This window comes from Arachis hypogaea, chromosome 4 (genome assembly GCF_003086295.3).
Source record: "Arachis hypogaea cultivar Tifrunner chromosome 4, arahy.Tifrunner.gnm2.J5K5, whole genome shotgun sequence".
NCBI lineage: Eukaryota > Viridiplantae > Streptophyta > Magnoliopsida > Fabales > Fabaceae > Arachis > Arachis hypogaea.
This window is the reverse complement of record NC_092039.1, coordinates 2,320,301-2,392,389: the sequence shown is the minus strand read 5'-3', so window position 1 is coordinate 2,392,389 and position 72,089 is coordinate 2,320,301. Positions and strand designations below refer to the sequence as shown.

The 72,089-nt window shown below is 31.9% G+C and overlaps 4 protein-coding genes across 12 annotated transcripts; 1 reads left to right on the top strand and 3 right to left on the bottom strand.

The window, feature by feature from the left end:
- Positions 1-7,888: 7,888 nt before the first annotated feature.
- Positions 7,889-10,886, bottom strand: LOC112795692 (chaperone protein dnaJ 20, chloroplastic). Its single transcript, XM_025837791.3, has 2 exons — positions 10,260-10,886; positions 7,889-8,185 (listed from the first exon to the last, which is right to left on the bottom strand). The coding sequence occupies exons 1-2, from the start codon at positions 10,818-10,820 to the stop codon at positions 8,012-8,014; spliced, it is 735 nt and encodes a 244-aa protein (XP_025693576.1). The 5' UTR covers positions 10,821-10,886; the 3' UTR covers positions 7,889-8,011.
- Positions 10,887-18,889: 8,003 nt separating this feature from the next.
- LOC112795691 (uncharacterized) lies at positions 18,890-21,669 on the bottom strand. Of its 3 annotated transcripts, XM_029297705.2 has the most exons (3): positions 21,437-21,654; positions 20,266-21,061; positions 18,890-20,183 (listed from the first exon to the last, which is right to left on the bottom strand). In XM_029297705.2, the coding sequence occupies exon 3, from the start codon at positions 20,179-20,181 to the stop codon at positions 19,597-19,599; it is 585 nt and encodes a 194-aa protein (XP_029153538.1). In that variant the 5' UTR covers positions 20,182-20,183; positions 20,266-21,061; positions 21,437-21,654; the 3' UTR covers positions 18,890-19,596. The 3 variants fall into 3 exon arrangements, with proteins under 3 accessions (XP_029153538.1, XP_029153537.1, XP_025693575.1); XM_029297704.2 differs by having other exon boundaries at positions 20,266-21,669; XM_025837790.3 differs by lacking the exon at positions 20,266-21,061.
- A 21,882-nt stretch (positions 21,670-43,551) lies between these two features.
- LOC112795690 (uncharacterized) lies at positions 43,552-51,738 on the bottom strand. 7 transcript variants are annotated; one of them, XR_011880855.1, is made up of 14 exons: positions 51,573-51,738; positions 51,114-51,226; positions 49,853-50,761; positions 49,441-49,541; positions 49,223-49,337; positions 48,896-48,973; positions 48,642-48,734; positions 48,204-48,287; positions 47,002-47,100; positions 46,587-46,898; positions 45,956-45,986; positions 45,517-45,563; positions 45,159-45,217; positions 43,552-44,115 (listed from the first exon to the last, which is right to left on the bottom strand). XR_011880855.1 is itself a non-coding variant. In XM_025837786.3 (14 exons), the coding sequence occupies exons 2-14, from the start codon at positions 51,165-51,167 to the stop codon at positions 43,893-43,895; spliced, it is 1,956 nt and encodes a 651-aa protein (XP_025693571.1). In that variant the 5' UTR covers positions 51,168-51,226; positions 51,573-51,738; the 3' UTR covers positions 43,552-43,892. The 7 variants fall into 7 exon arrangements, 5 of the variants coding, with proteins under 5 accessions (XP_025693571.1, XP_025693570.1, XP_072090927.1 ...); XR_011880854.1 differs by having other exon boundaries at positions 51,372-51,578; XM_025837786.3 differs by having other exon boundaries at positions 46,587-46,649.
- An 11,778-nt stretch (positions 51,739-63,516) lies between these two features.
- LOC112795689 (glycine-rich RNA-binding protein 4, mitochondrial) lies at positions 63,517-65,714 on the top strand. The gene is made up of 5 exons (XM_025837784.3): positions 63,517-63,655; positions 64,462-64,622; positions 64,734-64,802; positions 65,218-65,324; positions 65,402-65,714. The coding sequence occupies exons 2-5, from the start codon at positions 64,499-64,501 to the stop codon at positions 65,555-65,557; spliced, it is 456 nt and encodes a 151-aa protein (XP_025693569.1). The 5' UTR covers positions 63,517-63,655; positions 64,462-64,498; the 3' UTR covers positions 65,558-65,714.
- Positions 65,715-72,089: the final 6,375 nt, after the last annotated feature.

Here is a 72,089-nt window from a genome sequence, read left to right as displayed (position 1 = left end):
TGATTTCCCTGATTTATCTGATTCCCCAGTGCCTCGGCTGTCGCCTGCATAGCTGCAGCCATATTTCCTAGGGCAGCCATAAAGTCTACTGGATCAGTCCCTATGGGAGCAGGAGTAACGGTGCCTGTCCTACCTCTACCTCGCCCTCGACCGCGTCCGCGAGTCGACATCTGGTCCCTATACACACCAAACAAGTGATATTAAGTTGATCAGTCTCAATATCGCAGGTCTAATGCTTTAAGTTCCAAATGCATGCTCACAAACGTTTATGCCATATATATCAGTCAGATATCCTAATAGCACATAAACACATATACAGAGAATGCACAGAAGCACAATCAGTCCGTCTTTCAGGCTCTATAGGAACGAACTGCTCTGATACCATAATATAACACCCTACCACACTAAGTATTACTCTTAAGTCGTAAAACAGAGGTGGTGTGGTATTACGACCTCTGAATAAAATAAGTACATACAATAGCAGAAGAATTATAATATGCTAGGAGCCTTGAAGAATAAAGGAAACAAAAATCGCGAAATAAAAGCGCAACGCTCAAGGAACGAGTTAACCTGCGTGCTAAGAAAACCATAACTATTAAACACAAGATAACAGAAGTAGGAGTAGAATACCAAGGATACAAAATAACAAACTCCTAACTCAGCCTGCGAAGTCAAGACTGGCCGGAGAATATTTACACATATATACATACATATCCAAACCCAAAAGTACATATACACAATCCTGCCTCTCCATAAACCTCTAAGAGGATCAAAAAGAATAAGTCATGCGGAGAGAAAGCTAAGTACATATATATACACTATAGCATAACAAAATATCCCAGTAACCACTCCGCTTCAAAAGTCCAGACGCCTAACGAGATGCCTCTCGACCTGCATCTGAAAAACAACAACATAGTATGGAATGAGAACCGGAGGTTCTCAGTATGGTAAAGGTGCCACACACATAATATATAAGGTCCTAGGAATGCCAGAGGCAATCCTAGAACACCGACACTCAGATTATAGAGCTTAAAGTATTAAACATAAGCCATAGAAGGTGGTTTTCTAAGAACATTTAAACCTAACTTAACTTAACCTTAAAATCTAAGTCTCATACTGCCATTCCTCCATACCTCCAATTCCATCATGCATTTTCACAGACAAATAAACAGATAAAAGCAAGCACAAGAAGGTTACAAATACTGTAGGTAACAAATACACATTTAACATGGCAAGTACATTTAGACACACCCAATTAAAGCACAAGCAAGTAATTCAAGTAATATGCATATGATGCATGTCTGTCCTATGGCTGATGAGGCTCATCTGTCGGTTATCCAGCCAACCCGACAAGTCTGAATTGTACTTAGACTGTCCCCCGACGTGCATCCCCAAGAGTCTATGCATAGTTTTTCTCAAATAATCAATAATACTCAATGGGAGTAACATTCCCGGGAATTTATATAGTGCCCGGTCACACACTTACGTCGTAGGGTCAACAGAGTATCGAGTTTTCAACCTGGTACACGTGGTGGCAAGCCACGGCACTTAATCCAGGGAATCTCGTATCTCAGAGTATTCAAATTCATAAGCCATATAAATAATTCAATTATAATTCATCAACTTCAACATCATTCTCAATCGCATTTCATTCATCATCATACATCAATCATATTCAATCCTTATCCTTCATTATCACACCTCCCATTCCGTCCATCAATAGTTCCAATTCAAAACATAACTCATTCTTTTCTAAATGAATCAAACTTAAAACATACTCATTTTCTTAATAACTCTAAATCAAACCATATAACCTTTGAATCTAAATCTTTTTAAATAATCATATAAACAAAATCTCTAATTTTTTATAAAATTTCGGCAGCATCTCCTCTAAAACTCGGACTTTGCCACCCTTTTCGGGTCCAAACCTGCTTCCTTTTCAATTCAACATACCCTTCCTCATTATCATAACAATCTCCACAAAAAATCTACCTCAGATCAACAATTAAACTCATACAATATTCAAATCCAACAACCAAAATTCAACTAAGAGTCATAGTTCACAAATCCTAGGCTTTTAACACAAAATACCTCAAATCAATAATTCACCGAATCATTAATTAATCAACAAGCACCAAACCAACCATGTTCATCAACAATAACATTCAACTATAATTCTCTCCAAATTAACATAACAACATCCACCATCCAAAATTAATAACTAATTATCCAATAAACTTCAACCAATTATATTCATCGACAAATTACTAAATATTAAACATACACCTGCATTCCAACTTATCCTATAGTCATCTAGCCTAAGTTTTCACAGAACATTATATATTAAATGCAAGAAACCTAAACCATACCTTAGCCGATTTCCACGTAACGACCAAAGCTATTTATTCAAAACCAAGACAGCCCCTCAAAACTCAACTAATCCGCTTCCTCCAAGTTCCAACATTCACAATTTCAAGCTCCAATTATTTATTCACAACCTAATACACATTCATAACACATATATATCCAATTTAATACTCAAAGCTCAAATTCAAAGAAAATAAAATAGAATTATCATATCCTCACCTTACCCAAACTTCACATAAGCAAGAGTGAACGTTTCTCTCAAGCTAATTGGATCCTAAAACATCATAAATCAAAGAAATTCAATATTCCCACTTAAAATTCGAAAATTGGGGAAGATGAAGCTGAGAGTGATTAAACAAGTTACCAATGAAATTTTTCTGGTAGAAATGTAGAGCTCGACGCGGTGGACGCGTGGCCGCAAACGGTGCGGCAATCGGAGCTCGGACGGAGAAGTTACGGGGGTTGGAAGGTTACCGTAAAGGTTCAGGAGTGTTTTTCTCCTCCCTGGGCATTTTCACGCTGCAGCTGCTGAAATGGAGAAGAAGGGCTTTCGGGCTCATTAAAAGTGTGGGTCCGGTTGGACCGACAGTCCGGTTCGGGCCCGGTTCAACCGGTTCGGCCCGTTCGGTCTAATTTTGGACCGTTTTCTTCAAAATTGGTGTCAAAATTCTCGTTTCGATGAGCTCTATCCTAATTTAATATAATATTCACATTTCTAATCCTCCTTATTAAAAACTAATTTATTAACTAATTTAACCGGGATTTACAAAAAAGATTTCAAGGAATCAAAAATCCCTACAAAAGTCCGCCCCATTCAGATGAATGAGCAGCTTTTGCAGCATTGTCAAAAAGAAATTAAAGATCTTTTGGATAAAGGATTAACTCGTTCTAGCAAGAGTCCCTGGTCCTATTCTGCTTTTTATGTTAATAAGCAAGCTGAGATAGAACGAGGAACCCCTAGACTTGTTCTTTAGATAATTATCTTTTAGATTTTAGATATATTATCTTTTAGACTTTAGATATTATTTTATTTGGGTTTTAGGGTTTAATAGGTATCATGCTCAAATAAATATAAATAGTGTCTTTTGGTCCCTGATAAACCACTATTTATGGTTTATCTTGTGCTCAATTGAGTGGTTTTTATCAAGCCTTTGCCAATTTATTCATCTGATTTGCATGGTTTTACATTCTCCTTCCTGATTTTGTGCTATGATTGAAAGCATGTTTCTTTAGTCTTAATTTAGTTAATTTTAAATCCTCTCTTATTATCATTCGATGCCTTGATATGTGTGTTAAGTGATTTCAAGAATTACAGGGCAAGAATGGCTTAGAGGATGGAAAGGGAGAATGCAAAAGTGGAAGGAATACAAGAAGTTGAAGGAACTGCAAAGCTGTCAACCTGACCCTCTCGTACTAAAACGGTCATAATCTGAGCTACAGAGGTCCAAATGATGCGGTTTCACTTGCGTTGGAAAGCTAACGTCCGGGGATTCGATTTGATATATAATTTTCCATAGTGGACGTACCGCTAGGTGACGCGAACGCGTGCTCCACGCGGACGCATCGCAGTGACGGAAAACCAGCGTGGCAGATTTCATAACCATCGAATTCTGGGCTGTTTCTGACCCAGTTTTCGGCCCAAAAGACACAGATTAGAGGCTATAAAGTGGGGGAGTCCATCAATTCATATAAGATCATAATTCAATTTTAGGTTTTAGATGTAGTTTTTAGAGAGAGAGGTTTTCTCCTCTCTCTTAGGATTTAGGATTAGGATTCCTCTTAAAAGATTTAGGATTTCAACTCTTCATCAGGTTCAATATTCCTTTTACTTTATATTTCTCTTTTATTTTCAGATACTTTAATGCTTGTATTACATATGTTGCCTATTTGGCTTATGAGCCATTCATGTTAGGATTTTCTTTATTTAATATAAATTGAGGTATTTCAGACTTATATGTTATGGATGCTTTAGCTTTATCCAGTTTATTTTTATTCAAGTAGATTTTCTTCCTTTTTGGCTTTGGTTGAGTAATTGGTAACTCTTGAGTTGTCAAACTTATTGTTGACTGAAAATTGAAATTCTTCAAGAATTAATTCGAGTTTCAATAACTCTAGCCTTTCCCAAGGAAAGACTAGGACCTGAGGAATCAAAATTAATTCATCCACTTAACTTACCTTCATAGTTAGAGGTTAACAAAGTGGGAGAAAAATCCAATTCTCATCACAATCGATAATGATAGGACTTCTAATTTCTAATACCTTGCCAAAAGTTTATTATTACTATTTTATTTTTCTTATCATTTAACATACTTGTTCCTCACTTTCAAAACCCCAAATCTACAAAACTCATAACCAATAATAAGAACATACCTCCCTGCAATTTCTTGAGAAGACGACCCGAGGTTTAAATACTCGGTTATCAATTTTAAAGGGGTTTGTTACTTGTGACAACCAAAACGTTTGTAAGAAAGAACTTTTGTTGGTTTAGAAACTATACTTGCAACGGAAATTTATTCTGAATTCTAGACCACGCAAAAAATCCTCTTTTCAAAATGCTGCCGTTGTCGGAGAATTGCAAACATGTGCCTTATTATTGGTCAGGACCAGACACACTCGACCCACACACCCAAAATGGACCCAACTTAGAACCCGCCCGAACTGGCCTTCCAATTCAAACTAAGGGTGCATATAACCTGATCCGACCCGGATCCATATACTTTGGGGTTAATTTGGTGTGATTTCACCGGGTTTAAGATTTGATAAGGGTCTCAAAAATAGATCCAGTCATTATTTAGGGTCGAATCTGGGTTAAGGCGAACTCGGCTTCATCCGACCCATGTGTATCCTAAGATGATTAAAAAAATATTATATGTTTTAAATTAATTTCAATATTATGTTATATTAACTATAACCTTATTGTTTTATTTTTAATTACATTTGTTGAATTAGAAAATAGATCAAAGAAGTATGAAATTAGAATTTATGGACAAGTTCAAGTTTAAGTATGATTATCAATATTTTTGTAACAAGTATTTTTTTATTTTTTATAAATGAACGCATCATAATTTTTGACATAAAATTTATCAAGACCCAAATTTCACCCAGTCGAGATCCGATTTTAGTGTAGTCCGAAAGTAGTGTAATTTCATCATCAAATCTATGACCGAATAAGAATCTCAAAAATAGACCCAATTATTATTTAAGGTCGGGTCAAAGTAAGACGAATCCGATTTTATCCTACTTCATGTACATTCCTAATTCAAACTACCCCTCTCTCGCTGTGATTCACTCCCTCTCTAGAAGTAAAATTCCAAAGCATAACTATGCATGCGGTATTATGTTTTTATTTTTAGAATTATGTTTTTGCTTTTTTTGGGTGTGTTTTTATTTAGTAAAAATTATTTTTAGGTTTAATATTTCTTATTTTTTGCTCAATTAGAGTTTTGGTTTCTGGATTCAAAATTTTGGATTTTGCCTTACATGAAAGTGTGTATCTTTAACCAGACCCAAACAAAAAAATGATAAAAAAAAATAAAATTTATATCTTAGGCAAAATTTGGTAATCAAATTGCAAGTAGAAAAATATATGGCAAACAAAAAAAATAAAAGATATGATTTGCTTTAAAATAGTAAAAAGATCTTGACTTTAAATATATGACACTATCATCAAAATATAATTTTTAGCCGAAATTATAAGTATTTATACAAATGAGTCAAAGTCAACAATAAGATAATAACATACTAAATTAAGAGAATATAGACAAATAAAAAGAACAAAAAAAAAACCCTAAAACTTTAGCTATTTGGATTTGCAACTCTAGTTTACTTCATTTACATGTTGAGTGGCTGAAATTGGTGGTCATTGTTATTCTCATCAGCCAAAAAATATTCATCCATTATTATTGGTGATAAGATTTACAAAGATTGTGACACATTCTGAGATTTATGAAAAAGAATATCATCTAAATTAATCTCATATTAAAATTGATTAATCCAATTCTCAACCTCAGCAAGATCATCCAATTAATTTTTTACCACAAATTTCTTCTCACTCTTATCTCTAATATACATTCATCCCTCCTTTCCCGTTATTTATTATCTCACCACATGTAAATTAACCTAAGGATGTGGACATGTAATATGAAATAAAAATTAATAACATTCAACTTTTATCCAAATTCATCTCTTACTTCCACGATTCTCTCTCTTTTTATTTTACCCACATGTTAATTTTTTTTTTCTTGGAAAACAAGGAAGAGAGAAAGGATAATAATGAAAGAAAGTAAAAATAAATATTCATAAAATCCTTGCTCTTATCTCCAGAAATTAAACTAACATGCATGCTCCTTTCTCCACCTCTCCTCGCTATTATCCTATCACTCTTTATATCATACAACACTTATTAGCAAGTAGCAACTTAAGGGGACAAAAAAGAGAATGAGAGTTACAAAGAGAGAAGAATAATAACGATGATGAATGGATATCTAGGAATAAAATTGGAAGAAATAAGTTGACTAATTATTGGGCATAAAAAATGAATGGAAGGAGTAAAATTAAAATTTATTAAAAATAAAATTAAAATAAACTAAACATCAAGAATATTTTTAAAATTTAAAAAAATATTAAGAATAAAAAAATAATTTTATCTTATTTATTAATTACGTAATACTTCAAGAAGCCTTAGATTTGGTTTGGTAAAGCTTTTTGAAGAGGTGTTTGTGCTTTTTAAAAGTTTAAACTCCTCATTTTGTGTTTGGTAAATCAAAAAGATTATGTGCTTGTACTTGCAATTTTTAAAAGATCGGATATTTTTGAAAGCATTTAGAATAAAGTTCTTTAAAGTTGGGTTGTGTTTTTTAAAATTTAAAAGTCTAATATAATATTATACGTTAACTAATTTTCAAATTTAATGCATACATTTATTATAATATTTTTAAATTTTAAAAGTTATTTTACCAAACACAATTAATGTTGCTTATGTTTATTAAAAGTTATTTTTATTTTGATTTACCAAACATAAATACTATAATTTTTAAAAAGTCATCTTTTAAAAATTAATTTTTATAAACTATTTTTAAAAAATAAAAATTTTACCAAACTTTATAAATTACCTTAAAAGAAAAGATATTTACTTATCCAGAGTTGCCTAATTAATAATAATAACCCATAGTATATGTACGTGCATGTAAAAGGAATTGAAGTTCAAATTATGAATTTATGATTCATTTTCTAATAATATATCTCTGTGCCTATATTATTGGTAAAAGATCAAAAATTAATCATTTTTTCCAATAATTAGTGAACCTTTATTTTATTTTTCTTTAACTACTCAATCCCTTAACAGTTGTTTATCCATTATTATTTCACTAACAGATTCTTAGTTATTCTCTCTATTTTATATTAAACATGTCTTTCTAGTTATATATTATATATCATTAAATTTAATTAAAAATATAAATAATAGAAAAAGGCAAATATTCCTAATTTTATTTTTCTATTAATATTTATTTTTCTATTAATATTTAGTTTTCTAACTTTCTCTCTTTATTTAATAATAGAGAATATAATAAGAAAAAAAACAACTTGAAATAAAAAAAACACTTAATTTACAAAAACAAAAAAAAAACAAAAAAAATACTTAACATTAAACAGGAGGAGTAAAAATAGTTTCTTCCTCGACAAAAACGTTATTATTAATATTTCGCATTTTTGCTGCCCAAGAATCATTGACTCCACTATTTTTTATTTTGCTTCTTCTCTTCAGCCCAGAGAGTTGTGACTCCCACTGAGTTTTCCATTCATTTCTTTGTTCCATAACCTGATTGCGAAACATTGATTATAATTAGCATTAAATATAATGGAACAAAAGTATCTGGATCTGATTGTTGTTTCAATGATTTTGTGAAAGGAACAAGAAATTAAAGTAGTTAAAATTTTAATTATATGCCTACTAATTAAGAAATTTAAAATTAAATATTGATTGTAAAATTATTATCAAAATAATCTTATTTAATATCTAAGTTATTGTTAATTTATTTTCTATTATTTCTATATTATTGTGATTGATATTGTGTGGGGTGTTAAAGATATAATCATGTTAGTCTTTATAATTTTGTCAAATTTATAATTAGATCTTTATATTTTATTTAATTAAATATTTATATTAATTTTAATTTTATAATTAGATCTTTAAAAATATAAAAAATATTAAAATTAATAAAATATTTTTTTAAATTAAAAATATATACAATTAACAACATAATTAAATCTTTAATCATATATTTTTCAAAAGAAATATTTTTTCATATTTAAACTAACTTATTTATATTTGTTATCTTAGAGAACTTTGTTAGTATTTTTTTTAGAATTAATTTATCTAAAATATAAATTCTTAAAAATTTATTTATTATTTTATTCTGATTTTTATTAATTTATTTATTTATTTTCTGGGAAGGTGCTTTTCGAAATTATAATTTGATATTTGTTGACATGGTTTTAATGCACAACTTTACCGAATATCACTTAAGATGCTTTTATTACTATAAATTCCAGAGTTTCTCGTGGTGCAAGTAAACCAAAAGATATTAATTAAACACCACCTTAATTAATTAATTGGTTAACTTCCATTCATAGCCATACATACGCAACACGAAGATAATATTTTGTTATTGAGAACTCAGAACTACAGGAAGATAATATTTATTTTGTTGTTGGGGACTTCCATAGCCATATTAAATTATTAATGTTCTGATTAGAACATTTTTTTAATATTTAAATGATCTAGCTAGCTTATATAATCTATTGCTACAAAACATTTTATAAAACAATTTAATCATTAATTATTCTATTAGCATTTAGTAAAGTTATTTTATTCAATCAGGTATCGTCTTAAAAATCATATAAATACAAATATCTTATTAGATAACATTATAGAATCCTTCTTTACATTTTATATATTAACCATGAAACCATATTAATTCTTTTACAAATAATAACTAAAATAAGTATACTTAATATATACTAAAAAATACTCATTTATTTTAACGGTAAAAATAACTAATTTAATATTTTTGAAATTTATCAAGAAACCAATATGAAAAGCTACAAAACATGCATGCCAGCGTGTACTAAGTAAATGGCCAAAAGAAAACACGTTACACGTATAAAACGAAAAGAAAAAACGAACTTGAACTCAAATATTCATTCATTATCAATTTATCATTGCCATTAAAGTAGGTGTTACTGTGTTACTACTTAGTACTTACTAGCACTTAGTAGTGTGCAGTCGTCTTCTTTTCTATTCAAGAAGAATAACATTTTTCTTAGAAGTTTTAAAATTTACAAGTTATTTTTTTCTCAATTATTTTCTACCATTATTGACACTATTACTCATGTTTTTGCTCGTTAAGTATGTATATGATAAACATTTTAATAAACAACATTATATTTAAATAAGTTTAATTTTAATAATTTAAAATAGTTTAAATAAACTAATTATATTTATATTTTTAAATAATTATTTTTATTATATAATATAAAAATAACCATTTTTCATGTAATATAAAATTATTTTATACATATATTCAATTATTTAATGTTATTTCAATATACGTAAATAATCACAAAAAAATTAAATATAATTGTACGCTAGTATAAAAATATTAAAATTAAACTCTTGTAGTATATTAAAATTAAACAATTATGTTAAGTGTACATCAAAATTAATGATTAAAGTCAATTAGTAATATAGTTGAAATATAAATACACCTTAAAAATAAATTATTTATATATAAATATATTAATAACTAATTTTAATGGTTAATTTTAGTATACAAATAATATTTTTCAAAATTAAATTATACTTAAAATTTTGAAAATAGTTAAGTAAATACCGTATGGCAGTGAGGGTGGGGATGTTGACGGTGGAAGCTGGTGGCGCGGCGGTGACCGAAGCGAGAGGAGAAGGGGAACTTGACGGCCATAGCCATATCTCTATCATAGAGCTCTCTCATTGCGGGATCAGAGAGAGTCTCGTAGGCCTGCTGCACACGAATAAACCTCCTTGTGTACTCCTCAACCCGACCCGGTGGCGACACGTCCGGATGGAACTTCCTCGCAAGCTTCTTGTACGCCTGCTTCAATTCCGCCACCGCCACCCACTCGGGCACGCCAAGAACCTCGTACAAGCTCGCATTCGCTTCCTCCGTCGCCACCGCTAACGCATCGAACGACGACGTAGAAGCATTTGCTCTGAGGCTCAGTCGCAACGCGGGTCGGGTCGGATTGGTAATAATGTCGGGTTTGGGCGAATAGTAGCGGGTTGTTGTATTGGATGGGAATTGGAAAATTGTTTTGGGTGGCGATGTTAATCGGTGATGGTGATAAGAACTAGGAAGGGCACAGCAGCGCATTTTGATTTCTGGTTGAGAGTTTGTATGTATGTGATAATGCATGTATGGGTGTGTATCTGTTTTGGTTTTCTCTTCTCAATTTATAACGGTTAGAGGATAGTTGAGTGTGCACGGTGGGAGTGTGTTCAGTGCATTTGATATAAAAATTGGTTTTTGCTTCTTGCTCTGCTGCTTTATTACAACATACGTCATCCATTTTGGCATTATTTCTACGTATATCATCAGCTCGTACGAGGGCTAACGTACAAATTTGAAAGTTGTTTCATGAAAATTTAGTTAAATTATTTGACGGCTCTCAGTTATCAGCTTCATGTGAAGTCTACAGTACCTGAATTTTCACAAAAAATTAAATTCTCATTTTTAACATTAAAAATTTATGCATGAAATTCAAATTTTAATTTTGTAAAATATAATTCTACGCATTTAATTTTTTAATAAAATATAATTAAATTAGTTTATTATAATAAAATTAATTATAATTAATATTATTTTAAATTTTATTATTTAATTTAATTAGATTTAGTTCATAAAAAAATTAATACTAAAAGGGCGATTTATCTCGTTGAAATCAAATTTAAATTTATAATTTCTAATACTATTAAAATATATTAATTAATATTGTAAAGATATTTTAGTCCTTTTAACATTATTATGAATGACGAAAGAGTAGTTTAGTCTCTAATAGTTTTTTGAGGATCAAATTCAAATTTATAAATTTTAATATATTTATATATTCTTAATTCTAAACGAGATTTTAAGTCTTTTTAAAAAGACAACCAAAAAGGTATTTTGATCTTTAAAAAATCAAATCAGAATTTTTAAAATACAAATACTTTAATCATGCTATATAGATACTTTTAGCTACCAATCAACTATTCATACATATAGGAATATATATTGAAATATGAAATATCAACGTATTTATATTTCAAATTTTATTAATAATTAATTGGATTTTATAAATAATATAATCAATTTGATTCATATTTATAATCAAATTTTATAAAATAATATAATTAAAGTAAATTTACATTTGTAATCACAAATAAAAGTATAAAGCATAATAGTGCTGATGTTTTTTCTTTTATTAAAATTTGATTATATTACTATAATACGTTTTATTGATTTGATGTAAAATATTTGATTATTCTTTTATAAAATATTTGGTTATTTTTATGGGTAATTATTTTCAAAACGATATATCAAATAATATTATTTTTTGGTGAGTGTTCAAATAATATGTATTGGCTAATTTTTTTATTTATAGAATATTTTGCAAATAAATTGAGGGGTAAATATTACAAAATAGGAAAAAAAATGCCTAAAAACTTGCATGCTATTGTCTGTTTCAAATTTTGACACCTTTTTGTTCATAGTTGCATTGTCAGCAATAAATAAGTGATTTGGTTTATTAGTTTATTAATTTAATTAATAAATTATAAATTAAATTAATTAGTTTAATTTTATTTAAATAAAAATATAAAATAATCAAAATTTAAAATTAAAATTTAAAATATATTTTTATTAATATTTTTAAATAACTAAATTTTAATAAATTATAATTTAATTATTATTAAATAATTATATAAAATTTGATTTACTAATTTTATAATTTTAATATTCTTAATTTTAATTTATTTAATTTAAAATCTGATTCACTAATTTTTTTTTATTGAATTAATCGGTCCAGTCCGATCCGGTTCACACAAAAGCATGCATGATATTGTTGCTTCCAGATGTGTTTTTTCGGCTTCTAGATGTTTTTGTCTAGGACAATGAATAATGAAATTTCAAGTTTTCAATTTCAACTACTCTTTTGACCCATTTGACAGCCTTTATTAGTTTCTTATGCACTTTCTTCATGCTGTCGTTTATAATAATAATAATAATAATAATAATAATAATAATAATATGTTTAATATTTTGATAAAAATTACTGATGATTATAATTATAAAATATAGTTCATTTAAATATATTAAAAATATTTACCAAAATAAAAGAGTAATTTCAATCTTATTCCTATTAAATAATTCATATATCCATCAAACGTATTTCTAATTATCATGACAAAAAATTTTAATTTCCACAAAAATTTAAACCAAACTTTTATTAAGATAAGTAACTCACAATAATGTATATGTTTAATATTTTTATAAGTTTAGTTAACATATATTTTTTGAATAAATTTTAAAATTATCAATTAAAAAATTTTTATAAAAAATATAAGGTAAAATATTAAATTAGTTTTTTATATTTGGGCGTAATCATGTTTTAGTTTTTAAAGTTTAAAGAATCTTATTTAAATCCAAAAGATTTTCATTTATCTTTAATGTAGTCCTACTGTGAGATCAAAGTTAAATAAATAACGGAATGTCCTACATAATAGTAATACAAGAACAAAATTGATAATTTGAAGAACAAGTACAAGTTCTAGAGGCACAAAATTAATAGTGGATGCATCAATATATTTATTTATCACTCTCTTTAGTTCTAATGTTCTATAAAAAATATTTCATTTAAATTAAAAAAATAATAAACAAATATATTGATATATTCACAGTTGATTTTGTGCATCTGACTTGTTCTCTAAATTATCGACCTTGTTTTTATACTATTGTCATGTCAGGATATTCTAGTAATTATTTAACTCTGACCTACAGTATGACTACATTGAAACTAAATGAAACCTTTTTATATTTAAATAAGACACTTTAAATTTTAAGAACTAAAAAATGATTAATAAGAGACCAATTTAATATTTTACTAAAAAATATAAAATTTAAGTTTAGAATGTATTTATTATAATAAAATGCTTAAGAATTTATATTAATAGTATGTATTCATAACACACACATAATTAAATTCTATTGTTATTTACATTAATTGAAAGTTGAAACCAAATAAAGATGATGAAAACATCGTTGGTATCATCTATTATTGCTATGCTTTGGAAAGCCAAGATGGAAAGACCTTTGGCGGCAACATGTTTTCTCACTCAAGGCAGAGCACCTAGTTTCAAATGCTTAGCTGGTTTTGCATTTCATTGGGACTCGCAATTTGCAAAACTCACCACCTTGTCCAATAAATTCTTCAATGCATAATTAATAATCAAAACCCAAAACTTGTTTCATCTTTAATTATACAGGTATTCTTAGTTAAAAATATTGATTAATATTTAATAATTTATTTTTACATTATTAAAATTTAAGATTTAAGATATAAAATTTAAAATTTAGTATAAAACATATACTTTGGTTGATTGAATATGGACAAAAAAATAAATAAATTTTGTTAATATGTAAAACTCTAATATATATGAAAGTGAAATAAGTGAAATCCTGCCTGCATGGTGTAAATTTTTCGTGTATCGTGCACAGGTTTTCCACCTGGTGCGAAAAGCACTTGGACTTGTACAGTGTACACTTGTAATTTGTAGGTTGCGAAAAGTGGCTAATTTTTTTCGTAATGGATTAGAGGAGTGGATTATATGTATAATTATGACAAATTAATGTGTTTTTTATGGATATTTAGACATTTTTTTTAAATTAAAAACTACAAATTGGAGGTTTAGAATTGGATGAGAATAAAAAATTGAGGATCAGATTTTAGGTGGTGTGAATTTAAATTCTGGATAAGTATAAATTGGCGCATTTGATTTGTGTAGGATAAATTTTTTTATAGTTGGAACTTGGAATAAATCGGTGGGTCGGTTTTAGGTAAAAAAAATTAAAAAATTTAAATTGGTCTGATTTGTATGTTCAAAAAAATTTTTAGTATTGGAATATAAATTTGATCTTTAAGATTTGTAAATATTTTTTAAAAAAATTATAAATTTAATCTTCAGATTTATAATATTCATACAAAATAAAAATATACTAAATTTTTACATTATCAAAAAACATTATTTATACACAATCCGAAAAATAAAAAGCTGCGAAATTCTTTTTACAGGTTATGAAAAACCCTAGGTTTTTTTTTTCTTAGACCATTTCGCAAGTTGTGAAGAAGGACTCATTGGATTTTGGCATTTCACAAGTTGCGAACAATGTATTTTAATTTTTTTTAAATGAAAGTTTTGGCTATAAATACAACTAAGTGCAATCTTTAATAATATTTCCACGAACATAAACTGAAATTCTAATAAAATTTTTTATAAAAATATTTTTATTTAATTTTTTAAATTTTAAATTTTAATTTTATCATTCAATTTTTATATTTATCTTAAATCAGACATCATATTAAGATATAATTTAATTTTTTATGTTTGGCGGCAGTTTGTAGTACTCAGTTATAAACATTTAGTGATAAGGATGAGATGTGAAGTTTTCCGGCAGCCCATAAGACCACATGAGATCCACCCCTATGATGCATTCAATAAGAGAATGATGTTAAATTTTAGGAGGAATGAAAATGCTAAGAATAGATCCAGAAACTTATAGATTTTTTAGTTATTTTTTGTTAATTTAAGTCTTATTCTTCTTTGATAAATTTCCATAATTTCACTCAATTTTCGATTAGATTTTTATAGTTTAAAAAATTATAATTTTATATAAAATTTTAAAATTAAATCCTAGTTGTTTAAACATAATTACAGAGAGCAAAAATACTAATGTGATCCGAACAAAATAAAAAATATAGCCGCATCTTAAATTGTAGTCTGAATCTTAAATTTTAAATCCTAAATTTTGGACTTTAAATCTAAAATTTGAAACCTTAAAATCTAAATCATAATTTCTAAAATTTAAGTTTAAGTTATTGATATAAAATATAATAAACAAAAAGTTATCATTTATTCAATTGACTAAGAGTGCGATACTCTTTACTTAGTAACTTAAGAATGAGCCTTGTAATTTAAAAATTTTAAAATGAAATCCTATATTAGAACAAAATTTTTGGAAATAGAAATTCTATCATAAAGTTTAAGAATTTCATTAGAAACTTTATACAAAAGGGACCTAATTGAAAAATATAGAGACTTTATTAAAAATGTTTAATCTGAAAGAATTTAACTGAAATTTTTGTATAATACAAAGATTTGATTACAAAATTTTAAACTATAAAAACCTAAAAAAAATAAAAATATAAAGAACTACAGAATAATTGAATTTATGTTTTCTTTTACTTTTCTATTTTTTCCAAATGAAATCACATTTTAAATATCAATATTTTTTTTCTTTTTCACGTGCTTCTGACCTAACATAGATATTTAAAACCGATTTAATTGTTAAGCACCACCTAATTGAAACTCTATTCTAGACACACCTTTACCTTGATGTTTATTCATGTTATGTACAAGAAATCAAATTTAATAATTTCTTAGTGTATATGTTTGTATCACTCCCTTGAAGAAACACTGGCTGTATAATATACCTAATACTTAATACCTAACAGAGTTTGTTTAGCTACATGAAATTTAAAATCCAAATGGATACTATGTTGAATGAGTTGATGAGTTGATAGTTTCAGAATATAAACATGAGAGAAGTTTGTGACATATATTTCATGAGTTGAATATGAATGTTATGGCTATAGCCTATAGGAAAGTAATTAAATAATTACACATGCATCATTAAGCATGCTTACGTTACATCTTGCTTCAAATCTTTGGAACTCTCGGAGAAGAAATGTGTAGATGATGCATATGCAGTGAATAATTTATGAAGAATGAAACTGAAAAAGATTTTGTATGTTCTAAATTATTTAAATGATGATGTTGATGATTTGATTAATAAAAAAAATAAAAATTGAAAAAGAAAAAATTTAATTATTCTTATTTTTTTTAAAATTTTTTAACATAAAAATCTTTTAAAATATTTATTAACCAATTATTTTTATGTACTCTTCATATATTCATATTACAAAATTAATTATAATTAAACACATATTATTGCTAATGAAAAATATCTAAATAACAAGAATAATTAAATCGTTACAAAGATTATAAAAAATAATTAACGAGTTAGACGAGACTATAAAATTACGTAGGAGAAGAGAGATGATACAAGCATAATTAATTGGGGACATTTTAATAAAGACATTAAAAATGTTCGATGAATTTATGATCTAAATCGAATTATGTTTAAATTTTTTTATAAAAAGATAAATATATTTATGATTTTTGTTTAAAAAAATAAAAAAATATGATTCATTGGGTTATGTAAATTGGTTGGTTTGATCGGATCTGATAATAATTAAATTTATTGTTATTCTTATGAAAAAATCGATTTTATTTTAATTTATTAAGAAATTTAAAAATAATCGATTCATTAATACGTCCAATAATAATAATAATACCATACATAAGTGTCTTCATGAAAGTAATCTCCTAATTAATTTAATTTAGTATGGACACCAGCCTCTACCCCACAACATATATCCCGGTCCACTAAATTAAAATGTTTGAAAAGAAGAACCTGCCAGTAAAAGAATAGTATGACTTATGAGCCAACCAAATAATTCACAAGTATATGTAGGAGCTATATATTATTTTAACAGAAAGAATTAAACAAGTTTTAACGGAAAGAACAAAATATGTACATACCCAACGAAGGACAACTGCTTCAATCAACTGCAGTGTCTTCTTCTACTCAGAGAATATTGATTTGAAGCAAGTTTTAGTGGAAAGAATAAAATAAGTATATATCCAACGAAGGTCAACTACTTCGCAATGTCTTCCTCAGTTCAGATAATATTGATTTGTACTTTGTGAGACAATCACCAAAACAACAAAATTAGGTCAAAAAATAAACTATCAATTCAATATCTAAAATATTTAGTGGCTGACAATTTTTTTTTGAAAAATATTATTAATAAAATAATTCTTAAATAATTATAAAAAATGATAAAAATAATTGATAAATATTATATTTTTTTGTGAGTATTTGAATTTTTGAAGTAACATTCAAAAAATATTTAAAAAGTGTATAAAAATATTCTATACAAAATTTGATCTCTAATTTTTTATTTGTTTAAAAAAATATATTTATTCACAATTATTTTTTTATATTGATTTGATATAAAATCACCAAATTCTAAAGATAAAAATATTTTTTAATAATAATTACAAAAATTTATATAAAAATATTATTTCTAAATTTTTTTTGAATATATATTAATGTCCAGTTCTTTTGTCACATTTTTTAATTTTCATAGTAATTCATAATTTTTAAACATAAAAACACAGCAAAAATTCATATTTTTTATTGTGCTGCTTCTGATTTCTTTATCGGAAATTGCTTTCAAGAAATAGATTTCTACCCTCTTAACGTACAACACATGTATATCGAGTTGAAAAATGACAAGAAAATATAAGTTTTAATAATGACTGAATCTACTGTTCACAACTTAAAATTTTCTCTAACGATAGTTTTTAATTTCATTTTATTTTGCATTTACAAAGTGTTATGTAAGTATTTGTAAGATTATATGTTATAAAATTTAATTTAAAATTTAATATGAAATATACTACTTTAATGTTTGGTCTCATTTTAATTTATACTTAAATTATTTTTAATTATTTTAAATAATTTTAATTAAATTGTAGGAATTTAACTAAAACAAAAAATAAAAAATTATATATCATATTTAAAAGATATTATACATTAAAAATTTACAATGAAAAATTAAAATTGTGTAGATGTAAAAAATGAAAACTTTGTATATTTGATTGAAAAAAAATATAATTTTACAAATAATTGAGAAAAAATTTACTGTTAGATTGATTTAGATTTATTTTCTATCAAAACTTTTGAAAATAATAAAAAAATAAAATAACAAAATACAGAAATACAACTGAGTACAACTAATTTATTTGAATATATTTTGATTGAATTTGTATTACAACGTTATAATAAATAATATTATAATATTCATTTAACAGATGTTTAATAGATTATAGAAGTGATATTGTTTCGCTCATTCGTTTTAAAATGATACGGTATTATTAATTAATAATATTACATATTTATAGAACTTTCTTGAGTTATCATCATTTTGTTTTTGTAATATTAAATATTTATATACTATGATAAATAAGTCTAGAAATGAAGTAAATAAATTACGGTCACTAGAAATATTTAGAAAGATAATATCTAAAAATATTTACAATATCTAAGACCTAAAAATATCTAAAAATTATAATGAATCAATACAGAGTTCTATGAATAGGTCATCATGAAACTCATTGTAAACACATCAAGTTACTATCCTTTGTACTTTCTCCTTAACTCATCAATAATATAACTATCAATTTTCTTAAACCATTCATCTAAATTAGCCCTTCATTAAAATTATCCTTAGTATTCTTACTATCTAATTCAAGTCCGTCATAATCAAAAGAACAAGGAAATAAGAGGTCATAGAGGATCCAACTTCGCTCCCGTCGCCGCATCCTGAGGAGCTGTAGGAATAACCGAAATCGGGACCGTCCCAACAACACCATCTGGACCATTCAAAATCTTCACATCAAGGTCGGCCTCAGGTCGGGTAGGCCTCAGGTCGGGTAGTTTCAGCAGAAGGTACTCCATAAATCTTGGCCTTCAGATCAGGAGCAGGGGTCTCATCTTCATTAGAGGCCGGCACAATCTTACCATCCTCCACAATGTTATTCATACTAAACAGAGAGAGATCTGCGTGAGGAGCCAGAACCCTGACCTGAGCTTTCAGATTTTCATACAATGCAGTCATACCATTCGCTATGTGATCCTGCAGCTCGGCATAATTATCGTAGGAGAGGACCGGAGCTTTTTCTTAACCCGAAGAAGCTCACCATAAGTCTGGATATAATTCTCCTTGGCCAAGTTGGCAACTGCCTCCGCCTCAGTAGCCCGGGCCTTCTCCTTCCCCAAAGAGAGAAAGCTCCAGTCCAATATTTTTCGCCTCCAACTCAAGCCTCAATCCCTCCATCTTCTCCAATTTAGTTTTAGCATTCCCAAGAGAGTCACTGGTAGCGTTGATAGGGGACTTCTTGAACTTCCTTGACAACGCGGCACCAAAGTTGGCTATCCGGATGCCGGTGCTGGATATAAAATCAAGGTGCTTGTCAATAGACACATCATCAGTCGGGACAAAACCATACCGAGCGATATGCTCCTCAGCAAAGGCCACCCTGTCAAAATTCTTGTCATTGAGGTCATAAGCACCAGAAGTTCTTTGTCTCTTAGGAGAAGGCCCGGACGAAGAAGGGGAAGAAGCAACACCAGATCTTGCGAGAGGCGGATCGGGAGGAGCCACACGAACTTGAGGAGTCGGAATATTCATCCTCGGACCTTGAGGACCCAAGCCCGGTTTCTTCGGCGGGACCTGAGAAGAACCCTCACCGGATGTCTTTCTTTGCAGATTTTGAGCAACCACAGTTTTCTTGGTCTTACGAAGGACCTTCGTTGAATCAGATCCCGAAGCCATCTCTGAAAAGAAAAAATCACAAAAATAGTTACTTAATGGCAACCACAAACGAAGACAGTAAAAATCTAAGAAGTCGGGCACTACCTAGTTCGGAACGCAGAAGAGCAGGATTTTCTAAAAACTTCTTCGTATCCAAATGAGGAGGCTCCCCCCAATGCTCCTCCAAAACACACACAAAGGCCCTCTCTACCTTGTCAAGACTCTCTAACGAATACTTAAGCACTACAGGGTTCTCTTGCCACCAAAGAGGAAAAGTGGGTTCCTTATTCTCGTCCAGAAAAAAGGGGTGAACATCATCCACAGTTCTAACCTTGAAATAAAATTTTTTAAAATCGTGGAAAGAGTCATTAAAAATGGAGAAAACTTTTCTACTTGGGTAGCCCGGAAGGAGATCCAAGAAGCCTTCTTCTTGGCCGTCCCCAGCTTGGTTAGCACAAACAAGTAAAGAAAAAGACAGAGGGAAGGTCGGACGCCCAACTCCTGACACAACAGCTGAAAAATTTTCATGAAAGTCCAAGAGTTGGGATGAAGCTGAGTAGGGGCAAGATTATAATTCCAAAGAATTTCAGTCTCAAACTTAGTAAAAGGAAGGGTGATACCAAACTTGGTAAAAAAGCAATCATACGCATAAAAGAATGGACGCTCTGCCCGATTTAGAGGAGGAAAACTAACCCTCTCTTCGGAGTCGGGTGACACTAATCATAGTCCTTCTCATCCTCACTATTCCCACAAATCGTATGATATCTCTTAAACATTTCACAGTACTCCCAATCTGCTACAGTAACACAACTCAATACTACAGAATCTAACCAGTCAGTCATACCAGGAGGAACTTTTGTAGACATTTCAACAATATTTTTATGAGACATAGACACTACACCTACAACAAGAAAATGAAAAGGTGTCACTACCAAACAACTCGGCCAAGATACGAAAATGAAGAAATAACCATCAAACAACAATAAGACAACAAAGGGCGCCCAAGGTTCACGAAAACAAAATGATCATCGCAACCCAGAGACACTCTTTGGAGGCAGCACAAGCATAGAAAAAAAGCGCAAAGGATCAAAGAAAATCAAAAGCCCTAACCCTAGCCTTTCAACAGCAGTAATAAAAAAGATCAAAACTTTATTCAAAACTTTAGAGGAAACGAAAACATGCAGCACTACCAGAAGCAAACACAAAATAAGAAAGAAGAAGGATCATAATTGCCGTCAAACAAGAAAAACCCAAAATACTGCAAGCGAGTACCAACCTAAGAAGAAGAGGCAGAAACAATGACGAACAAGCGGCAAATTCACGAACGATTAAGCGTCTCGAAACTTCAAAGAGGAGGAAAATTTGGGATAAACCAAAAAAACAAAATGACAGAAAGAGGTTTTGAACAAAAGAAAACGAAACGAAGCAGATAAAAGAAAAATGGAAAAAAAGCTAAGATTTTGAACAAAATACAAAGAGAAAAAGCGAAACGGCAAAGAGTAAAAGTCTAATTAAAAAGATTTAAAAGCGCTCGCATAAAACCAAGAAACTGGTGCACTTGAGAATGACGCAGCATTTAAAAGCATTAAAAACACATAGGATGTATTTCGCAATCACGTTGGAGAGGATAAAAGTACGTTGAAATTTCTTGAACGCTGCTTCTTGATGTTTGACAACCTTTTTCCTCTAAACGCACAAGTGATTTTACAATCTAAAAGCGTGTTTACTGGAAGCAAAAAATTGTTGTTTCTGCGTTCACTTCAACGTGCGTTAACCTTTGATGATTTTTTGCAAAAGAATTTTCAGATTTGTTTCAAGTCATTTCAAATATTTTAATTTTTTTTTCATTTTTTAGTACTTCCTTTTATAAATTATTGATCTTATTAAAAATGACAAAATAAATAAAAAACTGACCATACATAATAATGAAATTATAAGTAATAAAATTTTACAGTCTAAAATAATACTAAATAAAAGAATATTGGGAGTACTAAAAAAATTATAGATATTTTTTGGTTTGACATTGTAAAATTTATTATTATAATTCTTGTTCACTGTTTATTATTCTAATATGTTATAATATGTATTATTCTTTTTATTGAAAATAATAAATTAAATAAAAAATTAATCATAAATAATAATAAAAACATAATAAAAAATTAAAACACAAAACGGTAAACAAAATAAGATTATTGAGAATATTCATAAAAAATACTAAAATATGTTATTTTGTATATTATTTTTAATTTAATAAATAAATATTAATTTTTATTATAATAATAAAAAATTATAACAAATTAAAATAGAATTTTATAAAAAATAATATATATAAAAAATATACTAAAAAAATATAAAAAAGATTAAATATACTAAAAAATAACATTATAATTTAATATTATATTTTTTAGTAATTAACTAATTATCTATCTAAAAGTAATTTTAACTAATATTATCCAAACTATTTTATTTTATCAAAATCAATTTTAGTATAGAATTATCAAACATAAATCATATTGATACAAACTCACTTCTATCTAAAATCAATTTTATAAAATCACTTTTATTTAAATTTTAGTTTGACCAACTCTAATCCAAACACACATATAATTTACCTGAAAAGAATAAACCATCAAATAATTACACATGCATCATTAAGCATGCTTACGTCACATCTTGCTTCAAATCTTCCTTCGATAAGAAACCTGTAAATAGTGCATATGCAGTGGATAATTTATGAAGAACGAAACTGAAAAAAAAAATTATGTTCTAAACTATTTAAATTATGATATTATGATATTGATTATTTAATTAATAAAAAATTAAAAAATTAAAAAAATAAACTATTCTTATTTTTTAATATTTTTTAGCATAAAAATTATAAAAAATATTTATTAAGTAATTATTTTTGTGTATTCTTTATATATTTATATTACAAAATTAATTATAATTAAACACATATTATTGCTAATGAAAAATATCTATATAACAAGAATAATCAAATCGTTACAAAGACTATAAAAAATAACTAACGAATCACGACGAGTCAATAAAATTACATAACGGAGGAGAGATGATACGAGCATAATTAATTTAATGTGGACACCAGCCTCTACCCCACAACATATATCCCGGTCCATTAAAATGTCTTAAAAAAAAGAACTTAGTGAGAAAGAACTAAACCAAAAGTTTCAGGGAAAAGAACAAAATATGTACATACCTAACGAAGGACAACTGCTTCAATAACTATAGTGTCTTCTTTCACTCAGAGAATATTGATTTGAAGCAAGTTTTAGCGGAAAAGAACAAAATATGTACATACCCAACGAAGATCAACTGCTTCGCAATGTCTTCCTCCATTCAGAGAATATTAATTTGTATTTGGTTGGACAATCACCAAAGCAATAAAATTAGGTTAAAAAAATAAATTATCAATTTAATATCTCAAATATTTAGTGGCAGACAAAAACTTTTTTAAAAAATATTATTAATAAAATAATTCTTAAACAATTTTAAAAAAAGACAAAAATAACTGATAAATATTATATTTTTTGTGAGTATCCGAATTTTTGAAGTAACATTTGAAAAAATATTTAAAAAGTGTATAAAAAATATTCTGTACAAAATTTGATCTCTAAATTTTTTTAAAATATATTTATTCACAATTATTTTTTTTATGTTAACTTGATATAAAATTACCAAATTTTAAAGATAAAAATATTTTTTTTTAATAATAATTACAAAAATCTACATAAAAATATTATTTCTATTTTTTTTAAAATATATATTAATGTCTAATTCTTTTGTCACATTTTTTAATTTTCATAGTAATTCACAATTTTCAAATATAAAAACACAGCAAAAATTCATATTTTTTTATTGTGCTGCTCCTAACTTCTTTATCAGAAGTTGCTCTCAAGAAGTAGATTTCTACCCTGTTAATGTACAACACATATATGTCGAGTTGAAACGACAAGGAAATATTATGAAATAGATGTATAAGTTTCAATAATTACTGAGTCTACTGTTTACAACTTAAAAGTAGGACAGGAAAAAGACTAAAAGCTTCTCTAATGATGGTTTTTAATTTTATTTTATTTTGGATTTACAAAGTGTTATGTAAGTATTTATAAGATTATATGTTATAAAATTTAATTTAAAATTTAATATGAAATATATTACTTTAATGTTTGGTCTCATTTTAATTTACACTTGAATCATTTTTAACTATTTCAAATAATTTTAATTAAATTGTGGAAATTTAACTAAAATAAAAAATAAAAAAAATTACAAAATAAAAAATTATATATCATATTTAAAAGATATCATGTTATACACTAAAAAAATTTGCAATGAACAATTAAAATTGTGTAGATGTAAAAAATGAAAACTTTGTATATTTGAATGGAAAAAAATTATAATTTTACAAATAATTGAGAAAAAATTTACTGTTAGATTGATTTAGATTTATTTTCTATCAAATTTTTTGAAGATAATAAAAAAATAAAATAATAAAATACGAAAATACATCTAATTTATTTGAATATATTTTGATTAAATTTGTATTACAACGTTACAATAAATAACATTATAATATTCATTTAACAGAGGTAGAGTTTAAGAATTGGGTACATGATTTACAGCTGATGGATCTACCTCTAAATGATCGGAAGTTCACGTGGTTCAGGGATCAGTCTTGTAGTCGGATTGATAGGGTGGTGGTCAGTATAGAGTGGATTGAGGAATTTCCTGATATTCGAGTAAAAAGTGGACCAAGAGGCCTGTCAGATCATTGCCCGTTGATTGTGGAAGATGCAAGAGTTAGAGGGGGGCCTCGACCTTTCAGAAGTCTAGATTCCTGGTTTACGCGTGAGGGTTTCCTAGATATGGTCAAAAACGAGTGGAGAAATTTGGGGGATGCTCAGTTCACGCGTAAGCTGAAGGCCTTGATGGTACCTTTGCGAAAGTGGCACAAGGATAACTTTGGGGACATGGATAAGAGACTGATGATGGTTGAGGAGGAGATGAAGAAGATTGATAATATGGTTAGTAACGGCACGTATGATGGAACGACGGAGGCTAGAAGGAGGGCCCTGGTGAGTTTGTGTGAGAAGTGGTATATTAGGAAGGAGATCCACTGGAAGCAGATGTCTCGGTCTCAGCATGCGAGGAACATGGATAAGAATACTAGATTCTTTCATAATATCGCCTCTGCTAGAAGAAGGAACAACAGGATTGACACTCTGATGATTCATGGACGACTAGTGCGAAATCAGGCAAGAATAAAGGTTGCTATTAGGGGGTTTTATAAGGACTTGTATCGGCAGGAATATGTCCCAAGGATTGGCTTTCGAGATGGTTTGGTAAGACAGATTGATGTTGATGAGGCTGCAACGTTGGAGGTTATGCCATCTTCAGAGGAAATTAGGGAGGCAGTTTGGGACTGTGAATCTTCTAAAGTACCAGGTAGTGACGGATACAATATGAACTTTATCAAACGGTGCTGGGAGGAGATTGGTCAGGAGTTTACAACAGCAGTGATGGGGTTCTTTCAGAATGCTAAACTACCAACTGATGCGAATGTTACATGGGTAACCCTTGCTCCAAAATTTGTGGGTGCCAAGGAGATCAAGGACTTTAGGCCGATTAGTATAGTGGGGTGTGTGTATAAGGTGATTTCAAAAGTCTTGGTGAGAAGAATGAGAACAGTTATGCCAGGTTTGGTAGGAGAGACACAAAGTGCTTTTGTGAAGGGTAGAAAAATTCATGATGGCGCCCTAATTGCCTGTGAGATGGTTCAGTGGCTCAAGACGCGTAGAAAGAAGGCAGCAATCATAAAACTAGATTTTCAGAAAGCATATGATAGAGTTAGGTGGAGTTTTGTCGATATTGTGCTTCAGAAGATGGGCTTTGGACAAAGATGAAGGAATTGGATGCAGGAGTGTGTCAGTACGGCCACTATATCTGTCCTGGTTAATGGGTCACCGTCCAAGCCTTTCAAAATGGAGAGGGGCCTAAGACAAGGAGATCCACTTTCTCCTCTTCTCTTTGTTCTTGTGGTCGATGTGTTGCATCGGATGTTGGGGAAAGCCGTACGCAATGGGCGCATTGCTCCATTAATTGTTGGAAGAGATCATATTGAACTATCACATCTTCAATTCGCGGATGATACTATCTTGTTTTGCCCTCCGGAGACAGAGACAATTATGAATTACAAGAGGCTGCTGCGGTGTTTTGAGCTGATGTCGGGTTTGAGCATCAATTTTGATAAGTCGAGTCTGATCTCGATCAATTGTGAGCAAGAGTGGGTGGAGCAGGGGTGTCGCCTTCTGGGGTGCAAGCAAGCTGTCTTACCTGTTAGGTATCTTGGGATCTCTTTAGGGGCCAACCCGCGATTGGTGAAGACGTGGAAACCTATCATTGATAAAGTGGAAGAGAAGCTCAGCTTATGAAAAGCGAAGATTCTAAACAAAGCTGGAAAGCTAGTTCTCATCAAATCGGTGTTGAATAGCTTACCAATCTATTACCTTAGCCTATACAAGATGCCGAAGGCGGTCGCTAACAAGTTGATTGCATTACAGAGGAGGTTCATGTGGGGCAAGGAGGATGGAAACTTTGGTATACCTCTGGTGAAAGTGGGAAGTGGTTCAAGCACCAAAAAAGGCGGGGGGTTTAGGGGTCGGGGATGCAATGCTTAGGAACACAGCGCTCTTGTTTAAGTGGTGGTGGAGATTTTCAAAAGAGGAATGTCCATTGTGGAAGAAGATTGTTTGTTCTTGTAACAATTTGAATCCTAATGTACGACTATCAGATCAGCCTGTAGCAGTAAAAGGTGGCCCGTGGAAAGACATCTGTCAGTTGAATATGAAAGAACAACAGGTGAAAGATAAAATTATTAGTGGGATGGTGATGGAAGTAGGGGATGGTAGGAAAACTATGTTTTGGGAAGACAATTGGGTTCAAGGTGGTCCTTTGAAAGCGAGTTTTCCAAGGCTTTTCTCTGTTTCAAACCAACAAGGATCTGTGATAGGAGATTGTGGGTTTTGGGATGGGTTAGAGTGGATTTGGAATTTTCAGTGGCGGAGAGAGTTATTTCAATGGGAGTTGGAACTTGTTCATCAACTTCATGAGAGGTTAAGGCCAGTGAAGCTATCAACTAGTAGACAGGATAATCTTGTGTGGAAATTTGATAATAAAGGTATTTTTTCTACTAACTCTTTGATGCAGGTGCTGCAATCGGAGACTCTTTCACAAGAGATTACGAGCTATAGCTTCACAAGTGTTATTTGGAAAGGGTTGGTACCGCCAAGAATAGAGCTTTTTGGATGGTTTGTTCTAGTTGGTCGGGTAAATACTAAAGAGAGGTTGAGTAGATTGGGCGTCATCCAGCAGAGGGACAATATTTGTGTCCTGTGTAAAAAAGAGATGGAGTCAGTTCATCATCTATTTCTGTTTTGTGAGTTTACTTGGCAGGTGTGGTGCGCGTGGTTGAGGGGCTTTCGTAGAGATTGGGCAGTCCCAGGAACCATTAAAGGTCTATTTGAGAGTTGGACTAACATGCTTAATAGAAAAGAGGAGAAGAGGTGGCTGATTGGTTTCTTTGCAGTGATTTGGAACATCTGGTTGAAACGCAATGACAGAATCTTCAACAATAGAGAAGCAGGTGTTGAGGTCATTCAAAGTAGAACGTTTCTGAGCTACAAGGAGTGGGCTGGTATTGATCCTTTTGGTTGTTGATGGCTATGCCGGAGATGACAGGGGATTGATCACCTTCGTGTTTGGTTTCTTTTTCTAGTTGCTTAATTTGACTGTTTATCCGTTGCTCCACTTTATTGTGTTGAGCTTTCTTTGTTTCAAAAAAAAAATGATATGGTATTATTAATTAATAATATTACATATTTATAGATCTTTCTAGATTTATCATCATCTTGTTTTTATAATATTAAATATCTATATATTATGATAAACAAGTCTAGAAATGAAGTAAATAAATTACGTCACTAGAAATATCTACAATATCTAAGACCTAAAAATATCTAAAAATTATAATGAACCAATACGTGAGTTTTATGAATAGACAATCATGAAACTCATTGTAAACACATTAAGTTACTATCCTTTGTACTCTCTCCTTAACTCATCAATAATATAACTATCAATTTTCTCAAACCATTCATCTAAATTAGTCCTTCATCAAAATTATCCTTAATTAGTAGTGGTAGCTCTTTTCAAATGAGGAGTTTACTTTGTAGAAGAAGGTGATATGCTCCTTTAATAATCTGAATCCTAAAGAGTTACGTTCCACTCGGTCGTTACCTAATGAGTTATAGGAATCCATGTAAGGATATATGCTAGCTACAGATTAAGGAATAATATGTAAGAGATAAGATGATTACTGATTTATCTATGGAGATTACGATAGGAGAATGACTCAGTTTTGAGAGGATATTTGGTTTCTTTTGTGGATCATTGAAAGCTCGGTCTTCAAGATTTTTCTCAACTTCAAACCAAAGAGGATCTATTATTGGGGGTTGTGGATTTTGGAATGAGTTAGAGTGAAATTAAAACTTCTAATGGAAGCATGAGCTATTCATATGGGAATTAGAACTCTGAATCAATTACATGATACTTTGAGGCCAGTTAAGCTAGAAAATACATGTGTGAAAGTTTGATAGACAAGATGTATTTTTCGACTAATTCATTTGTGCATGCGTTACAAACGGAAATGCTTCCGGAGGATGTTACCAGTCACAACCTCACTAAAACTATTTGAAAAGGCTTAGTTCCACCAAGAGTGCAGTTATATGCTTGGTTGGTCTTGATAGGCATAGTCAATACAAAAAAAAGGCTGAATCGGCTTGAGATTATTAATCAGGAAGATAACGTATGTGTATTATATAACAAGAATGTTGAATATATTTACTAATTGTTTTTTTACTATGAATTTATTTAGCATACAATGGTGTCTTTCAGGTATCTTGAAGAAACATTTTTAAAGTTGGACAGGAGCAACAAATAGAAAGGAGAAACGTAAAAAGCAGTTGATATGTTTCTTTGCAATCATTTGAAACATTTGGATAGAAAGGAATAGAAGGATATTTGATAATAAAGAAAAATATGTAGAGAAAATTATCAACATGTAGTCTTAACTACAAAGAATGGAGAGATATAGATCTCTTCTATTATTGATGACAATACCAGGAATAATAGTGAGATAATTCTTTGTGTTATTATCCTGTTTGGTTATTTGGATTGCTATTTAATGTGTGTCTTCTGTTTTTCTTCTTTTGTTGTTTCACTCTAATTTATTGTGTTAACCTCTTTGTTTTCAAACAAAAAACTTATAAAAATGCAAAGATATTCTATTTAGTAAACAAGAAAAAGTATAAAATTTTACACTATTATATTTACTTAAATGACCTTTAAGTGGTTAATTTAAAAATTAAATATTTTTATTGCGTCAATACTCAATATATGACTAATTATTTATATAGTATATAAAATTTTTTAAATTTACAGTATATAAAAATTAAATTGTTAAGAAAAATAAGGCCAATAAAAAAAATAGTCAATTTCGATTCTCATCTTTTCATGTATCATGTTTTTATAATTTTTATTTTAATATATTTAGTAAAAGAATACTACGTACTTAAAGTGTATGCATTTAATATTGTTATTCTTTTAGGTAGCGTTTGGTGGAGAGATAGATACTGAAAGACTGAGATTGAGAGACAGAGACTGAAATAAGTTTTAGTATTCTGTTTGGTGTCAAGTGAGAGACAAAAATTGAAACAAGAATAAAACTCTAATTTAATTTGCACAAAGGATAAAATTGGAATTAATTAATTAAAATGAGAATATTTTAGGTATAAAATATTATTAAAGTTTCAGTCTCTGTTTCTAAAAATATCAGTCCCTGTGTTCTTACATTTTAGAGGCACTGAAATACTGAAATTTTGGGGACAGAGACAAAAATTTTAATACCAGTTTCTGAGTCAACAAACATGATACTTGTTGAGTTAAGAAATTAACTAAATTAATTAGTGATGACAAACATTATTTTTGGGCAAAATAAATAATTAGTGTTGATCAAATTTTAATGGCATATTACTAATTATTTATTTCATGTTGCAGGCCAAATTCATCCAAGCAGCCCAAAATGGTATAAAGACAATAAAGCAAAGCTGATGGGTAAAGCCCAAACAAAAGCAAAAGTTAGAAGCCAAAGAAATCAGATGGGCCAAACGGGTTACATGAACCAAACCGATCCAAGCCCGATTTGATTTTCAATTCCCACCATATTGCTCCAACAAAAGCAACGTTCTCCTCTCTAATCAAGTCACATCAAGACTTCAGAAAAGTAAGAAAGAGAAAGAGAAGAAAAGCTTCCTCCATAAGCCAGTAACCAAAGAAGCAAGAAAGAGAAAATCTAAGCCTGAAGCACAGAAGCTAAAGCAGAAAATCTAATACAAATCAAGCTTAAGAAAGGTAATCCATCTCATCTTGCATGAATCAGATCTTCATCCTTTCTTCCCTACTCTCTGTTCTATCCGAAAATGGCATTCAAAGAAAAAGTTGATCTCTGTTCTTCACTGCTACAAATCCACGGTCACAAGAGATTCTTGGGGACCAAGTTGCATCTCTATGGTTCAGATTTGGTTGACCATTGGAAAACAATTTCGGTTACTCCTTCATGGCTTTCGGTCAAGTTGGAAAAGTCAGAAGGAAAGGTTCTACTTTGATGATTAAGAAGAAGAAGTGAGCTTGTGGGTTGGTGAAGCTCAAGGATCAAAGTGTTGACCTTGGAAGCAGAACCGAGCAACATGCAGGGAGATAAAAGAAGCTTGCTGCTCATTAGGAATGACAAGGAGAGATAACCAGTGAACTTGAGGTGTTTGTTCTGAGAGAGCTCTTTGAAGAAGTTCAACTAACTGGACAGTGTAACCTAATCAAAGGTGCATTCCGCCAGTATGAAGAACTAAATCAGAGGCTTGCTAATCTGGTTTTTCGCATAGCACAGAGGCTGTTGATGAAGTCAATCTCCTTTATGTTTTACTGCTTGTAATGTATTTTTCTAAGCTTATCTTTCTGTAATTTCTTGAGAGAAAAGGCATTGTGAGAAAGCTTGAGAAAAAGCCAAGAATTGAAAAAGGCTGAGAGATACACTTTAGAGAAAAGCCTAGAGTTATTTTCAGATTTCTTTAGGTTAGCTAAGTGTCTTGTATCTTGTACCTGTTTGGTATCCCTTTCTTAGTTGGGTTAGCACTAAGAGTGAATAGTTGAGTGTTAGCATAGCCAATGTCAAGTTAGGTTAGAACTTGAGTGTGAAATTGGTGTATGTAATACTGTTAACTATAGTGAAATTCTTCCATAGTTGTGGAGGAGACTGGATGTAGGTTGCATAGCACAAAGCAACCGAACCAGGATATATGCTGGTGTTAGCTTTTCTTCTCTGTCATGTTCTGTTTTATGATATTCATGAGACAAAAATAATTTGTCTCATAAATTTCCGCTACTGAGTTCAAACAGAATCAGATTTGTAACCTTGCTTTAAAAAGGGTGAAAACAGCAAACCAAAGGAAGGCATAGATTCAACCCCCCTTCTCTAAGCCTACCACAACCGTCAATTGGTATCAGGATCTAAGGTCTCAAGAATCAAGCTTAACCGCTTGGAGCAAAGATCCAATGGCGAACAACTTGGGCACAACCACAGTTGCCTACACCCTCACTGAAGGTCAGTCAAACAATCGACCACCTTTCTTCAACGGGAAGAACTATTCCTACTGGAAAGAAAGGATAAGGATCTTCATCCAATCCATTGACTACAACCTATGGAAGATCGTTGTGAGCGGTCCAAAGATCCCAACAAAAACAAGTGCTGATGGAGTGGTGACTCAAAAAGAAGAAGCGGAATGGAATGAAGATGATAAGAAGAAGATAGAGCTGAACGCTAAAGCAATCAACCTTCTTCACTGTGCTATCAGCTTTGAAGAGTACCGGAAGGTGTCTAGATGCAAGACAGCCAAAGAAATCTGGGAAAAACTCCAGGTTACACATGAAGGTGATGTTGTGGAAAACGATCCAACACAAAACTCACCGGAAAGTGTACCGGGTCGCATCAAGTAATAATAACTCACATGAGTGAGGTCGATCCCACAGGGATTGAAGGATTGAGCAATTTTAGTTTAGTGGTTGGTTTAGTCAAGCGAATCAAGTATTGGTTGAGTGATTTGTGTTTAACAAGAAGTAAATGACAGTAAATGTAAAGGGGGAAGGGAAAAGTGCAGTAAATTAAAGAACAGGAAAATAAATTTGCAGAATCTTAAAGAACAAGAAAGTAAATGACTGAAACTTAAAGTGCAAGAAATGTAAATTACAGTAACTTAAATGGCAAGAAAGATAAATGACTTGAATATAAAAGGGGTTTGAGGACTGGGATTGCAGAATCTAAACCAAGAGAAAGTAAATTGCAACAATTAAGAGAGCTAAAACTGAATCAGAAGCAATAAGCATTCAAACAGAAAGGAAATAAAGTGCATCAGAGGTTCACAGAAGAACCAAAAGTAAAATTGGGTCTCAGGTCTCAAGAGACTAGGTAGCAGAGCCTAGATCTCTATTTGCCTTCCTAGATCCAAGTTAACAAGGCAATTGACAAGAATTAGAGGAAAAAGCAGTAAAGAAAATGTAAATGGATTCAATTATGCAGAAAGAGAATTGAAGAGAATTTGAATGGGAATTGAGACAGAATTTCCTCAATTTCTCACACCCAAAACTCAGAAACAGAAAATTAGAAGTGCTCAGGCAAGAATGAGGAAGAAGAGAGATCAATTCTCCTCCCCAATTCTCAGAATTCTCAGTAAAGTCACCCAAGAACAATTGCCAAAGCTCAAAAGAAAGGTGAAAGTAAAATTTAAAAGTAAAGGTAAAAGTGGTAAAAAAAGGTCCTAATTACATCAAACTAGCTTCTATTTATACACTTTCTATTCTTGGATTTTGGGATTTGGATGGGCTTTTGATTTGGTGAAGAAATGAATTAAAATGGATTTTTAATTGAATTTTTCGGCCCATGAAAATTCACTCCCAGGAGGCTGCCCTGCCCTTGTGGAGGGCAGGGCAGAAAATTGGTGCATGGTGCGGACGGTTGGTGCGGCGTGGTGCGTTGTGGTGCGTCCTTGGTGCGGCCTTGGTGCGGCTGGTGCGTGAAATGCTGCCCTGCCCGCGCCAAGGGCAGGGCAGGAAAAGTTGGTGCGCGCTGGATGGTGCGTGGTGCTCGTTGGTGCTGCCAGGGACGAGAATTGGTGCGCCAGAATTGAGCTTGGTGCATAGGATGCTGCCCTGCCCTCGCGGAGGGCAGGGCAGGAAATTTTGGTGCTGCCAGGATCGAGCTTGGTGCGCCAGATGCTGCCAGAAACGTCCCATGGTGCGCCAGATGCTGCCAGGAACGTCCCATGGTGCGCCAGATTTGCTTCTTGGTGCGCCACACACAAAATGCTCGAGGGCAGGGCAGTGTTTCCACTTTGCTGTCCCGTGTTCGAAACACGGCTGTGGCACACTTTCAATTAATTTTCTTGGCTTCTTGGCACGGCAATCAACCTTAAGTCCTAGCTTCCTCATGGTTCCTTGTTCGAATCTTGTGGCATGCATGGGTGACATTTTTCCTTTGAATTCTTTCCTTGGTGAGCCCGATACTGCCCTTGTGGAGGGCAGGGCAAGGTTCTCTTCCTCTTGGTCCCAAGGCACATTTTGTGCTCTGCCCTTGTAGTGGGCAGGGCAGAGTTGCCTTCTCTTCTTGGTTCTCTTATGTTGCCCTCCTAGAGGGCAGTCTGCCCTTGTGGAGGGCAATGTTTGCCTCCCCCTTTGCATGCGGCACACTTCCTTGGGCTTTGACCACGCTTTCCTTTCTTTAGGCTACACTTCTTAAGCCACGCTTTTCCTTTTCTTTTCTTTTCTTCACCTATAATAAACCAAAACAACCACTCCAAGTATCACTAAATTCAAGAGGCTTATAAATCAATTAAAATTCAATTAAAATTAGCTTAAACCTCATGGATTATCATTAATTTCATGGTGGTTGCTTGATTTAGAGAGGTTATGCATTTTCACTCCAAATCACTTACTTAGGATGCAAGAAAGTGCATAAATGCTAACAAAACAAGTGAAATTAGCTTGAAAAATGGGTATATGATGACTTATCATCAGAAGGCACCAAACAAGTCAAAGAAACGAGGATTGATATGCTGCGAAAAGAGTATGAGATGTTTAGCATGAAGGATGGAGAAAGCATTGATGAAGCATTTGAGAGATTCTCAATCATAATCAACAACCTTGATGCTATGGGTACAAACTATGCAGAACAAACCTTGGTGAGAAAACTCCTTAGAAGCCTCACAAAAGAGTGGGAAAACACTGCCACTGTCCTAATCGAGAGTAACAACATAAGTCCAATAACCTATGATGAGCTGAGAGGAAAACTCCTTGCCTATGAAGCCACACACACAAACACAGACTCAAAGAAAAAGGGAATAGCCCTTAAGTCACAAATAGAACCGAAAGAGAGTGAGTCAAGTGATGGTATTTCAGATGACGAGCTTTTGTTTTTTGCTAGGAGATTTAGAAGGATGTTGAAGAACAAAGGCAAATACAAGGGCTCAAGTTCAAAGGAGCACAAGATAGACTTGAGCAAGGTGACATGTCATCACTGCAAGGAGGCTGGACACTTCAAGTCAAACTGTCCAAAGCTCAAAAAGGAGGACAAAGGAAAGAAGGAAAGGAAGAGAGTACTCATGGCAGCTTGGGAGGATCTTGAGAATGACTCAAATGAAGAAGAAGAATCTGAAGGAGATGACAAGGACTGTTTCATGGCTGGAAACAACAATCTCGATGAGGTAAACTATTATGATTTGACCATTGAGGACTTGCATGCTATTATTGATGATCTTACCTCAAACACCTCAAAACTGCTTGACAAATACAATGAATGCAGATCTGAAAGAGATGTGTTAAGAGCTGAAAATGAGTTTTTAAAAGAAAAAGTGAAGGAAACTGAATGTGCTTTAGACATCATTGAAGAAAACAGATTTCTAAAATCTGAACTTGAAAAATTAAAAGGAAAGCACATTGTGGATCCCTCACATGAGTTAATTGCTGAAAATGAAAGATTAAATGACAAAATTAAAAGGCTGAATGGTGACTTAGCAAAATTTGCTCAAGGTTCTAGTAACTTGGACAAACTACTTGCAAGTCAAAGACCGTTGTTTGAAAGATCTGGTTTAGGCTACATAGCTAAGGAAGATGCTGTTTCCAACACTTCCTCTATGAAATTTGTGGCCTCTTCATCAAATACTAAATCCATACCAAACAAATCAGGTATCGGATATGTTTCAACTTGTGAAGAAAATTCTGATGAAGAATACACAAATGAAGCTGAAATTTCACCAAAAACTGGTCCGAGTTCAAACCGGCTAGGTTTGGGTTATATTTCGAAAAATGAGGCTGCTTTTAAGAAACCAATTTTCTATAACAAAACCTCATTTTCGAAAATTCAAAAGAGTTCAAAAAATTCTGGTGAAAACAGTTTTGTAAAGAGGAACAATTATAACAAAAATCGATTTGTTAAAGGAAATGTGTCTCCCCAAAAAACCAGAAAATTTCAACCATTTAATCACTTCAAGCAATTTAACTCACCTAAGTTTCAGCGACACACACCAGAAAATCATTGTGTTAATTGCAAAAAATTTGGTCACTCATATGCACAATGCTTCATTGAAAAGAGAGTTGTAGGAAACAAGGTCTACAATGTTGTTTGTGATTTCAATGCACTTGGGCAACCAAGATGGATTAACTTCAAAGGATCCAAATTAATTTGGATACCTAAGGCTACCTGAAACTCATCATGCAGATTTGCCTAGCATCCAAGAACAAAAAGGACATGTGGTACATGGATAGTGGATGTTCAAGGCACATGACTGGAAGGTCAACCTACTTCATCAAACTAAATAAGTATGACGGAGGTTTTGTGACCTTTGGAGATGATGGCAAAGGTAAAATCATTGCAGTTGGAAAAGTAGGTAATGAGCAATCTACTTTCATTGATGATGTGCTTCTAGTATGTGGTTTAAAGCACAATCTGTTGAGTATTAGCCAACTGTGTGATTTAGGATATTTAGTAGTTTTCAAAAGACTTGAATGTTGTGTTGTTAATGAAAAAACAAATGAAGTGATGTTTGTTGCCAAGCGTTTCAATAATATGTATGGACTTACTCTTGATGAACTAAAGGATCAAAATGTAGCTTGTCTTCATTCTAAAGAATCTGAAAAGTGGTTGTGGCACAAGAGATTGGGCCATGCAAGTATGTTTCAAATAAACAAACTTGTAAAGAAAGAGTTAGTATGAGGTCTTCCTTTGATTAAGTTTGACAAAGACATCACTTGTGAAGCTTGCCAAATGGGAAAACAAACAAAAAGTTCTTTTAAACCAAAGGAAGACATCTCTACTAAAAGACCACTTTAGTTGCTACACATTGATTTATTTGGTCCAACAAGAACTCAAAGCCTAGGTGGTAAACATTATGGTTTTGTAATTGTGGATGACTACACTAGGTTTGGCTGGGTTTTATTTCTTGCACACAAAAATGAAGCTTTTTCGGTCTTTGAACCTTTTTGCAAGAAGATTCAAAATGAAAAGGATTTGAAAATCTCTTCTATAAGAAGCGATCATGGAACTGAATTTGAAAATAACTTGTTTGAATCCTTTTGTGAGGAATTTGGAATATCTCACAATTTCTCTTGTCCAAGAACGCCACAACAAAATGGTGTTGTGGAAAGAAGAAATAGAAGCATACAAGAGATGACAAGAGCCATGCTGTGTGAGAGTAATGTTCCAAAATTCCTTTGGGCTGAAGCGGTTAACACAGCTTGCCACATTTTAAATAGAACAATCATAAGGAAATTTTTAAAGAAAACCCCTTATGAACTTTGGAAAGGCTACCCACCAAACTTAGATTACTTGCACATGTTTGGATGCAAATGTTTTGTTCTAAATAACAAAGAAAATTTGGGAAAATTTGATCCAAAGGCTTATGAGTGCTTATTTGTAGGATATTCCACAACTAGTAAAGCATATAGGGTTTATCATCAAGATGCTAGAATTATTGAAGAGTCCATACATGTTACATTCTGTGATACTAACTTGGTGCAAAGCATTTTGGAAGATGGTGATGCAGGAAATCAGGCTCAAATGGAAGATGAAACTGCTCAGAATCATGAAAAGGAAAATTCTGGACAAGCTGAACCAGAAACTGCAAATGCTGAAAAATCAAGAGACAATTCCATTTTGTCTCATGAATCTGAAAGAAACTCTGCAGACAGCTGCTCACAGAATCCCTTGGTGACTGAATCCGCATCCAAGTCCACCAAACCTCGTGAATGGAGATTCTTGAAAAATTATCCTGAGGAATTTGTCATTGGGGACGTCTTTCATGGAGTGCAAACTAGGTCTACCACTAGAAAGGCAAATGAAAGTTCAAACGTTGCCCTTCTTTCACAAATAGAGCCTCAAAACGTCAAGGAAGCACTAAATGACCCCTCTTGGGTTAAAGCTATGGAGGATGAGCTTCTTGAGTTTGAAAAGAACCAAGTATGGACTTTGGTTCCAAGGCCAAGTGGAAAGAAAGTGACCGGCACCAAGTGGATATTTCGGAACAAGTTAGGAGAAGATGGTAGCATTGCAAGAAACAAGGCAAGACTAGTGGCACAAGGATATGACCAAGAAGAAGGAATAGACTTTGATGAATCCTTTGCCCCTGTTGCCCGAATGGAAGCCATAAGACTTCTCTTAGCCTATGCTGCATTTTGTGGTTTTAAACTATACCAAATGGATGTGAAATGTGCATTTTTGAATGGTGTGATAGATAGAGAGGTATATGTGGAGCAGCCCCCTGATTTTGAAAATAAAGAGCATTCTAATCATGTTTTTAAATTGTCTAAAGCTCTCTATGGTTTAAGACAAGCTCCTAGAGCTTGGTATGAGAGACTTAGCTCTTTTCTTTTGAAAAATAGTTTTCAAAGAGGCACCACTGATACAACTCTATTTATCAAGAACTCTAATGATTCTTTTATTTTAGTCCAAATATATGTTGATGACATTATTTTTGGATCAGCAAATGAATCCCTTTGTACTGAATTTGGAAAGCTCATGACAAGCGAATTTGACATGAGTATGATGGGTGAACTTAATTTTTTCCTTGGGCTGCAAATTAAACAAACTGAAAACGGTATTTTCATTCATCAAAAAAGGTATGCCAAGGAATTAGTTAAGAAATTTGGTATGGAAAATGCCAAACCCATGGGAACTCCCATGCATCCTAATTCCAAATTAGATAAGGGAGAAACTGAGAAAGATGTTGATGAGACTAGGTATAGAGGGATGATCGGTTCTCTTATGTATTTAACTTCCTCTAGACCCGATATTGTGCAAAGTGTTGGATTATGTTCTAGGTTCCAATCCAAACCTAAAGAGTCACATCTTTCTGCGGTTAAAAGGATCATTAGATATATTCATGGCACATCCAACTTTGGTCTTTGGTATCCTAAGATTGATGATTTTTCTGTAGTTGGGTATTGTGATGCAGATTTTGCTGGTGACAGAATAGATAAAAGGAGCACTTCTGGTTTATGTTGCTTCCTTGGAAAGTCCTTAAATGTTTGGTCAAGTAAGAAGCAACCAACAGTGGCCTTATCCACTGTAGAGGCTGAGTATGAGACAATTCTGGGCAGATGATGAATGTTTTCTTCAAGACAGCGTGTTCTAGACGTGCTCAAAGAGAGACTCAATCTGGGCCATCCTCAAGACTCAGATCAAGAGTGGTCCAAATGTGTTTCATTAAATCCAAATCACTTCAAGGCCCAAACATGAATGTTACAATTTTTTGTGTGGCCTGTGTGTTTATTTTTGTCCAAAAAGGGATTTTCAGTGTGATTTGTTTTTTTTTTCTTCTTTAAAGTTTTTTTAATATTTTAAATCAAATCAAATCTCTCTCTTATGATGTCATGTCTTTTCAAATCTTTTCTATTGATGATGTAGTTGCATGGTTTTGGAAACTTGCTTTTGGGTTCGGTTACCAACACTCCCTCTCTTCCCTCCATAACTTCTCCTCAACCCTTTGGTTTCTTCCCTCTCACACCACTATCTCTCTTCCATCAAAAGCATCAATTTAACCAAAATGAGGAAGAAAGTCATTGCTAAAAGGGCTCCTCGTGAGAAGATTTTCAAGCAACCCACAAAGCCTTCCACTCGCTATCAAGATCGGACCTTTACCCCTTCTCCTTCTCCTCCTACCTCTCCTCCTCACTGTGACCCCATGGCTTGAACCAAGAACACTCCAAGGTTCCCTGCCTCGGCCAAACCAACTCCACCACCAAAGGCGACGCCTTCCAAACCTACTTCTTCAAAACCCGGCTCTTCAAAGCCATCCTCATCCAAAGGGAAGCGTCAGGCGACGGAGGAACCTGTTCCTGAGCCACAACAACCCAGGGCAAGGTCAGTTCCGGTGCGTTCACAGAGAGGTAACACTCGAGTCCCTCTAAAAAATGTTAAAGAACCAGAAATAGGACCTTTTGATCACAAAGCCCATTTTATGACTGCTCATTCAAACTATAATCCCTATAGATTCAAATCTGCCATGAATAATGATTTTTATGAGGGAGTCATCCAGTATCGTACCCTATGCTCTTCATTTCTCGCTGATCTGCCATCTTTGAAAAGAAAAGGTTTCCCTTTTGTTGACAACTTAATTTTTCTGGACTGGAATCACCTTTTTGACATCAAAAAACCTGTCTATCCTTTGTTGGTCAAAGAGTTTTATGCAAACATGACATATCATGAAGGCACCGCTCATTCGTATGTCAAGGACCGAGATATCATTTTAAACAATGAGACCATCAGTGAAGCTTTGAAGTATACTGATGTTGGGCCTTGTGCTTACACGTCAGTTAAGTGGGATGAAGGAGTTGGTATTTCTTACAATGATGCCTCGGCTAGTATTTGTGAACATGTTTCCTTAATAGATGGCATTACACCCACACACAAAGCCCTAGGATATGAACGTGTGCAGTTGCACCGTATGGTCAACCACATAATACTTCCTCAAAGTGGTTCATATCAAAGGGTTTCATACACTGACACTCTTGTCTTATATGCCATTCTCACCAAAACTGAAATTTCATTTGCATATTTGATGGTTAGATACATGTTTGATTCTGTTAGAAGTGAAAAGGACAAAGCTCTTTCTTATGGCATGTTTCTAACTTGTATTTTTGAGTATTTTGGTGTTGACTTCACAAATGAGAAATATGAAAATAGACATTCATATCTAAAGGGAGGTGGTTCAGTGAAATAGAACAAAGGACCCACTAGATCTAAAAGAGTTGTCTTAGATGATGAAGATGATGATTTTGTTCCTGAGGATTCTCCTGCTCCTTCCACGGAGGGAACGTCCATCTCCACCGGAAAGAAATCGGCTCTGCTAAATGTGGTTAAGGATGTTGTTCAAGAATTTGTATCTCAATCAAATCACATGATTGCCATGAGCAAGGAACAAAGGAAGTTAGCTAGCAAGCATGAGAACTTTCTGAAGAAATCAAGGGATAGGGTGGCTGTGCTCATGACCTTCATTGATAACCTTCACAATGATGAAGACATCGCCACTGATGTTGAAGAGGATGCTGCCTCGGAAGGGAATGGTTCTGATGCCTAGGATTTGTCTCATAAAAGCTACTGCTGCTGATCATTTTTTTTTGGCTCATAAACTCTGTTTATTTTGCTACTGTTTGCTCTACTTTTCTTGTCTTGAATGATTGTAATAACTTTGAACACTGATGCACTTTTGGTTATTTAGTTGGTTATTTTGACTGTGCACTAACCTTTCTTGCAGGGTTTATAGTGCTGTTTTTGTTGATCTTGCATGTTATCCGCCCTTGATGACAAAAGGGGGAGTAATAGCCAAGTTGTTTTTTGATTCAGATTGAATGATGCTACTGATTTTTCTGATTACTCAGTTGATTGATGCTGATAATTTATTGATGCTGCTAATTCTGTTCTGAACTTTGTTTCGGATTAGAACTGAACTTTGTCTTTGCATATTGGCTGAATATGTGTTGCTAAGTTATATAGAATCCCTTAGTCAAGTTACATCTTGAATAGCTCCTTTTAAGCTTAATATAAATAGGAACAGAAAAGAAAAAAAGTATAGATTCAGGGGGAGTTACTGTTGAAAAGGAAAGGGGGAGCAACACATTAGCAAGCAATATCATTCAAAGGGAGTCTCTAAAACCTTACTCAAACTCATTTCCTTTTGATTGTTGCTTAAATCATGTTTGTCATCAACGGAGAGATTGTTGAGTTAAGAAATTAACTAAATTAATTAGTGATGACAAACATTATTTTTGGGCAAAATAAATAATTAGTGTTTGATCAAATTTTAATGGCATATTACTAATTATTTATTTCATGTTGCAGGCCAAATTCATCCAAGCAGCCCAAAATGGTATAAAGACAATAAAGCAAAGCTGATGGGTAAAGCCCAAACAAAAGCAAAAGTTAGAAGCCAAAGAAATCAGATGGGCCAAACGGGTTACATGAACCAAACCGATCCAAGCCCGATTTGATTTTCAATTCCCACCATATTGCTCCAACCAAAGCAACGTTCTCCTCTCTAATCAAGTCACATCAAGACTTCAGAAAAGTAAGAAAGAGAAAGAGAAGAAAAGCTTCCTCCATAAGCCAGTAACCAAAGAAGTAAGAAAGAGAAAATCTAAGCCTGAAGCACAGAAGCTAAAGCAGAAAATCTAATACAAATCAAGCTTAAGAAAGGTAATCCATCTCATCTTGCATGAATCAGATCTTCATCCTTTCTTCCCTACTCTCTGTTCTATCCGAAAATGGCATTCAAAGAAAAAGTTGATCTCTGTTCTTCACTGCTACAAATCCACGGTCACAAGAGATTCTTGGGGACCAAGTTGCATCTCTATGGTTCAGATTTGGTTGACCATTGGAAAACAATTTCGGTTACTCCTTCATGGCTTTCGGTCAAGTTGGAAAAGTCAGAAGAAAAGGTTCTACTTTGATGATTAAGAAGAAAAAGTGAGCTTGTGGGTTGGTGAAGCTCAAGGATCAAAGTGTTGACCTTGGAAGCAGAACCGAGCAACATGCAGGGAGATAAAAGAAGCTTGCTGCTCATTAGGAATGACAAGGAGAGATAACCAGTGAACTTGAGGTGTTTGTTCTGAGAGAGCTCTTTGAAGAAGTTCAACTAACTGGACAGTGTAACCTAATCAAAGGTGCATTCCGCCAGTATGAAGAACTGAATCAGAGGCTTGCTAATCTGGTTTTTTGCATAGCACAGAGGCTGTTGATGAAGTCAATCTCCTTCATGTTTTACTGCTTGTAATGTATTTTTCTAAGCTTATCTTTCTGTAATTTCTTGAGAGAAAAGGCATTGTGAGAAAGCTTGAGAAAAAGCCAAGAATTGAAAAAGGCTGAGAGATACACTTTAGAGAAAAGCCTAGAGTTATTTTCAGATTTCTTTAGGTTAGCTAAGTGTCTTGTATCTTGTACCTGTTTGGTATCCCTTTCTTAGTTGGGTTAGCACTAAGAGTGAATAGTTGAGTGTTAGCATAGCCAATGTCAAGTTAGGTTAGAACTTGAGTGTGAAATTGGTGTATGTAATACTGTTAACTATAGTGAAATTCTTCCATAGTTGTGGAGGAGACTGGATGTAAGTTGCATAGCACAAAGCAACCGAATCAGGATATATGCTGGTGTTAGCTTTTCTTCTCTGTCATGTTCTGTTTTATGATATTCATGAGACAAAAATAATTTGTCTCATAAATTTCCGCTGCTGAGTTCAAACAGAATCAGATTTGTAACCTTGCTTTAAAAAGGGTGAAAACAGCAAACCAAAGGAAGGCATAGATTCAACTCCCCTTCTCTAAGCCTACCACAACCGTCAATACTGTGTCTCAGTCTCTCAGTCTCTGTCCCAGTACTGCAAAACAAATGCTACCTTAAGGACTAATATTATCATGAGCATACTAACACGGGATCGTTTGAGCAGGAGATACTTCTTCTCATGTCAAGTGAACAATATCCTTTTTCATCCTAATATGCGAAAACATTTTTTTATTTGATTGGTGTAATTAAAAAAAAAAGCGTATCACAGGTTAAAGGATCTTCCTACACTCCATAGTGTACTACATGATTCTGCCAATCAATCATGACCATTAGAATTTTTTAATTTAAATCTTTAGGCCTCTGGATAACGGAATAACATGTCCAATAAAGTGGTATATGGTACATGTGAAAACTTTCCTATACTTTATAACTTGCACCACCACAAATTGCACCAGCAAATAAAATTATTTCTTTAATAATAGTTACATTCTTATTATTTTGATGCAGAAATTGTGCTAATCACTCAGGCATGCGTGCAATTTGTGGCATTATACAAATTAATATGATACATTAGTGAATCATTTTTCTGTCTTCTTACAAGTTCCTACTTGCATATGAAGATCCAAATTTGTGCAGAGCATCGTGAACAAAATCACACTCTTTAACGTGTTGGAAACTGGAGAATTGTCAACTTGCAAACTTTTCAGTCATGGAAGTTAAGTTGCTTTGACCATACTAGTCTTCAGTTCTGGTTTTCATGTTAGCACACGGGGAATCTGAACAAATGTCATAGATTCTGATTGAAAGAAACTGTCTGTTCAGGAGATTGATCTTGGTTGTTCCCTTCACTATCGGATGGTTGAGATTCGTGCTTGGCGGCAGCTTGTAGTACTCGGTTCTGAACATCTAATGATGAAGGTGATGTAGGAAGCCCTATGCGATTGGAATCTAATTTTCCGGCAGCCCATGAGACCGCTTGAGCTCCGACTCTAACAGGAGCAAGCAATAACCTACAATGGATTCAATAAGACAATGATGTCACGAGTGAAAATGCCAAGAATTGATACAGAAACTGGTATTCTTTTTAGTTGCTATTTGATAATTGAAGTCTTATCCTTCTATATGAGAATGTTTTGTTTAAAGGTACAATTATTTTATAAGGTTCTATAATTTCACTCAATTTTAGATTAAATTCTTATAGTTTAAAAGTTTATTTTATATAAGATTTTGTAATCAAATACTGGTTGTTGTTTAAGCGTTGCTTATGGAGCCCAATAGTTTAAATTTTAAAAATTTTGTGATTAAGTCCTATATTAGACCAAAATTTATGTAAACAGAATTCATCATCCAGTCTAGTGACTTCATTAGAAATTTTTATACAAAAGGAACCTAGCTGAAAAATATAGGGACTTGATTAGAAATGTTTAAACTACAGGGATTTGATTGAAAATTTTGTACAATATAACGACCTGATTACAAATTTTTAAACTATAGGAGCCTAAAAATATTGAATGAAAATATAGAGAACGACAAAGTAATTGAACTTACTTTTTCTTCCAATTTTACTAATTTTTCCAAGTGTAAATCAGATTCTAAGTACCATAGTATTCTAAACTTTTTTCCTTTTCCAGTGCTTCTGATCCAACATAGATATTTTAAAACCAAATTGATCATCAAGCACCACCTAATCAAAACTCTGTTCTGGACACGCCTTCAACATGTTGTTTATTCATGTTATGTACAAAAAATCAAATTTAATACCTAGTTTCTTAGTGTATAATAAAACTTTATGCAAGTAAACATAATACATATGTGTCACTCCCTTGAAGAAACATCGAGTATAAGTGTATAACATACCTAATACATAAAAGAGTTTGTTTAGCTGCATGAAAATTAAAATCCCAAATGGACACTATGTTTCAATGAGTTGATAGTTTCAGAACATAAAGATGAGAGAAGTTTGAGACACATCTTTCATGAGTTGAATATGAATGTTATTATGGCTATAAGAAAGTAATTAAATAATTACATATACATCATTAAGCATACTTACCTCACATCTTGCTTCAAATCTTCTGAGCTCTCATATGAAGAAATGCGCAGATAGACAGTCTGATCAGTGTGCAGTGGACAATTTATGAGGTAAGGAAAGAACCAAACGTTACAAAGACTACAAAAGATGACTAATGACAGCCAATGACAGATCCACAAAATTTATGCATTGGGATAGAGATAATATAAGCATAATAGCTTTAATGCGGGCATGAGAAGAACTTCCATGAAAATGTCTGAAAAGAAGAACTTCCCAGTAAAAGAGTACTGTGACTTACGAGCCCACCAAACAATTCACAAGTACATGTAAGAGCTATGTATTAATTAACAAAGTTTGGCCAAAAGAACAAGACGCATACCAAACCAAGGCCAACTGCTCCAATCAACTGCAATGTCTTCTCCCATTCTGAGAAAATATTAATTTGCACTTTGTGAGCATAGCCAAAACAAAATTAAGTGAAAAAAAAAGAAAAAAAATAAAAAAACCCATATAAATCACAATTCATACAGACAAACAGAAATTCATAACTCGTGCAGCTTTTTTAAAAAGATTAGAGCTTCATTTTATGCTACATAATCATATGCAAACATCATTTAATATCTAAGGGCAATGAAGAATAGTTTACTTCACATGGATCTGTGTTTGTAGGAATACACATGCAAAGGACATTAAACTAAAAGGTGGAAAACATATCTACTACCCTTGAATTAACTCCAATGTCAAAAATGTTAGATGCAACAAGAAATAAATTTTCATTTCTGAACAAATTGATAGCTTATTAGAGAAAATGCACGCACCTAATATTCCATAGAACCCCGCAATAAGAGCCTGAATCAAAAGTAGTTGCATTGATTAGAAGATAATGGAGTCAAAAGCAGTTGATTATTTACAAAACTAATTAAAATATGAAAGGAAGAGGAGCATTTGGGTTATCAAGAAAATGGACATAACGTTTGCTGAATATCATGGTTGATGGCTTTGGAATACTGAATTAATAATATACACTGATTGCAAAGTTCTACGGCAAAAGAACATCAGAAATTATAAAACCTTTTTACTTGAGCAATATGCTCAATTCCAGTTTCCTGTCAGTTACTTATATATTCAGGCAGTTTCATGAATTGAGTCCAGAGCAGAGGGTATTGCAAAATTTTTTATTTTTTAACTATTATTATTATTATTATTATTATTATTATTATTATTATTATTATTAAATTTTTTCTTCTGACTTCTCAACGGAAGTTGCCCTAGATTTCTACGCTGTCAATGTATAACATACATATATCGTGTTTCAAAAACGAGAAGAAACTATCACATTCTGGGAACCTTATAAGATTGAGTTGACAGTTAACATAGAGAAGACATCAGGTGAATGGGTTGCAATAATTACCGAGTCAACACTCACTATACAGGTAACTTGACACTTACCAAGCCATAACCTAAAAGTTGAAGAGGAGAAGGACTAACATCCTCCAGAATTGCTTCAGCTTCCTGCAAAAGTAACAGGATACAAACTGAATGCACAAAAAGAGGAAAGAAGAATTGTAGCAGTGAATAGAAGGAGGAAGGTAGAAATCTGAGAGTGTCAAGTTGACGTCCGAGGGAACAATTACAGGATAAGATATCTTACTATAATTTCATTTATTTTGTCCTAAAGAAGATAGATGCCATTTAGATAGGATTGACACCCACAAAAACTCAACAAAAGCCATGGGAGACCTTAAAATTTACTTGAAAGAACTGCAAAAGCAAATATAAGTGCTGCTTCTGTACATATTTCAAAGTTGAGCATTAGAGCAAGGAGATTAACAAGACAGACAAGCAGCAATAGTTTGACAAATACCTCATTAAGTATGGTAAGTGCTGTCTCAGGTTTAAGCTCCTTGATTCGGAGACCTTCTTTCATCCAAGACCGAAAGCCACCTTGAACCATGTATGAATTCTGTAATACAATAAACAGGTAGTTAAATTTATGATGTGCTGCATTATGGATTAGATTTATATGTTAATGATAAGTTAGTCATAAAGAGTATGTCTATAAGGTCAAGCTTGGAATACAAACCACCAGTAACGCACATGGGCTGGCAATCTATACCCTACCCGCGGGTTCCCAACCCAGACCAACCCGTTCGGGTAGGGTAGGGTACGGGTTTAGGGTATACCCTACCCTACCCTACCTGCATCTCTAATATATTATATAATATATATGTAAAAGTTATATATGTAATGAAAAAAGTGAGTGTTGAACCCACAATAGTTCTCTTATAAAAACTTAAAATAACTACTAAATTAGTTGATGATCATATTATTTGTAATTTTATGTTAGATTTCTTTAAGATTTTATTATTTTTAATTTTAATTTTATCTTAGTTTTTTATTTTCTATTTTATTAATATGTATGAAATTTGGAATGATTGAATTTTATATTGGTTTAGAACTTTAGGGTGCGGATAGGGTTAGGGTTGAGTAATTCTCAACCCGCGGGTAGAGTAGGGTAGAATTTTAAAAAAGTTTTCAACCCGTAGGTAGGGTTAGGGTAGAGTCCAAACCCTACCCTACCCTACCCATTGTCAGCCCTAGACACATATACATGAATTTAAAGGTGCAGTTTCAGTGTCTAGCACATTCCTTACAGTATTTAAAAAAAAAATTGTTCTTTGGTCCACTGCTAGAATGCGACAAATTGTTGGTCATAAATCACAACAATTTAACTTACCAGCATGAGTTCAATTGCTTTTCATTCAGTAAGCAGGATCATGTGTACAGTAATATATGTTACAATATCTAATCAGATACTTCCAAGGATGAAATCAAGCTGACACTAACAGAGACTTCAATTATGAAGGATCATATGAGTACATTTTCCAATTTCCAGGATTTTCTATAATTATCTTAAGTATAAAAAATCATGTCAGATTTTGAAGCGGTGTTAACTGTTTTTTGTTATCTAAATTCCAAATCTGATCACTACACTAAACTTCAGCCAGGAATTGGTCTATCACATTAAAATTTAGAAGCAAGCTAAGAAGATATAGACAGACTTGCCTTGACCCCAAGTTTCCTCAAGGAACGTGCGATGCCTTTTGAACGAGTACCATCAGCATCCATAACGATAACCTTGGAACTGTCCTATAGGATGGAGAAAAAAACAAAAGATTCTGAGGCATCATTAGTCATTTCAATTCCTAACCACATGAGAAATAACGGATACATAAAACTGAGATTTAATGTCCATATAAGATTAAAAAGATGAAACTGCTAGAAGATGATAGTTATTTTATAAAACCATATAACACAAGCATTTAGTCAATGACATCACTCAAGGTTCAATGGTTTTACTTCATAATAGTAGAAATGAGGGAATGAGCTTGTCATGTATATTGAAAACACTGTTAAGCCAAGAGTGTCACAGGGAAGAAATTTTCTGTTTGTTTTTTTCACTTTCAAGTATCATATATCTTCAGAAGCTACAAATATATATACCTTAACAATCTTCAAATTTCGAATAATAGCAGCGATCAAGGAGTCATCAATGTCTCTACCACTTTTCAGCAACTTGCGTAAAGTGTCATTGACCTTTTCACAAAATGTTAATGTAGTAGTAGAACGCTACATATAATCACTTATCCATTCTAAAGAGTTATTCAAGATTCTAAACGTGTTCAATTTAACAAAGGCAAGGTATACAATGATTATACCAGTAAGAACTTTTAAGTAGTATTATGCTTCAAACCAACCTCAAGTGGAGTCACATTTGCATATCTAAACCGAGCAGATCGTCGAATATCAGGAATACCATCTTTTTCTAGCAAATCCTGAAGAAAGGAAAGTATCAACATGAGCCACTATTGACCAAATTCAATATCAAAATAGTAAGCCAACAAATTCAAAAAGATGGGGAAACTTTCTTAATACAAGGCAACCATCGATCTGGAAGAATTTGGCGCAATGATAGAATGGGCATCAAGACACCAGTATAGCATCACAAATTGTAAAACTGTTTCTCCCACTTTGCATAAAAGGGCCAGAAATAAAATAAAATAAAACAAAATAAAAGCACGTGCCTCATTGCGGACATCTATCAGGGTGGCATCTTTGTCCCCAGCCAAAAGCTCCATTGCCAATTTGGGGGATAAATCTCCAGAGTAACCCCCATATGTCCACAACCAATAAAAGGCCCTGCATATCTTTGACATCTAGTAAATATAGCATTTGCAGGGAGAATCAATCATCTAATAAGATAAATTAAAGAATTCACTTTGGTGTAGAGAGAAATTCATACCATATTGTTGCTGAAGAGCCCACAAAAACAACAAATGGAACAATTGGGTCATTTGGATCCAACCCAAGATTCTTCTCCAGTGAATATATAGCCATGTATATCTGCTGACACGACATAAGTTATAGAAATACAAAATGCTGGAAAATTCAGAATGTTAGTGAAACTAAACAGAATATTTTAAAAATGGATATGAAAGATTTCAAGTTTTCAACCATAAATAAGCATAAGCTTGTTATGCTATGCTTGATGAAGCACCGCCCAAGATGATGACTTGACCCCACTCATTTGATTATCAAATCAAGTTTCAAATAAACAATAACCAATGTAGAGATGTCATACTTAAGCAAATACTTAGTATCAGTTAAGCTGAGATTCAAGATCCTAACAAAACTATAATCCATAATATTCTAACCTGTTGAGATGCAGGCCCAATAGGCCTCAAGAGTTTTGCTGCTTTGTCTTCATATACATTGACTGTATCCCTAATCCCTGGAGGAAGGAGATCCTTGGCTGACCCGTAAAGATAGACAGCGTACGATGCTCCGCTTACTAAAGAACTCTCTACAGCTACGATTGTGCGGCGCAACACATCAACAACCACAACAGGTACCTTACTAGTGATTCCACTTAGCTCGCTTGAAATGCCAGTAATTTTATTCTTTGTTAATTCCCCTGTTTTATCTACAGAAGAAAATGCCTTACTAAAAGCATTATCTGCAGATGTAGTAGCATTTTTAACAATAGAATCTATAAAAGAAGTAACTGTATCCAGCGAGTTCCGTAAGGCAGTTTCTCCCTTATTAACTGAGCCATTGATTGAGTCGTTGATTCCAGCAACGAGGTCACCGACACTAGCTTTTGCACTGGCTACTGATTCGTTGTCCACATTATATGAATCAGGCACAGATGTAGAAGTAAAATTCTCTTGTATTACATCAGTACTTGATAGTGTTTCAGGTTGCACCGGCACTGCTAATGTGCTAGATCCTTCAGTTGACTGTTCTGCAAAGTCCACAACATCCTCTGCCACGGTTGACAAATTATAACTCTCTATGTGTCTGAACTCTCCATTACTAAGTGAATGATGTCCATCCGTTGTCACCGATGAATAACCCCATGTATTTGTAAGGTACCCTGGTTCACTTGGAGAAATCAAACTACCTGAGACAGTCTTTGTAGATTGTACAGCAAATGAGTTCTTCAACGAGTGAGTGTGAGTTCCATACTGAAAACCCAGATGCACAACTTCTTCTCCTACACATCTGCTCTCAACATCTTTTCGAATCGGGTACAAGGGTTGCAATCCCCCAAACAAGGGAATCTGCTAGAAGAAATCAATTGTTATAATTAGCAACAAAAAGAATTAAAACTTATGTCCAGCTAAATGGGGAAGGATATATGCATCAAACGACACCATACTGTACTATCTCAAAACCATGATTGAACAAGTAAAAAACCACACTCTAGAATTAAAAAATTAGGTCAATTACTATCACTGATGCATCAATAGCACAGAACATGTCCAGGTTTCAAAATTGAGTTCATGAAAGTGGAACCTCAACTATGGCAACGTTCTATAAAGAAATTAAGATTGTTTTCATTCTCAATTTAACAAAGCAGAATCGCAGAATATTGAAGGAAAATTCAAAGGAAATGGAGACAGAATTTTGAACCTGCGAAGAAGAGGAGTAGCTCGGGGTTGCTGAGCAAACAGGCAACATCCTCATGATGATGAAATTGAAGATGATGAATGAATCAATGAATCAATGATCGATGATCTCAGCCACTAAACATACACATCAATCAAAATCAAACTTATCAGCCTCTTGCAACTGTCTCTCACTTCTGGTTCAAATCAATGCATGCATTTTATTTATTTTATAATCAATAATAATCAATAAAATAAAATTGATAAAAGAAAAACACGTAACCAGAGAAAAATTGGATGATTAACCGCCAGCTTTGTTAACAAATTTTGCTTATTTCACTTAAATTCAAGGCTCAGTTTCAAATGGCATTTATAAACTTTCAGAATGCAAATCGAAATATTGATATTTTTCAAAGTTTAATCTAATACTATATATAATTTAATTAATTTTAGTTCTTAATATATGATAAACCCACTCACTCACCTTCGCTCCTTCTCCAGTGTATGATTGCCTTTTTTAATTTTTTTTTCGGGTTAATATATTATTTAAATTTTGCCAGAAATGTTTTTTTTAATAAATAAATATAAATATATATATATATATATATATATATATATATAAAACGTGAAGCGGGAATTTGTGTGGAGTGTTTTGCTTTGTTAGATTATTGTTGTTGTTATTATTATTATCCGAATGCGGAGAGGATATGGTGAAACTGAGGCCTAATCTCATCTCAATTTGTCTCTACTCAGCTTCACGACACATAACACATCACACGTGGAGTACACGTGGATCACTCATTTTGATTTTCATGACCCTCCTTCGGAAGTGTTTTGAGAAATTCTATTGGGAGATACAATTACTAGCTAATCAAAGGAGATATTCTTGCATTCTTAAAAACGGTTACATCAAGTCGTCAACAATTTAAAAAAAAATTACATATGGATATTGTTGGGAAAATAAATCTTGGGCCAACAATTTATCAGGCAATAATTTATTTAACAACAAAAAACAAAATATTAAAATAATTTTCACAATTGAATATAAACAAAATTAAACATATTTTAAATTAGGCGTATGCATGGGTCGGATGAAACCGGATTTGATGTGACCTAGATCCGATTCAAAATATATATCGAGTTTATTTATGAGACACGAATCCGACCCTAGACCCAATGAAACCTATACACTTTTGGGCCACGATTATATCGAGTAAAAATCGGATGAAAATCGGGCCGTCAACATTACATTACTTTGATACCTTCTTATAAGCCAGCATGTGAAAATATCTAAATTTCCAAGACTCAAACCATTATTTGACATGGTAAAATTCACTTAGAAAAATATAACAAGAACCAACTCTTCTCTAAAATTAAAGCATAGCCATAATCAATACTAGTATTGTCTAATAATACCAAATATTTAAATCAATATAAATAACACGATATTATGCATTAATTAGTCTAAAATCTTATGCATTTTAAACATAAAACATTAACTTATAGTCTTATAATAACTAATAACACAAAATATTAAGGTTTACAATATTTAAGTTCCACATAAAAATAGCTATCATTCATCACTAATAATACAAAATATTAATTGTGTATGATGACCGAATTACCGGGCCAATTTCAAGTGATCCGAACTATGGCATGGACCCGACCCGAAATAATGACCGGATCTATTTTTAAGACCCTTATCCGACCCTAGACCCGATAAAATCACACCAAATTAGTCCTTAACATATTGGGGCCAGGCCGGGTCTTCAAACCGAATCAGATCATACACACCCCTTATTTCAAACAACAAATAACATGACAAAGAATAAAAAAAGAAACACCAAAATTTTATTCCTAAAATTTTTTTTTTTTTGAAATATCAACAACTAATAGAATACATTATTGAACCTAGTAAAAAATCAAGATCAACTTTTCAGAGTGGATATATAATTAGTAATAAGACACAGTATTATAACAATTAAGTTATTAAGTTATGTCCTAATATTTAGCTTTGCACTGTTTTTACTATTTTGTTTGATTTAATTTAGTATTTGTTGTCTCTTTCACATTTTTTAGGTTATTATGGTGCTTAGTCTTTTTTTTTCTGTTAATAAAATGTTTTATTTTTTTAATCTATGCATAATATTATATATGTCTATGATTTTCTTTTTTTTTTTAAAATATGTTTGTGTTGATATTTTTTCATGTCTTTGTTTGATTTAAAGTTTGTAATGTTAATGTAATTTGGATGTGTTTATGTTTATTTAATTTTGGATGTGTTTATAGTTAAAATTTTATTTTTAACCTTATGATGTGAACACTAAAATTTGTTATTGTGACATGAGTTTTGAATGTGTTAATAAAATACTTAGCATGCATTTTTATAATTTTAAATATGTATTTGAGTCTAGTTTTGTCCTGTATCCAATATTTAGTGAGTCTAATTTTGTCCTGAATCTAATATGTAGTCTAGAACTACAAAATCAATAAAAAAACGTATTTGTGATGATCCAAAGAAAGAAAAAGTAGCAGCTAATAAGGTTTTCATGGACAATTTGATGAATCCAATGATAAAAATGTCAAAAAGAAAGTTGAAAGGCAGAAGAAATCAGAGGATCCTAAAAGATAGTTTATTTTACAATTTACAAATTTTCGAGAGTTAGCAAGTGACATACACAATATAGAATAAATTAACTAGTGTGTCAAATTTTCAGAAAACACTTGATACGTGATGCTCTCTAACAACCATCGCGGATATGATGGAGCATTTGATACACAAAGATCTGATCAAATACAAAGAGATTAAGGACATAGGTTTTGGATGCTTAAGGCACATTCTAAGGTGGTCGATGAACCAATATTTGATAGTTGTCTTATCGCGGTTATATAACAAGGATCAAATGCATATAAAAGTTGAGATCGAAAATATACCAATTAATGCACGTTTAATATGTCGAGCATTGGGACTCCAGGCAAAAGGTAACACCTAAAATATATAATTAATATAAAATGCATATATGTTTTCTTTTACATTATATAATAGGGCTACTGCTAGTTATTTTTTCTTCTAGTAATACTTCTCTCGTTCCTGTGCTTCCATTTTACAGGTGATAGCTTCCTAAAGTTAGATCCGAAAAAACATCGTCAATTCATAGACACTTTTAAAAGCAAAACAAAAAAAAAATACAAAACTTATAGCACCCTCCCCAACAATAGACACTAAAATAAATATTGGGATGTTTATTAGCAGTAATGTGCCTCTTGGTGGCCTTGTTTGAATGTTTGTTTCCTTCAACAGCTGCAACTTTCTGTACATATGAAAATATGTTAAATTTAACCAGCTAAACAAATGAAAATATAAATAGAACAAGATAATATTATAAACCATGGTCATTATAACTAACATTTAGATGTTTACTACCAGCTTGACACTTCTTAGTGGCCTTCTTAATTACCTGGTTCATATCCGCCCCGAGTCTCTTGAAGCTTGAACGCTCCCTAAGTACCAAATGAGGAGGTCTCCAAAATGCATTTAACTTATCAGGACACTTACTTGTAATAGGCAATATCTTTGATGTACTTGTGCCTACATTTTATGAATGTTGTGCGCAATGTTCGCTAAGTACTACTTTAGCACTCACAAAAGCATAATGCAATGTATCAACCTCTTCCTTGTCATGCACAAAGTCTTGGGCCGCATTTTAGAAATCAACACACAATCCCCTAAATATATTCATGCTTTCATTAGAGCATCGTGAGTCGTGACTACTTCTAATATGAGTGTGCTTGCGATAAATATTCTTGTTCTACCGATGTAGCATATAGGACGAGTTCACCTTGTCAAACATATAATTGGATAGAACGGGTAGGGTCTAGCAACAAAAGATACCATATAACTCAAACATGAAGCAGCTGTATCTAACCTGGTGTAAAATAGGACAAAATTCAACTTCATACTCGTTATAATTAAAGATTTCAATTACTATCTTCTGTTCAGTCACTTCGTAAAAGTATTGGTTGTCCTTCATCACCCTTGGAGAGAGGTTACAGTTGCTCTTTTTGTTAAATTCAGTTTGAACATCACAAAATATGTAGTTGGTGTACTCATATTAGAACTGCTTCTCGATGGGAGAACACGATACACAATTACACATGGAATCAGGACCTTGTTGTCTGCTGCATCACATTCTAACTCTTTCTGTTCTTTATTTGCAAGACAATTGTTATACAGGTATACAAATTGAATCAAGCTGCTCTTACAAGTTAAGTACTTATCGAAAAAATCATGCATGTTCTCACTTTATTGTATACTCCTCATGCCAGCCCAAAATTCATGATTTAAGAATACATGGATCCACATATTGTGAATATGATAGATATATGCATTTCGATAAATATATTATTTACCATTAAAATACTCACTTATGAGGTGACACTAAACATTCATGAAAGGGCATGTAACATAAATTCATTACTTTTACAAAATCTATTCAACAATTAAAATGACTGACAGGTCAGTTAAGTTTTGGATGTGTATTCATACCGTTGAGCCATTTGTTATTATGAAGGTTGTACTCTTCAATGAAGTTATGCCATACACTCTCAAATAATTTTTGTCAACAAGACTCCCAAACAATCCGACCCATTGTAGTATTAATTTCTTTAAAACGCTAAATCTTTCAAGTTTTTGCAGTATTTTCTTTGTGATGTGCCAGAAATACAATCTAGGCCTAGTGTTTGGCATGACATTCTGAATAGTTGTAAACAAGGTCTCACATTGGTCAGTTAAAATACCATCTGATATTTTTTTCATACATTTCACCCATATTTGCATGATCCATTTAAAGGATTCAGTCTCTACATTGCCCAATAGAGCATCGCTGAGAAGAACTAAATTTCTATGGTGATTCACGCCTACAAATACTGCAATTGGCATCTCAAACTTATAGAAAACAAACACATGGGACAATCAATGACCTTGTAAATTAATAAATCCATAAAGAAATAAATAAAAAATTACTTGTTGATCCTATATGTGGTGTCAAATGACACCACGTCACAAAAATACTTGTAAGCAGCTCTTGATCGAGCATCTACTCAAAACACATGTTTAAATAAGATATATTAGATATGTTTTTATTGAATAAGATATAAAAAATTCAACTTTATTTTTAAATTTTATATTTTATTTGTATGATTTTGAATGTGTGTAATATTGAAAATTCTATGATTCTTTAACACCTAAGACCATTCATGTTAAATCATTAAGAAAGAAACACTAGAATACAAAAGCATACTTGAATTCATAAGCATGATTAAAAGAGTTTGGTTCTTTAATCTTTCTCAACCAAAGTCTTCTGTATCTCTAATAGGACTGAATCACAACTCTGTTGATGAAAAAGGGTTACGGAAGCGGCTTTGATGTGTTGAGAACCAAAATTCTGAAGTCACTATTTATATTTAAGTGTGACACCCATTAAACCCTAAAACTCAAATAAAATAGTATCTTTAGTTTATTCTTATTTAATTCTAAATCAAATGACAATAAATGAGAATAATAACTTATTCAATTTAGTATTTATGATAATAAATGAGATCATTGTGACGATATAAGCCATTTAATATGAAATAGTTTAATTTGTGATTATAATTGATATATGTATTTGTCATAATTAGATTAAGAAATTAATAATTTTCTAACAATCTCGCACTTAGACTATACATATATATTTTCTTGAGATAATTACATCTTATAAATTTTATGCGCGCATCAAAATACTGTTTTCCTTATTACTTTACCACAACTTTTATCACATTAGTGTCGCGACGAAACCACGATGATCATTATACTAATATACTCAACAATATAGATCAAATTTGGATGAGAAAATTTAGAAATTACATGCAAAAATAATCTCATGCATATATATTTCCCTAATCCAACTTTAATAAACTTTATAAGATCATGAGTTAGAGTGAAAACAAAACTAAATACTTTATTTATGTAAAAATATTCATATTCGTAAATTTGTCTAAACTTTATGAGCATCCAAATGCACCCACTAAAATAATACATTATAAAATGATATGACATCCATATCAATAGTGTCCACACGAAAGACTTTGGGTATTTGTTTCTTATAAACTAAATATGTATGTATTTATGGAGTTTGTACTAATTTGCTCATTAAACATTTAAACACTTTGAACTCTCTTATTTAATAATAATAATTTAAAATATTAAACTATTAATACATTATCATAAAATAAATGAGGTGGTATTTCAAATATATATTCGTAATTTATAACATGTATATGTAGTCATTTAATTGGATGTTTTCAAAATATATTTTATATTCAAGTGCTTTAGTGAAAAAAGTAATAATTATATTATTAATATTTTTTCAAAAAAATTTTTCAATGACCATGTGAATATACCTGCAATAGATTAAAATTGTCTTGACATCCAACAAAGTCAGAATCTAATACCAACTAATTTCTAACTTTAATTTCTGACTTCATATATATGTATAAATATTTAATGTTTTGCTATAACAAAACTTATTTTTCTACTATTTAGTGATTCATTCTTAACTGTCTCAAATATCTGCTAATGATACCAATAAAGTATACCATAACTGTAAGTGTATAAATTCATTATCCATCAAACTATTGTTGAAGCATAATAAACTTTATGTATTTTTTAAACTTTATAACTTTCTTGAAACACTTAATGAGATTATACTTGTCTCTATTGGAATTGAGTATATAACCTTATTTACAATTATGTATACCACTAAAATACAAGAATAATAAATATATTTACTCCTACTGAATTAATATACAATTATCAATTACAATTATTTTAAAAGATCATATGAGATAATAATTTGATGAATTATGAAATGCTAATAATAGAAAGTTTTTTTGAGTCTTTTGGAATCCATACTTTATGATCATAAGACTTCTGCAATTTAAAGAATCTCACTTCTCAAAGTTCAATTTTTTGCTGTTTGAGACTTTATCCATAGAGAGAAAGGCTTATTCAATCTTTAATGCAAAGTCTGGATACATACATTGACAAACTTAACTTTAAAACAAAACAATATGTTCACATAAGTTACATAAAATTCATATGATGGTGGGCCATGACAAATACCTAGTACAACATTAATATTTAGTCTTTGGACAAAAATATTAATTTACAAGCGATATTTTAATATAGCAATTAAACATTGATAATAAATCCTATCAAACAATAAGTCTATCTTTGGACAAATTTGTTGTTCACATGGAGCCAAATAAGTATCACATGTTTATTACCACAAAACACATGTAATTTGGCCAAGTACAGAACTTTATTTGGGTCAATCTATACTCGCATAAACTATGCACATATAAATTCATTTAGTGCAACTTACCAAATATTCTCAACAAAATTCTGTCAAATAATAAGCTTATCTTTGGATAGACTCATTGTTCACATAAAAATTTGAGAATTATACCTATTTATTATCACATATTTTCTATCAATTGACCAAATACCAACCTTCCTTTGGACCGATTAGTGGTTGGATAATTAAATAGAAAATAACCACAAGATTTATGTTTATTATTTGGCCAGCAATAAAATTTATTTGGACCGATTATTATACGCATAAATAATAAGCATTGATTTAAGTTTAATTAGTTATCCAAGCATATATTTATTATCAATATGTGTATGCAATTTGGTTAAATAAAAAAATTTTTTTGGGCTGACCAATTCGCATAAATTATATATCACCATATTTCTAATATTTTAAAATAAATCAGTTTTCATAAAGAGGCTACTTTAGTAGTATAATATTCAACTAATTTATTTTAAAATTAAATTTTATAAAACAACTGGGTATAATAATTTAAATTATTACTAATTTTTTTATGTAATAAATCCAAAATACTTACATAACACAACAAAAAAATAAAACAATAAGACACAATATATAACAATTCTATAATATTGTGAATTCTTATTAATAAATTGTTAATTTCTTTATTTTAACAATTCACAATAAAAGAATTCAAATAACAAATCACAACAATTTTTTTAATATAACAAAATAAATCATGAAATAATATTCATGCTATTAACTTCAATAATAAATAAATAATTACATCTTTTTCTTTCACAAATTAAACCAAAAAAAGAGAATAAATAAAATTCTGTTTGTCCAAATAATATTCACAATAAACTGTAAAGGAAATAAATTTTAAACAAAATAAATATGGAGAACACCAAGTATAGTTAATGTTCATATCATATCATGCATTTTGATCTAGAATGAATATTCATGTGATGGAGAATAATATAGACAAAAAAGAGAAATTATTATTGTTGTTGTTGTTGTTGTTGTTGTTGTTGTTGTTGTTGTTGTTGTTGTTGTTGTTGTTGTTGTTGTTGTTGTTGTTGTTGTTGTTGTTGTTGTTGTTGTTAGGGATAAATATTGTTTTGGCTCCTAACGTTGAGGGTTAGAATTGAAACCGTCCCTGATATAATTTTTTATTTAGAATCGTCCTGTTGTATTTCATTTTAAAAGCGTCCTTTCTAATAATTTTTTTTTTATAAATGACGAAGCTACTCTTTTTTTTATAAATCATCATTTTTTTATAAAAAATTATAAAATTAAAAAAAAAGACACGAGGGAGAAAGGGAAAGGGGAAAGGACCGGGGGAGGGGGGGAAGGGGAAGGGGGGAGGGGGACGGCGCCGGCGAAATTTGGAGCTGTCGTCGCGAGCCAGGGAGAGAGCTTATGCTTCTGCACCGCTGCTTTTCACCGCCGCATTCTCGCCACTGCTCCTCGCCGCCTCGCCGTTGCTCCTCACCGCCTCGCCGCTGCACTTCGCCGCTTCTGCTTCTTGCTTCGACCTCTGTTTATGCTTCGTCTTCTGCTTCTTGATTTTGCCTCTGCTTCTGTTTTTGCTTGAGCTTCTGCTTCTGCTTCTTCTAGGTCTGCTTCTGCTTCTACTTCTAATCTAATTTTGATTTGTTATTTTCTGATTTTATCGTTGTTGTGTGTTGATTTGGTTGTTGAATTTGACGCTGTTATTTATGGATTTGAATAATGTTTTAGTTGTTGGTGTTGTTGAATCTGATTATTAGTTGTTGTTGTTGAATCTGATCATCTTAATCCCTAATTCCCTAATTTTGATTGTTAGTTTTGTTCTTGTTCTTACTGTTGATTTTGTTCTGGTTCTGGATTTTCCTAATCTATTCTTATTTCTTATTCTTGTTCTTGTCTCTTATTTTCCTAAATTTATAGATTTTTTATTTTTGTAATTGAAGATGAATTTGGGTATTTTTAATTCTTGTAATTGAATTTTGTTAAATGTATTTAAAAATTTGAAATTTTAAGTTTTGTCAATGGAAGAAGAATTTGTTCTTGTGGAAGAAGAAGAATAAGAGAATTTGTTTTTTCTAGAAGAAGAAGAACAAGAAGAATGAAATAGTGAGGAAAAAAGTATTTTTGTCATTTTAAAAAAATTTATTAGAAAGGACGATTTTAAAAGGAAATACAATATTAAAGACGATTCTAAATAAAATATTATACCAAGAATAGTTTCGATTCTGACCCTTAATATTAGGGACCAAAATAATTCTTATCCCATATTATTATTATTATTATTATTATTATTATTATTATTATTATTATTATTATTATTATTATTATTATTATTATTATTATTATTATTATTATTATTATTATTATTATTATTATTATTATTATTAAATAATTTTAAATGTATTATAATCGAAAGAATAACTAATTTTTGTGAAATTATCATCTACATCTTTTTATTTAATATTTTAATTTTTTTGGCCAATTCACTCAAACAAATTAAAAAATATATATTTTTTATTTATAACAATTTTATTATTAAAATTAAATAGAATCAACCTAGTTATTATTATACATGCTGAATTATTATATTCTTCTTTAAGGATAATTAAAATTGAGGAGTCACACACACATAAAATACAGGTAAAGAATAATAATAATAAAAGAAGTGGAGATCCGAGAAAAAGTGGTGAATGATGACGACTTGGCGCTACTATACTATGAGAGAGAGAAATAAAACAAAAATAGAGTAAAATATTATTTTTGTTCTTAATATTTGGGAGTGGATCTTTTTTATCGAAAAAAATAAATACTGTCTAGTATTTAATCTAACTCTTCATTATTTTTTTTATTTAATTTTGATCTCACTTAGAAAATTAAAGGTGAAAGATTACACTTTATTTTCTTAAGTATTTTTTCTACGGGAGAGAATTTATTTCTTTAATATTTAGAGTAAATTTTATTTATGTTTCTAATGTTTAAATCATCTTATTTGTATCTTTAACATTTGTAAAAATAATTCAATATTATCTTGCCATTAATTACACATCATGAATTTTAATTGGAATTCTAAAAATCTTTTCTTAAAATTAGAATACGGACAGAATTGATAATCCACTCCGAATAATAGCTCATCAAAAGTTGAAACTAACACATGCAATATTTACATAATTCACTTTTTTTAGGGACATAATTGAACTTGAACAAAAATAGTGGGTAAAATATTAAAATCGAACACATCCAAGTGAGACCTAATTGAAAATGAATACGTTTGAGTTATGCTACACATACAAGTCTTTTTGACTTACAATTACAAGTTAGGCCAAGTCTAACAAAAACTACATTCACCCACTGGAGTGTCATAACACGCGCGTCACTCAATCGTTTTCACAGCGCGCCCTCACTTACCATTATGGAAGATACTTCTTCTTCTTCACGTTCATCCTTCTCCTCCTCCTCGTCCTTCTTCTTGTTCTTCTTCTCTTTCTTTTTTGCGTTTTTCCTCATTTTTCTTTGCGTGTTTTATCTTCATCGTTGTTTTTTTTTATTACTGTTGCATTGTTGTTTTTTTATTACTGTTGTTGTTGCTGCATTTCTTTCCTCCTCTTCTTTCTATTGAATTTTTAACATTATATATTTTTTCTTTGTTTGATTTTTTCTCCTAAGAAGAATGATAAGAAAACGAAATAAGAAGATGAGGAAGAAAAAGCATTAGAAGATAAAGAGGAGGAAGAGGAGAAGTTCTGAATTATGCAGAACTTATCAGAATAAAAATACACCCAAAAATAATACACCCAAATATTTTCGTGTTACACCCAAATTTGCTGCAAATACAGAAAAATATTTTCTCTAATGCTGCGTTTCTTCTTCTTCTTTTTTTTTCTTATTTCTTTCTTTATTTTAGTTAAATAAATGTAAGTTCATCATCTTCTAAGTAATTTTGCAGCATTATGTGTTTTTTCTTTTTCTTTGTTTGATTTTTTTGTTTTTATTCTTGTTAAGAGAGTAAAACAATGAGAAACTTGAGAAGGTAAAATAAAAAGAAAAAGATGAATAAAGAAAAAAGAAGAAGAAAGAGGAGGAGTTTTGAATTATGCAGAACTTATCAAATTAAAAATACACCAAAAAATTCTTAAAATACACTCAAATATTTTCGTGTTACACTCAAATATCATCGTGTTACACCCAAATATCTTCGTACTACACCCAAATTTGCTGTAGAAAAATGTTTTCTCTAATGCTATATTTTTTCTTCTAAATTGAACCACATTTTAGCCACTTGATTGGATTCAAAACAATAATAAATTTTATTCTGGTTCAATTGACAATCTGAACCTGAATGATTTATTATCTTCAACAACGAGATAAATGATGATGAAGGAGAAAGAGAAAAAGAAAAGAGGAGAATAAATTTCAATTAAAAAAAAAAGGATGAGGAGGAGGAGGAAGAGGTGGTGTTGACGACGACGATAATGAAAAAAATTACGAAAAAGAAGAAGAAGTGGCACAAAGAAAGAAGAAGAAAAAGAGGCACAAGAAAAACGTGAAAGCGCCTGAATATAAATAACTTGTATGACTTGTATGGAAAATGCTTATATGTGGAGAATAACTCTACATTTAAATAAGAATAATTGAAAAATATAATTTGATTTATTAGTATAATTAATCGCAAGATAATGTTGAATCATTTTTATAAACGTTAGAGATATAAATAGGACAATTTAAATATTAAGAACATAAATAGAACTTAACCCAAATGTTAGGGATAAAACTTAAAAGTGATACTTTACTCTAAAAATAATTGTTTTATTTTTTTGGAAAATAATAAAAAAATTAATCGACAAGATTTAAATTAAATTTAATTAACAATATATTTATCTGAAAAATAAGAATGTATTTTAATTAAAAAAGTTAAATAATATTATAAAATTATTGAATTTTAAAGGAACCAAAAATGTGCAAATTTTGTGTTTCGAATTATTATTACATCGAAGGTCAACATTCAAAACGAATAATCAGCTTATGAAAAAGAAGCGGTCACACGTTAAAAAAACATAGACTCACATGCAGGGTATTCCTGCCCTTACTACTCACTCTATAAAAGCCCAAGATATTTTCTGAGGTTTAGTTGATTCTGATATTTGGAGCTTAAACCCTAGCCGCTTCACTGTTCTTCCTCTCTTCGGTAAAATCTCTTATTCAATTCTCTGATTCCATGCGATTTTCATATGCTTTTCTTGTGTTTTCTTCGTTTCCCTTCGAATTGATCTTTTGTTTCTTTTTTTTTTCTTTCAAAATTGTGATTTGCTATTCTTCAATCTTTGTGATTTTATGATTGTGTTTCAATCTTTCATCCTTTTTGATTTATTATTATTATTATTATTATTATTATTATTATTATTATTTGCGAAATTTGAAGTGTGATATATTTCTTTGAATTGTTTTGAAATATCTTTCTATTTTTGTATAAGAAGTTAAGCATTTTTTCCTCTCTCTCTGGCATTGTTGTTTTACGTCAGTGTGTTTATACTTTGTTATTATTTTCAAGTTCTTTTTTACTGATTGTTTTTCTTTTTACCAAGTCTCTAGTTGCTGTTATATTGTTGAGTTTTCTATGTCTGCTAAATGGATGTGAAAATGCTTGATTTGACAATTGAAATGTATCTCATTTTTTTTCCTGTCTTGTTTAAACTGGTACCGTCGTATTATTTTTCATTCAATTGTTTTAGTCAGTGTGATTATTGATTAGATTATTCTCTATGATATGATGGCATGCCTGTTAATTGATTCAGGAAATGCCTCAAATGATAAATGGAATTTGTGTGTTTGCGTTTTGTTCTTATGTGTGTCATCATAATATATAATTTTTTTTATGGGAATGATAATATATAAATGAAACTGGTGAAGTGGTATAATTTTTCCTTCAGTTCTTGTAGCTAGTGTGATTATTGATAATAATAATAATAATAGTGGTTCTATATGCTGGTTTAGGGAACATTGAAGGCGTGAAGTTTGGTTAAGAATCATCATGGCATTGTGTAACAAGCTTGGAAATTTCTTGAGACAGAGTGCTTCCGGAAGCGGATTAGCACCTGTTCCATCGATGCTCAATTATATTCGCTGCATGTCCTCAAGCAGGCTTTTCATTGGGGGTATTTAACTTTTGTTAAAAACGTAGTTATCAAGATAAAGTGATAAACTACATATCTGTCCACTGATTTCTCTTTTACCCTAATTACTTATTCTGGATTTTGCGTTTTTAGGCCTTTCATACGGAGTTGATGACCAGTCTCTTCGGGATGCATTCTCCGGCTTTGGGGATGTGGTTGATGGTGAGTTCACCTTCTCATGTGCTTACAATTTGCTTTGGTAATTGGTATCATCGGAGGACTTTATTGACAGTTAGAGATACTCCATTAGATCTTGTTGTTTGTTGGAATTTGTAAGCAAAATAATAGAGGGATTCTTTAGGAACCTAACATGCATTATGATTATGATGGTTATAATCAATTGAGGCATGGCATCTCTGATCACTTGTCTAATTGTTATGAGAGTTCCGAATTTTTCTAGTGAATGAGTGATTGGAGCTTGCCCTCAAGTGGTGAGATCAATGGGTTTTCTTGGGTTAGTTACTCTTAAAACTTGGATAAAGATGAGATGAGATTTTACACGTGTACTATGCCTGATACTGTTATGGTTTGGAATACCAAATTAGTCATTTTTTTTCCTGATTTTGTTTGTTTACAGCAAGGGTGGTCACTGATAGAGACACCGGAAGATCAAGAGGTTTTGGATTTGTCAACTTCTCAAGCGACGAGTCTGCAAGCTCAGCACTCAGTGGAATGGATGGGCAGGTTTGAATGTTTTCATGATTGTACTAAACTTTGACACAATAGATGATTTACCTTACTGATATGCACTGTATCTTCAGGATCTAAACGGCCGAGTGATCAGGGTGAGCTATGCTAATGATAGGCCTACTGGACCTCGGGGTGGTGGCGGTGGTTTCGGTGGTGGTGGTGGTGGTTATGGGGGAGGTGGTTACCGTAGAGGTGGAGGTGGTGGTTATGGTGATCCAGACTTCTAGATCACAGTGCCCCTCTGCATGTTTACAGTTCTTTGGGTTGTGTCTCAAACTTAAACTAAGATTGCTCAGGTGGTAAATTAGCAACTAGATATGTTAGGGTTTATGGAATTTCTTATGTTTTTTCCGCTATATTAATGGAGCATTTGTTTCTAATGCAGTTTCGGTGTGCAAGTGTTGATTAATATTTTTTATTCTTGAAAAAAAACTGTTTCCAGAAGGGTTTTGATTTTTGAATTTATTTCGAGGTCATCAAAGAGTGTTCTTTTAATTTAAAATAAAGTAGGATCTTTTCTGATTTCTTATTTATTATCGAAACTATTGTTCACCGTGAAACCGTTGCTGGTAAAAATTATTTTCGAGGCCACCCCTTGTTGAAAGTTTTTTAAAGTTTAACGATTGTTTAATGCTAAAATTTGAAGGTACCTTTCTATAATACAGACATACTCATTAAATTGGGATGCAGAGAAGAGATGAAGTGATATGATACATTCAACCATTTAGAGAATTCTGAGCATAATTTAGCCCTATGTTGCCTTGTTGGCTATAAGAAATCACGATTCCAATTTCATTATAGTGGACGATATATATTATACCAAGATATTTGGAAATATAATAGTAAGTTACGTATGATTTGTTATATTTATTTTTTAAAGGTTTTTTTATATTAATGGAGTATTTTTTTATTTATGATTTAAAACTTCGGTAATTAAAAACCAACGAGAATTTTGTTTTAATTTAAAAATTTAAATTTTGAATTTTATTTTATGATTAATTTTATTTTTTCTAAATCTTGGATTATGGTATTTATTTGAAAATAGTTTGTAAATTGATGAATAAATAGTATTTTCGTTAAAGATAATTTTTTGGATTAAAATTGATTTTTAATTACTATATTATCTTTATTTTTATTAGAGTAATATCTCAAATAAGTCCTTAAAGATTTGGGGGTTTGACAAATGTGTTCTCGAAAAAAATTAATTAGGTTCCTAAGTCAGTTTGAATCAGTTAATATGACATTTTTTCTCTTATGTGGAGATTGTAGGTGTGATTAGGGGTGGAAATAGGCCAGACGGCCTGCGATAGGAAATAGGCGACTAAATCCCCATTTTGGTCCCTGAGATTCACGCGATTACTCATTTTGGTCCCCGAAATTCAAAATTACCTATAGTGGTCCTCCAGATTCAAGTTTTGGCACCAATATGGTCCTTCGACTCTTTCCGGTGGTGATTAGGCAAATGGAGTGCTGAGATGACACCTTTCCTGTAACGGCTAGTTAATGTGGCGAGGGTTGTATTTGTATCCAATTTAGTCCCTCTTATTAAAACTTTGTCATTATAACTCAGATAAACAATAAGATAATTAGGGTTTCATGGACTAAATTGGATACAAATACAACCCTCGCCACATTAACTAGCCGTTACAGCGTCCAACGTGACAGGAAGGGTGTTATCTCAGCACTCCATTTGCCTAATCATCACCGGAAAGAGTCGAGGGACCATATTGGTGCCAAAACTTGAATCTGGAGGACCAGTATAGGTAATTTTGAATTTCGGGGACCAAAATGAATAATCGCGTGAATCTCAAGGACCAAAATGGGGATTTAGTCGGAAATAGGCCCCAGGAAATAGGCCTGCAGCATAGGAAATAGGCCCCTATTAAAAAAGTCTATATTCTTTAAAAGGGCAAGTCCAAGCTTTTGAAATAGCCTGTTGGGCCTGTCAGCCTGAGCCTGCAAATATATATAGAGACTTTTATTATATTAGTAAAAATGCTATTAGAAGGATTTGAATTTGGGTCTTCTATCTTATAAAAATACATTTATCCACTCAACCATTTGTCTTTTTAATTATATATGTGTATTTTGTATTTTATAATTTTAAAAATTAAATTATATCTTAAATTTAATTATTATTAAAAAAAACAGGCCTATTGACAGGCTTCAGGCCAGGTCAGATTTAACAACAGGCCAGATTCAGTACTCATTAAAAAGCCTATACCAGGCTACGGCTAAGGCCAATATACTCTATTACAGGCCTGGCCTGTTAAGAGTAAAGACTGGCCTGACCTGGCCTGTTAAGAGTAAAGACTAGCCTGGCCTGGCCTGTTTCCACCCCTAAGTGTGATGTGTCAGGCAAAGCAACACGTGTGTTAATCCTTAAACACGTGACTAAAACGGCGTCGTTTTGGGACAACACCAAACGACGATAGATTCGTCTCCATCTTTGTTCCCTGGTTTTCAAAACTTCGACATTGTAAAGTCAAATAGGTCCTTAAAATTTTTGTTATAAGTAAAAAATGTCCTTGAATTTAAGTATGTACCTTGTATAAAAAAACATATTCTTTCCTTTTCTCTTTGTAAAATTACAAGTATTTCAAAGTCTCACCTAAATTTTATGACCTAATCCTTCGTATTCTTCACCCCATTAACGTTTATCCAAGTTCGTAATGGTGCTTTGACAGTGTGTACAGGAACTGCTTGGTGGTGGTGTGTCGTGCATATCGCCATTGTTCGAAATAAGTTAGTTTTTGCTGTGTTAAATTGGCAGTAAAGAGTGAAGTATGATGAACGTGCATGTGATGTATGTTTAGGGTAGATCAAAAACAGTTTGTTGTAGGTGTAGCTTAAGTGAGAGTTGTGAAGTGGTTACAGATAGATATTTGATAATAACAAAAACAATATAAGTATTTGAATTTTTATTCTATTATGGTGTTGTATTATGTTAGTTGCTTGGTTAACTTGTGACAGAGTTTTATCTTTTGGTATTTAGATGAGTAAAGACATAGTACCTGTATTTCACTGTGGTAAAAATTTTGTTAGAGACAACAAAGGAGGTACTTGTGTACATTAATGGAGAAGTAAAAAAATTTCTCCGAATAGACATTGACTTGATCTGTTTCTTTGACCTATAGAAATTTTTGGACTTGGATTAGTATGACCACAAGGCAATGTATTAGTATGATCCCACTTCTACTAACTTAGAATCTGGTATTCACCCATGAAGATAAAGAGATCAAAGTTATGCAAAAGACAAGATGCTAAATGAGGATACTGACAAATTCTAATTGTTTGACTGTAATTATACTTGAGATATGTCATTTCATGTGCTTGGGATTGCATATTTTGACATACTTTCGATAATTTCATCATGATTTGATTCTAGTTATGGTTCTAGTTGCTTAATTCGAGGGGACCAATTTGACATATATACTATAAATTCAGGCACCTTTTTGACTTATAACAAAAATTTTAGTGGACCTATTTGACTTTAGAACGTCGAAGTTTCGAGAACCAGAAAATAAAGGTGGGGCAAATTTGTCCCCTCAAAACAGCGTCGTTTGGTGTTGTCCCAAAACGACGTCGTTTTAGCCACGTGTTCTGGGACTAATCTGTCCTGAGTGTGACATGTGTTGCTTTACCTGACACGTCACACCTACAATTTCCACCTAGGAGAGAGAGTATCGTGTTAACCAGTTTAACCTGACTTGGGGACCTATATGGCATATATCTAATAATCTTAGGGACTCGGAACCTAGTTAATATTTTTGGAAAACAAATCTGTCGGATCGCCAAATCTTTAGGGACCTATTTGGGGTATTACTCTTTTTATTAAAAATACCTATACTAGTCCTAGTCTGAGCCCTTTTCACCTAACCAAAACCCTATCTTAAGTGATACACTCACCCACCCTCTAACCCTAACTCAGCGCTGCCCCTTCCTTCACTCTCATCTTCCTCACTCACACACACACACTACCCGAAGGAAGAGAGAGAGAGAGATCCAAGAATGAGAGAACGGAGAGAGTAGAGGAAGGGAGAAGAGAGATCGGGAAGAGAGAGGGAGATTGTGCCCAGCTGCCCAGCTCGTCGCTGCCATCGCGTCCTGCTTGTGCTGCCGTTCATGCTTGTCACCATCTAGCCGTTGCCGAACACATCACGCGCGTTGTCATTGTAGAAGCTTCCAGTGATGCTGCGAGGAAGAGGGAGCTGTTGCTGCGAGCTCGCTGTTGCCGAAGGTCTGTCTCCGTCGTGCTCGTCGTCGTCGTTCCGTCGCTGCTGCTGTCGTTGGGTCTGCCGTGGCCATGGAAGGGAGCGCCGATGGAAGAGAGAGAACCTAGATGTTGCTGCGGCGGGAGTCACTACTGAAGGAGGACGAGGGTTTCCGCTGCTGCTACTGCCATGGTTTTTGCCTGTCGTGTATGGCCGCTGAGAACAATTCTGTGGCCGTTGGAACCACCGCCGAAGCTTCTGCTATTGGGTTTAGCCATTCCTCCTTAGTTACCGTAAGTGTTTTCGTTCCGAAACCCTTAAGAATTAGTATTCTGTTATGGGTTGTTAAGGTTTTGATGTTTTGATAACATAGGGTCGAGTTCCGGTTTTGACGTTTTTGCAGTTGTTGTTGCGGAAGCGGTATGGAGCTGTGGTTACGGCTGCCGTTGTTGCGGCCAAGTAGAAAGGGTTTTTGACGCGTTTTATATATTTTAAGTGTTGTGATTGGTTTGTATGTATGTATGTACGTTTTCAAAAAAAAATATTTTCGATTTTTTAAAGAAAACAGTAATACGGTTTCGAGTTAAAAAGGTTTATATATTATTATTAAGTATATGAAAACTGTCGTAATATCTTAGCTATCAGAGTAGTATAGTCAAAAACTTGACATTTTAGTAGTAAAAGTGTGACCTATGATTTGGATTACTTGTTTGGCATTTACCTTTGTATTACTCGGTAGAGTTGATGCATTGGTTTAGTTTTTTTTTTTTTTTTTGGTTTGGGAATGGTTGTGTTGTTAAACAAAAAGAAAGTGTTTTTTTTGTCAGAGAGAATGGGCCAAGAAACCCAAAGAAGAGAAACAGCAATACATACGTCACCTGAACAATTCAAACTAAAAGAACTACTTATGACCCAAAAAAAAAAAAAAAACTAAAAGCACTACCAAATATTAGAATCCTAATTCATTCCCACCTATCCCCATCTTCTTCTCCTGCTTCGGACGCAAAATTGGCCAAGCTAACGATGATAGCAGAAAGACGAAGACGCATGAGACAGATCAAGCTGGGACTCCTGCTGCTTGGTGATGCAAAATTTGTTCAATCGACGATGCTATTGACTGGACCAGGTTGTTATTGACGATATTATATTTTTTATTTCTCAAACTTATCAACAATTATGAGAATATAATAAAAAAATTTTGAAACAAACATTAAACATCTTGATTCGTGTAGAGATAATTAATGCCATACATATGAAACTTTTATGTAAGCAAACTTTTATAATAAAATAATAATTCTTATAATAACTAAACACTAATGGTAATAATTCAAAAAATAAATAAAAATTTTAACGGGTCAAATTCTTTATTCAATTTTTACTTCAAATTCTTTAATCATTAACTTAAAATTTTTAATTCATGATTTTTCATTCTTCGTAAATGTTGTGTTATCTTTTACTAAAAAACTTGCATTCTTGTAGTTTCTACGATCTTTTAATTTATGGTGTAACTTAATTTCTAGTTCCAATTCAATTTAATTTTAAATTTTTTCAATGTTTTAACATATTATATTTATACTATTCTTAAATATTCTTGATTTAATTATCTACCAAATTAGCCTTCTTTTCAAACATTTTGATAGAACTTTTACATGGTATTATAGCTTTCTATGACTAAAGCCAATATTAACACCATATCCCTTCTGCTAATGGTTCCTCCCAAGTTAAGATATATACTTGGGAAAGAGTTTTGAACATTTTATGGTCTATCATCTTTAGAGGCTTTAATGGAAAACTCTTTTCTATTTTTTCCTCAATGACGTAATTAAAAAAAAAGTTTTGTAAATACAAAAAATTAATTACTACATATTTGTATATATTTATATACGTTACTTCACACATTTTACTAACAAAGTAAATAATCAAACAACAACCTAATAAACTTTTTTTTTTATGAATAACAAATATGTAGTCCTATACAATAGCTTATTGATGAATGATTTTTTTTTTAATTTAAGTAGCATGGTTAGTCTCTTAAATTGCTTGATTATTGTATGAGAATAGCTAGGTCATTATGAAATGGGAGTAAACTATTAAAATTATGTCAAAAAAACTGAGTTGCTAACAAAAATATTTTTAAAAGGTAAAAAGGAAAAAAAAAACTCACAAAGCTTAAACAATTTTACAAAAGTAGGGGTGAACGCGGATTGGATATAACTAAAATTTGGATTCAATCCGCACTAAAATCATCGGATTGGATCCAATATCTGCAGGTTTTAAGTTTGGATCCGATCCGTTCTGATCCGCACATTTGCGGATTGGATCGGATAGCAGATATATCTGCAAAACTAAAAAATATTTATAAAAAGTTATTTTTATTAAAAAATATCAATAAAATTTATTTTTTTATTCTTTTAAATATGTTTACTCTTAAAATAATATTAAACATAATTTTTTTAAAAAATAAATTAAAATAATATAACATATATGATAATTATTATTTGAAATAAAATATAAAAAAAATATTTACTTATTTATTTTTTTATTT

Excerpts from the sequence above, each read along its gene's own strand:
- LOC112795692 (XM_025837791.3), bottom strand. The coding sequence starts at position 10,820 with ATGCATTATCACATACATACAAACTCTCAACCAGAAATCAAAATGCGC. Across the intron at positions 8,186-10,259 it reads CCCACCCTCACTGCCATACG|GTTATGGAACAAAGAAATGA; the intron begins GTATTTACTTAA and ends TTTCGCAATCAG.
- LOC112795691 (XM_029297704.2), bottom strand. The coding sequence starts at position 20,181 with ATGGCTTCGGGATCTGATTCAACGAAGGTCCTTCGTAAGACCAAGAAA.
- LOC112795690 (XM_025837786.3), bottom strand. The coding sequence starts at position 51,167 with ATGAGGATGTTGCCTGTTTGCTCAGCAACCCCGAGCTACTCCTCTTCT. Across the intron at positions 50,762-51,113 it reads GCTACTCCTCTTCTTCGCAG|ATTCCCTTGTTTGGGGGATT; the intron begins GTTCAAAATTCT and ends TTCTTCTAGCAG. Across the intron at positions 49,338-49,440 it reads GGCTCTTCAGCAACAATATG|GGCCTTTTATTGGTTGTGGA; the intron begins GTATGAATTTCT and ends AAAGATATGCAG.
- LOC112795689 (XM_025837784.3), top strand. The coding sequence starts at position 64,499 with ATGGCATTGTGTAACAAGCTTGGAAATTTCTTGAGACAGAGTGCTTCC. Across the intron at positions 64,803-65,217 it reads CTTTGGGGATGTGGTTGATG|CAAGGGTGGTCACTGATAGA; the intron begins GTGAGTTCACCT and ends GTTTGTTTACAG. Across the intron at positions 65,325-65,401 it reads TCAGTGGAATGGATGGGCAG|GATCTAAACGGCCGAGTGAT; the intron begins GTTTGAATGTTT and ends CTGTATCTTCAG.